The sequence below is a fragment of the Oryx dammah genome, unplaced genomic scaffold (assembly GCF_014754425.2).
Source record: "Oryx dammah isolate SB20612 unplaced genomic scaffold, SCBI_Odam_1.1 HiC_scaffold_17, whole genome shotgun sequence".
Taxonomy (NCBI): Eukaryota; Metazoa; Chordata; class Mammalia; order Artiodactyla; family Bovidae; genus Oryx; species Oryx dammah.
In genome coordinates, this window is record NW_024070201.1 from 47,820,566 (window position 1) to 47,892,654 (window position 72,089).

The 72,089-nt window shown below is 37.8% G+C and overlaps 4 protein-coding genes and 3 pseudogenes across 4 annotated transcripts; 2 read left to right on the plus strand and 5 right to left on the minus strand.

Moving 5' to 3' along the window:
* The first annotated feature begins 7,273 nt into the window (after positions 1-7,273).
* LOC120875927 (olfactory receptor 52D1-like) lies at positions 7,274-8,251 on the plus strand. Its single transcript, XM_040257677.1, has one exon. The coding sequence runs from the start codon at positions 7,274-7,276 to the stop codon at positions 8,249-8,251; it is 978 nt and encodes a 325-aa protein (XP_040113611.1).
* A 4,730-nt stretch (positions 8,252-12,981) lies between these two features.
* Positions 12,982-13,926, minus strand: LOC120876661 (olfactory receptor 52E1-like). Its single transcript, XM_040258633.1, has one exon. It carries the CDS (start codon positions 13,924-13,926, stop codon positions 12,982-12,984), a length of 945 nt encoding a protein of 314 aa, XP_040114567.1.
* A 16,412-nt stretch (positions 13,927-30,338) lies between these two features.
* LOC120876662 (olfactory receptor 52E2-like) lies at positions 30,339-31,295 on the plus strand. Its single transcript, XM_040258634.1, has one exon. It carries the CDS (start codon positions 30,339-30,341, stop codon positions 31,293-31,295), a length of 957 nt encoding a protein of 318 aa, XP_040114568.1.
* A 7,443-nt stretch (positions 31,296-38,738) lies between these two features.
* LOC120875928 lies at positions 38,739-45,718 on the minus strand (annotated as a pseudogene).
* An 18-nt stretch (positions 45,719-45,736) lies between these two features.
* LOC120875929 lies at positions 45,737-46,611 on the minus strand (annotated as a pseudogene).
* Positions 46,612-57,011: 10,400 nt separating this feature from the next.
* On the minus strand, positions 57,012-57,947 carry LOC120876663 (olfactory receptor 52J3). The gene has a single exon (XM_040258635.1). The coding sequence runs from the start codon at positions 57,945-57,947 to the stop codon at positions 57,012-57,014; it is 936 nt and encodes a 311-aa protein (XP_040114569.1).
* Positions 57,948-68,467: 10,520 nt separating this feature from the next.
* Positions 68,468-69,467, minus strand: LOC120875930 (annotated as a pseudogene).
* Between the last annotated feature and the right edge of the window lie 2,622 nt (positions 69,468-72,089).

The window sequence follows — 72,089 nt, forward strand, 5'->3', positions numbered from 1 at the left end:
CTGTCCATCACCAACTCCCGGAGTTCAATCAGACTTACGTCCATCGAGTCCCTGATGCCATCCAGCCATCTCATCCTCTGTCATCCCCTTCTCTTCCTGCCCCCAATCCCTCCCAGCATCAGAGTCTTTTCCAGTGAGTCAACTCTTCCCATGAGGTGGCCAAAGTACTGGAGCTTCAGCCTTAGCATCATTCCTTCCAAAGAAATCCCAGGGCTGATCTCCTTCAGAATGGACTGGTTGGATCTCCTTGCAGTCCAAGGGACTCTCAAGAGTCTTCTCCAACACCACAGTTCAAATGCATCAGTTCTTCTGTGCTCAGCCTTCTTCACAGTCCAACCCTCACATCCATACATGACCACAGGAAAAACCATAGCCTTGACTAGATGGACCTTAGTCGGCAAAGTAATGTCTCTGCTTTTGAATATGCTATCCAGGTTGGTCATAACTTTTCTTCCAAGGAGTAAGCGTCTTTTAATTTCATGGCTGCAGTCACCATCTACAGTGATTTTGGAGCCCCCCAAAATAAAGTCTGACACTGTTTCCCCATCTATTTCCCATGAAGTGATGGGACCAGATGCCATGATCTTCGTTTTCTGAATGTTGAGCTTTAAGACAACTTTTTCACTCTCCTCTTTCACTTTCATGAAGAGGCTTTTTAGTTCCTCTTCACTTTCTGCCATAAGGGTGGTGTCATCTGCATATCTGAGGTTATTGATATTTCTCCCGGCAATCTTGATTCCAGCTTGTGTTTCTTCCAGTCCAGCATTTCTCATGATGTACTCTGCATAAAAGTTAAATAAGCAGGGTGACAATATACAGCCTTGACGTACTCCTTTTCCTATTTGGAACCAGTCTGTTGTTCCATGTCCAGTTCTAACTCTTGCTTCCTGACCTGCATACAGATTTCTCAAGAGGCAGGTCAGGTGGTCTGGTATTCCCATCTCTTTCAGAATTTTCCACAGTTGATTGTGATCCACACAGTCAAAGGCTTTGGCATAGTCAATAAAGCAGAAATAGATGATTTCTGGAACTCTCTTGCTTTTTCCATGATCCAGCGGATGTTGGCAATTTGACCTCTGGTTCCTCTGCCTTTTCTGAAACCAGCTTGAACATCAGGAAGTTCACAGTTCATGTATTGCTAAAGCCTGGCTTGGAGAATTTTGAGCATTACTTTACTAGCATGTGAGATGAGTGCAATTGTGAGGTAGTTTGAGCATTCTTTGGCATTGCCTTTCTTTGGGACTGGAATGACAACTGACCTTTTCTAGTGTTGTGGCCACTGCTGAGTTTTGCAGATTTGCTGGCATATTGAGTGTCATTATAGCAACACAGAATTTTAAGAGAAACCTCGTTTTAAATTTGTATAAAGTGAAAGTGAAGTTGCTCAGTTATGTCCGACTCTTTGTAGCCCCATGAACTGTAGCCTACCACACTTCTCTGTCCATGGGATTTTCCAGGCAAGAGTACTGGAGTGGGTTGCCATTTTCTTCTCCAGAGGATCTTCCCAACCCAGGGACAGAACCCAGGTCTCCCACTTTGAAGGCAGATGCTTTACCATCTTAGCCACCAGGGGACTGTCTTAAATTTGTATAGAGAAGGGGAAAAGATATAAATCTAGTTTGTTTCCTCCTGCTGCTTCAGAGAGAGCTAAAAATATCTGACACTTGCAGCCTATTTCCTCTGTTTGGAGACCCCTGGCATTCCTGCCTGTTCCCTTTTCACTGTGTATATGTAATGTATATAAGACACACTAACAATAACATAAAGAATATAACTAAATTTAAAGTTAAATGATAAAATTCCAAGTTGTATAATGAATGAAATTAGTGAGATTGTCAGACACAATAAAGATTCAAAAATTAGCTAAAGGTCAAAAGCTAGCCTGGAATACATACATGTAAAATCAAGCAATAAATCTCAGTGGCTTGATTGTTTAAAGATGTCAAAGTTTCCAAAATAATGTTTAAATGCTATTCAGTTTTCAACAAAGTCACATTTTCATTTGTTTCATGTAATAAATTTTCTGTGATAGAAATAGACACACAGTACAAAAGTAGTTGCCAAGGGCTATGTTAGGGGGAAAAAATGGGAAGAGATTGGTAAATGGGTACAAACTTTCAGCTATAAGATGTATAATGTCTGAGGATTTAGAACCTAAGTTAAGGACTATAGTTGATAATACTATATTATATAATCAAAATTTGCTGGGGAGTAGAACTTAAATGCTCTCTCTCTTATACACACACACACACACACACACAAATGTTCTCACATACAAATAAATATGTGCAGTTACAGATATGTTAATTAACTAGATGTGGGAGGAGGGGAAATCCTTCCAAGATATATTTATATATCAAATCACCATGATGTGCATTAAAAAAAAAAACAATGGAATTTATTCTGATTAATATGAGAGTAATAAAGTATATATCATGTCTTGAGATAGGTTATGCTATAAAATTTAGTCTAATATGATTTAAATATTTAAAATCATGTAAATATGAAAATTATATATAATTTAAATATAAAGGTGACTTTAGGATTGATATTAGTTTTTCTTTATCTTTTATTATATTAAAAATAAAAAGGGCATTATTTAAAACAAAGGGACTAGACATTATCTTTACTTTTTAGATTTGTGCATTTATTTTTAAAAACAAGCAATTCTGAGATGCAAGCAATCCTCCTGAAAGACAGACTCCAGGCAACTGAGGAAGACTCATCTTTCCCTCTCCCTTTTCTTGGATTTTCCTGTTATGAAAATGTCAGCTCTAAAGACTTACAACCTGATTTCTGAACTCACATCTTTAACTCCCAGTGTTATCTTTCCCTGACTCTATAGGGAGACCATGCCCACTCAATGCCCATGGGACCCTCAGAAAATGGGAAGCATGTCTATAACTGAGCTCATTATGAAAAGGTGTAAGTTATGAAGTTTTCTTCAGTTGAGGTTGGTACTCATCCTCATCCCAGAAGCACCCCTGGTGAGGTAAGGCAATGCAGTTTGCTCTCATTTGTGTCACAGGCTAGGTTGACAATAGCCAGATAGAAGGTTTCATGACTCTCATCAGGGTAAACAGGCTGTGAAAAACAGACTTGTGTAAGATTTCTTGGAGCAACTGAGCCCCTTTGGATTTATTACTCCTGAATAGGTGGCCTCTGTTTTACTCTGATGTGAGTTGATTCAGGGTGCAGCATTCCTTGATAATAAGTTTGTGCATAGGCTTCTCTACTTAGATCAGGCCTTCAGAAAAAGGCAATGAAGAAAGGATGGGAGTGCAGATGTATCAGCCCTATGTTCTGAACAACCCTTAGAGATCTCTGGTGTTTGAATAACTCTCCATGAGGCCCCAAACTGTCTAACATGCTGTATGTCATTTTACATTTACAGAATCCTGTGTAGCACTTGCCTTTTAATGGTTAATATAAACTTTATGACATTTACAAAATTGCAAACCTTGTAATTACACTTTGATTCCAATTCTAGCTCCTTGAATTCATTGTAGAAGAGATTTGGGAACCTAAAGTAAACATCATTTACTTGTATTCATATCTGTGTTATATGTTTGAGTACCTATCTAGAAAGTCCCTTTAAGGATTCAGTACGACAATGCCCTTAGTATAAAGAAATATAATATCTAATAGAAGCTCAGTTCATGTTGATTTATTTTATTTTTGTTATAAGCTTGATAGAGATGTAGAACTTATTTTTTTCTTTTTTACTTTTTGGTGTGTTTATTTTATACACTATCTTTCACTCATATGTACATCCATGTTCTTGACTCTTCAAAGTGTGCAATACAAGGTCTTTTGGGTTTTGATTTATAATATCAGGATCTACTATGCTCTTATTTTGTAACATTTTTTCATGTATCTATGCATCACACTTGAAATTATCACAGCATTGTTAATTGGCTGTATTCCAATACAAAATAAAAAGTTTAAAAAACCAACAAGAATAAAAAATTATATAGAATATTTAACAGCATGGAGAAAGTCTGAGATGCAGAATTTTGCCAGAAGATGTTATAGCTCATTTATTTTATTCCTCCTCAAAATCAGATATTTCTTCTCCTCCATTCCCTCTTCCCCCCCCATTATAATCAAAGAAAAAAAATTGATATAATTTAATTTTGTTGTATTTCTTTTTTAAAATTTATTTTTGTTGTATTTTTAATTTATTGCTGCTGCTTCTGCTGCTAAGTCGCATCAGTCGTGTCCAGCTCTGTGCAACCCCACAGACAGTAGCCCACTCCTCCTGTCCCTGGGATTCTCCAGGCAAGAACACTGGAGTGGGTTGCTGTTTCCTTCTCCAATGCATGCAAGTGAAAAGTGAAAGTCTTGCTCAGTCGTGTCCGACTCTTAGCGACCCCATGGACTGCAGCCTACCAGGCTCCTCTGTCCATGGGATTTTCCAGGCAAGAGTGCTGGAGTGGGTTGCCATCTCCGTTTAATTTCTTGGATATGTCTTAAATATTTAATATGATAAAATAAATAAATAGTATAACAGTATTAAAGTAGTATTAAAATTTTTAATAGTATGAATAGTATAAATAATATGAAAATAGTATAAACTGTTAATGTACTATAGTGTTTGGGGATTAGTGTGAACCAGAGTCAGTTTATAGTGATTCTGTTGTTTAAGTTTAAATAGAATTATTTACCAGAAAAAAATAACACTCCCTTACGTTCTTCTTTTTCCCTTTTTGTTCATTCATTCATTCATTGGAACATCAAAGAAATATATGAAAAGAGATGAACTCTGTCAAGTAAGAATTTGTACCATAATAAATGTGAAAGATGTACAGAAATAAAAATACAGTATGGCGAAATAGAGGCATGTAAGTGTACACATCATAGGGACGCTGAGGAGGGATATCACATGATGATTGAAAATAACTAGAAAAGTAATCTCGGAGGAGTGATATGTGAGTAAATTCTTGGGTTATTGAGGGATTTTATGTGGAAAAAATACCACCATGAAGAACAGAGACACTGGGTCACCACTTTCACAAACTGTGACAAGTTCTCTATGAGAGATGTGGGAAAGATATTTTAAAAGGTTAGAGAAATGTTTCAGTATTTCATAAGAGAAGGAAAGCCTCATCTCCTCTGTAATTTCATGGTTTATATTTTTATAATGAATACCATTGCAACTCTGCATTATTTATTTACTTACCTTAAAGTATATATAGCACATCAATTTATCGACTATACTGATGCTGTTAAAAAAAAAGGTAACCACAGTGATACAGCTAAATTATATTCTTATCACAGTCCCAAATATAAGCTCTTTCTAAATCTATACTTCCTAAGTATACCCTTCTTGATTGTTTTCTGTGTTTATAAAAGCTTTAGTATAAATGTGTTTTGTGTGTGTATACACACACACACAGACACACACACACAAACATACATGTTTCATTTTTGCTTGTGTTTTTGTGTTAATGGAAAAATCGAATTTCTGTTTCATTTTTCATTTGGATATTTTATATGTAAATAGGTATAAATAACTTCATCCTAATTGCTTCTGAGTACTCTATAATATGCTACAGATTTTTTAACTTGATATTACTTTGATGGACATTTTGGATGCTTGATTTTTTCTTCTATTATAGGCATTTTTACAATGAGAATCGCTGTATATACTTCTATGTCTATGTGCTTAGTCACTCACTCATGTCCAACTTTCGGTGACCCTATGGACCGTAGCCCACCAAGCTTTTCTGTGCCTGGGATTCTCCAGGCAAGAATACTGGAGTGGGTTGCCATGCCCTCCTCCAGGGGATCTTCCCTCCATATGTATATATGAGCATTATTCCTTGGATGGCAAATAGTTAAATTGATCTGCCAAACCTTTTGTTTCATAAGAATAGTTACTAAGCAATTTTTTCTCTAACAGGTCAATTGTCTTCTACCAATTATGCATACTAGTTGCTTATTAGCTCAAACCTCTCTAATGCTTGATATCAATAATCATGATATTCTGTTGGATAAAAATATAAACTGTGATTTCTATCATATTCATTTTCATTTTTAATTTCATGATTGCAAGTAAGGATAAAATCTGTTTTAAATAATTGGAAAATTGCATTCACTTCTGTATGAATTTTTCACTGCACAATTTATCCACTTATTTTCTACCAGGAAATATATTTAACTTGTGTAAAGAGATAGAACAAATAGAAAGAATGAAACTTAAAGTGCATGAATAATAGGAGAATGTTGATGGAAACACAACTATAGATAAAAGGATATAAAATTTCATTTGAGGATCAAAAAGGGAAAGTTTGTAAAAACTCATTTTAACTCAATGTATGTAGACATAAACCTAAAGGTAAGCAAGGGTAGGGCTTCCCTGGTGGCTCAGTGAACCCCCCTGCCAATGCAGGAGACATGGATTCAGTCCCTGGGTTGAGAAGATCCCCTGGAGAAGGAAATGGCAATCCACTCTAGTTTCTTGCTGGGAAATCCCATGGACAGAGGAGCCTGGCGGCTACAGTCCTTGGGGTTGCAAAAGAGTTGGGCACTATTTAATGACTAAACAGCAATGCCAAAAAAGTGAAGGAAGCTCAGAATATAGGTTATAATAATATTGTAATTTTTACCTAGTAGAGCAAACACAAATTCTGGGGCCAGATGTGGGTCATGAGCAATGCAATGAGCTGTTCATTTTCTGACACACTGTCATCAGGCTCACTCTTGCCATCATCCTGCATGAATCCCATGTTGGTCTGAATTAAGCCCCTTCTGTTTATTCTACAACAGTCCCCCAGAACTGCAATATTTAAATCTCAAAGCTACCCACCCCCTATAATTTGGCATGTGCCCAAACTATTATAACTAAAATTGAAAATAAAGTTTATTTTCCATTCAAAATATTCTATCACCCCTCCTGTTTCACTCTGCTTTGTATCTTACAATGGCATGTTTGTTACTAAGTCATCCAAATCCATGACTCTCACATAGTCTTCAGCTTTCAACTGATATCCCTTTCTTCTTAATGGAAGATTTTGATTTCATATATGTAACTCCAGTTTTTTGATACCTAGATATCTTTTCTCATTTAGCATCTACAGAGCAGCCACACTGAAATTTATAACTCTGAAGTAATATTTCACACTCAGACAGATAATGAAATAATTTCTATCAAAATATTTACAGACATTGTATTTATTCCATAGACTATAATTCTCTGCATTTTGGCTAACTTAATTTCCCAGAGGCTTCAAAATTTATGTTATGATTTGTTTGCATTAGATGAAAATCCATGAAGGGAAAACTAAAACATCTGATGATTATGTCAGCATATAATAAGACTGATATCTATCCATCAACCTTCATTCTCATCGGCATTCCTGGATTAGAGACTGCTCACATCTGGATCTCCATCCCCTTTTGTGTGATCTATCTTTTAGCCCTACTGGGAAACTGCTCTCTTCTCTTTATTATCAAGACAGATTCTAGCCTCCATGAGCCAATGTACCTCTTCCTCTGCATGCTAGCTCTGGCTGACCTTACTGTGTGCACTACAGCTGTGCCCAAACTTCTCAGCCTCTTCTGGTTCCATGATGGAGAGATTCGCTTTGAAGCCTGCCTCACCCAAGTGTTCCTGATTCATTCTTGCTCCACCATGGAGTCTGGCTTCTTCCTGGCAATGGCTTTTGACCGTTATATAGCCATTTGTAATCCATTAAGACATGCATCTATTCTGACACATTCTACAATTGGGTGCATCGGCCTAGCAATTGTATTCCGGGGCACAGTACTTCTCTTTCCTCACCCTTTCTTGCTACGGTGGCTTCCCTACTGCAGAAATATCATTTCCCATACCTATTGTGAGTTCATGGCCCTCATCAAGATTGCCTGTGCTGAGACCAGAATCCGCAGAGCCTATAGCCTCATTGTTGCCTTTCTTACAGGAGGAGTGGACTTCATATTGATCATTTGTTCTTATGTCCTCATACTCTACACTGTCTTCCATCTCCCATCCAAGGATGCCCAACTCAAGACTTTGGGTACTTGTGGCTCTCATGTCTGTGTAATCTTAGTGTCCTATACTCCAGCCTTCTTCTCTTTTCTTACTCACAGGTTTGGACACCATGTGGCGCCCCATGTCCACATATTTGTGGCCAACATTTATCTCCTAATCCCTCCCCTGGTGAACCCCATCATCTATGGGGTAAGGACCAAGAAGATACGAGACAGGTTTCTTAAATTTTTCAATTTTTCAAAGCCTCTGAAGTAAATCTTTTTTATTCATAACTAATCTGAACAAACATTATATTATCTAACTGTGAATGTGTGGTTTCTTCATCAAGAACATCTTTTAATTGTTTGAGGGCTAAGGTTTTTCTATGGGAAGTAACTTATCCAAAGATGAGTTATTACATTATTACATCTATGTTGTCATAGGCATTAAGGCAGGTATATTACCACGTAAGGCTCTTTGTCAAAATAATAAAATATTGTTTCAAAAATGGAGAATCATATGAGGTGAAAAATAAGAGAAATTTAAAATCAGCCTGATATATAATCACATCTTTGGCTTACAGTATAAAATTTACTACTGGATTTAGAAATTTCTATTTTTTGCCCCAGTTCTTCCTTCTTTACTAAATATACTTCATTCTCAAGCATATGCTTTAATACTGTTTTAGTCAGAGTCTCTTGGTGCTACCTTCTCTGTTATCTGTTCACCAAAATTTTCTTCAATTCACCCTCTTCTTGAATGGCACTTCTCTAACTATGCAGTTCTACTCTCTAGTTATTACATTTTATTAGTCTTTTCAAGTTATTCTCCTACAGTCTTTTGGAATCTATTATTAGTTGAATAGGCTTATTGTTGACCAAATTATCCTTAATTGTTATCTTTTCTCTTTGTCATTAAATAATTTTACTTTTCTTGATGTCTTAAAGGTTCACATGGGGCTTCCCATGTGGCTCAGTGGTAAAGAGTCTGCCTGCCAATGCAGGAGATGCAAGAGATGCTCAGTCCCTGAACCAGGAAGACCCCCTGGAGAAGGAAATGGCAACCCAGTCTAGTATTCTTGCCTGGGAAATCCCATGGGTAGAGGATCCTGGTGGGTGGCATCCATGGGGTTGCAAAGAGTCAGATGCAACTGAGCACACACCACACAGGTTCCCATGGGTAAATCTCATAGGCATTATGCTAACTGATAAGTCAGACACAAGAGAATACATGCTGTATGGTTCTATGTAAATGAAAATCTAGAGAAAGTAAAACTATGAGGCATCATGTTCAGGCATTCATATTTTCAAGTTCCCTAGGTAATCCACAGATGCAACTAAAATTCAGCTTCAGTTGTGCACAGAGAAATTAGTTGACCGATGGGGAAATATTTTAGTCAAGTACTTCACCATTCAAGCTAAAAATGGGGAGTTAATCAGCATTTATTAAGCATTTGCTAGGTTCCAAGCTCTTCATTTTGTATTTTATATACATAATGACTTAACTCTTATAATATTTTCTAGGATTAGTTATCATAAATATCCATATGTTAAATAGCTCAACAAACTCATATTTAACAGGCTAGTGAGTCAAGGAGCTAGAATTGGAAGTCTTTTCCAGCTCTAAAACCATAGTTTTCTTCTAATCTCACAGTAATTCCATATATAGATTTATATTCTTAGCCACTACACTATATCTAGTTATATTACACACTGATATGTAAGTGTGACAAGTGCTGTGATAGAAGTATTAATACAAAATAGGTAATTAGCCAAGGCTACGGGGTTTAGACGGAGAAGGCAATGGCACCCCACTCCAGTACTCTTGCTTGGAAAATCCCATGGACAGAGGAGCCTGGTAGGCTGCAGTCCATGGGGTCGCTACTAGTCAGACATGACTGAGCGACTTCACTTTCACTTTTCACTCTCATGCATTGGAGAAGGAAATGGGAACCCACTCTAGTGTTCTTGCCTGGAGAATCCCAGGGACGGGGGAGCCTGGTGGGCTCCTGTCTCTGGGGTCGCACAGAGTCGGACACAACTGAAGTGACTTAGCAGCAGCAGCAGTAGCTGCAGCAGCATGGGGTATAGAAAATCATGAAAGTGTTCCAGAAGGATAGGACAGAAGGAACATTAGGTAGATAATTAAAAGTCAGTGTGGATTAGGTCAAGTCAGTTGTGTGTGTGTGCGTTTATGTGTGTGCACATGCGTGCACTTGTGTGTTGGATAAAGGGAAGTGTCCAGTTTTGAGCTAGCCAATTCTACATTCAAACATCTCACTTCCTAATGATTATCTGATTTTTCCCCCCTCTGTCAATGAACCATTTTGATTAATAATCAAATTTCAACTTTTGAGAATTATAGTTCTCAAGATTAAGGAGGCTTAAAGTCTCTTAAGAATACAGATTGCTCAGACCTACTCTAAAGCTATTAAGATTCAGAACTTCCGTCACATGTCTCATAAATAAAATCCCATTTTCTTTTGATAGATCATACTGAGTACTTATGATTCAGCGGTCCAAGTGTTGAGAAATACTGTTGTAGGAAACTGAGAATGAACACATAAAGGTCCTTCCACTTAGAGGATATAACATGATTTAAAATTCCTACCAGGAGTTATAGCTTTTCATTAGAATATAGAAACTTAGAATATGTGTCTCTAAAAACTTAAAAAAAAATGCTAAATAATCAAAAAGCTTGAAAATGTCAGATGACTGAAATTAGAGAGCAACTAACCAACACAAAACCCCAGAGAAGATAGGCAGAGCCAAAGATGCATGAAACATAGTTCCATGCTTACCAGCCAAGATGCCATATGCCATACAAGCCTGTGAAAAAGAACTGGTTAAAATTTTCAAGCAAATTCCTCACAACTAAGTGTAGACCTACTGAGAATATAGAATGGCTGAGGGCTGCCTGTGTACGACACAAATGAGAATTTAGACCCACTCAGGTTTTTCTCCTTAGAGTTCAGCCAGGTACTCTTGGAAAGTAGGACTAGAGGCCTGAGAAGGCTTGCATCACGGAACAGACTTGGTAGATGGGAACGGCATCCGCTGTAGGATGGGGACTATACGGCACCTAGTTCCTGTCCCCTAAGCCTCAAGTGAAGATCCATTGCCTGTGAGGTAAAGAAGTAGAAACAGACTCTATAATCCCAGGCTGAAGCAGGTTCATCAGAAGTCTCCTGAAGCACTGGGGGAGGGGCAGAATCACAGAGAATCTGCACTTTCAATATCCAGGAACACTGCACCTGCCTGAGACAGGCTGAAACAGAACAATCAGAAGACAACCCCGTCCTCCAACTCCTACCAACAGACTCGGTGGGTTCAAGTAACAAAGCACTGTGCTCTGTTCCTGAGGGAGTGTGGAGATCCTGGAGACTGGTATTGTCCATGACACAGGAATAAAGAGGTGATCCAAAGCTGATACTGGGATAGACATTAGAAAAACCTACTCACCAGCCCTCAGCCTGAGTAAAAGGTAAAGTTAGAGAAATATGAATCCTGTGACTCATTCACTGAGGACATTCAAAGAAATCACAGGAGGAAATGGATGGCTTTAGTAGTCCCTTATCAATTTAAAGATTTGAACCTGTAGTGAGCAACCTTCTAACACAGAAGTCTCCAGGCCTAAACAGCTGCACTGGTGAATTCTACCAAACTTATAAATGTTAAATACCAGTTCTTCACGAATTAACCAAAACATACAAACAGACTGAACACTTTCCAAATCACTCAAGATAAATTAGGCTGTACAACTAGAGTCCATTTCATAAGTAGAATAAGTGGATAATTAATTTTCTAGAACCACAGTAAGGTTCTAGAAAATCCAAAGCATAACTGGTTGTTTTTGAATAAACCCAAGTTCAGTGTGTGATGTTAATTAATGCAAACTCCAATAATTTATGACATTATATTATCTATTGCAATAAAAATATGTGGAAATTTTTTCCTAAAGTGCCTTCTACAGAATGAGTGTCATAGTATGCTTGGAGGATAATTTCAAAGTTTAAAATGAATACTCTGTTAATTAAAAGCTCTGAGAGTCCTACAGTAAAATATAGCTAAAAAATTAGTTTTATTGGCCAAGATTTACAAACATATATTCCCTTGAATCTTTTCTACAAATAATGTCAATAAAGCCATATAGAAATAGAAATAGTGAGTGATAACACATGAAATTAGAATTTCATCTTAAACACACACACACACAAACTCAGGGGTAATATTGGACTTGAAATCTAAGGCTTCCAACATTCTATTAGGATAAAACTTTTTCTATGGAGTGGCAGAATGGCAGAAAACACAGAGACAAACTGCTTGAAAAATAAGGGTTTCTTTGAAAAGAAGCATCAGCAAGCAAGACTCTGTAAGAACTCATCCATTAAACAAGCAACACAATACAGCTTGAAAAAAAAAGAAAAGAAAACTATATATTTACAAAGATTGTCAACTTTCCTCAGTTTTGTTCATGGAAAATTCTCATCTTCACACATAACATATACACAGTGTCAATTTCATATCCTCTAACATTAACATAGCAAAGTCAAGAGCAGCATTCTTTTTAATAGTGATTCCAGGCATATGGGAAGTGCTCTAGCATCTGTTATTTTAGAACTAGCAATGATCAGAGTAACTCATTTATTTTTGTTTAAATCAAGATATGAAGACCTTTTTTGTTTGCTTGCGTTTTTTTTTGCAGTGGAGGCAGCATGGTTTAGTTTCAATCTGATGGTGACTATGGAATGTGATGTGTTTTGTTCAGTCATAGTAGAAGCAAAACAAAGTGTTGATTTTCTTCCATGTGAAGAGGCTGAATTGCTTTCAAACAATGGAAATTATAAAACACCCTTATAAATGCATTTGACATGATTCTAACTTTCTAATTTTGGGTTTGTGAAGGAAGCTGACAGGCCTTCTCTAAGATAGGCCTCTATTGCTTCCAAATATTTCATTTTGACCATAGAGTGCCACTCCCTTCTTAGATTTGATTCTTTACCAGAGTTATGCTTTTTTCTTAGAAAATACTTTCAGCACGTGCTCTCTAATCTGTTTAGTCCTGACACCATAGATTACAGGGTTGAGAGCAGGGGGAATGACTACATAGAAATTGGCCAGAAGGATGTGGATATAGCGTGGTATATTCCGGCCAAACCTGTGGATCATGAATGAAAAAAATGCAGGAGTGTAGAAAGCCAACATGACACACACATGGGAACCACAGGTGCTGAGAGCTTTGAGCCGGGCATCATGGGAAGGAAGCTGAAATACAGCACAGAGGATCTGTACATAGGAGACGACAATGGCTACAATGTCGAACACCAAGATAGAGATAGCACATAAGCCATAGATGATATTGACCCTGATGCTGGCACAGGATAGGCGGGCAATACCCATGTGCTCACAGTAGGTGTGAGGTATGATTTGGTGCCCACAAAATGGTAACCTTAGAATGAGCGGAACAAAGACGATGACAAAAGTCAGAGGTCTCAGGAGGACTGCCAATGCAATGATGGTTACCACCTTGTTTGTCAGCACCAGTGTGTAATGAAGAGGGTTACAGATGGCCACATAGCGATCATAGGCCATGGCCACGAGCACAGCTGACTCCATGCCAGTGCATAGGTGGATGAAGAACATCTGGGCAAGGCAGCCCTCAAAGGAGATTTCTCTCAGCTTGAACCAGAAGATGCCAAGCATCTTGGGGATGGTGGATGTGGACAGGCCCAGGTCAACAGATGACAGAATGGCCAGGAAGAAGAACATGGGCTGATGGAGACTACTTTCAGTCTGAATCACAGAAAGGATGCTAGTATTCCCAAGTACAGCTGTCAGATACACAACAAAGAAAGGAAAACCAATCCATATATGCATATGTTCCAGTCCAGGTATCCCCAGAAGAAGGAAAGAGGAGGGATGAAATAGTGTGGCATTGAGTGAGGCCATCATTTGGGGATCTTTTTGTAGTGAAATATTTCAGAGACCAAGATCTTCTCAGTCAGAGTACATGTTTCATCCTACAGAGAAAATGAAGAAATCAGTGAAACTTGTACTATAACTGCTGACTTCGTTGCATCATAGAGGCCTGAAAGTCTATGAAATTTAATGGTAAAACATGGCCATAAGATTTAATGTACTTCCTCAAATCCATTCAATTGAATTTTATATTTTAGTTCAACAAACATCGACTGTGTATCTACCATATATGCACTGAGTTCTACGCTAAGACTGAATGCAAAAGATGAGTTAAACAAGGTATCTTTCCTGGTGGAACTTAAAATGTTGGTGGTTGAAAGAGTCATACAAATAGGCCACTCAAATTAATAAAATAATTTTAAGATAAGTTGTTCCCTTGCTACTTGGGTACACAAAATATTTCCTGAAAACTTTTTGTTATTATTTTATAGAAAAACTGGTTGATTCATGACTATATATTTTATATACAAGGTAAGAATACATCTTATACATAATGAGAAATATATGGTATGTGAATTATATCTCAAAAAAAGTTATCTTTTAAAAAATGACAACAATTATTATTCTGAATATACCACATTTCTAACTTAACCATACACAATACACTATTAAAAGGAACTATAACTGTAACAAGAACTTTGTAAGATAGTTTTGGATCTGTGCTGGCCTTTCACTATTTAAACCACCCAAAACTATTCCTCATATCGTAGTCATCTTCTGGTCTCTCCTTTCTTGTTAGTTCTAACATCATAAAATAACCTTTCATGAAGTTTTATCAGTGAAGCCATGGGAAACTTCATCTCTGGATGATCTTCTTAAATTGGGTCTGCTTAGTATGGAATGTATATTTCCCTCTTCATTTCTATTCTGACTGTAGGCAAATGGAGCCTGCTATTTGTGTCTTCCTGTCAAGACAGAAACACAGATATATATATATATATATACATACACACAAATGTTAATGTTCAGGTTTATAAAAGATCACAAAGTGGTCCAGTAAAATGAGTTAATTTATACACATCACTCTCTGAAACCAAATATACCATTATTTTTACTATACAAAGTTGTCACCACGATATATCACCTTAATAAGTCTGAGCACACAGTAACTGAATTGTTTCTTTCTCTTTCACACTCACATACTCTGTCTCTCAATAGAGAGAGAGATGGATTGACATATACATAAAAAAAGGGCCATATGCCGATGCAAAACGGAGACACTGCATTAGATAGGTAAACTGTATTAGAACAATATTTCTAGGCATGAAAGTGTGTGTGTGTGTGTGTGTGTGTGTGTGTGTGTGTGTGTGTGTGTGTGTATGTTGAAAGGGCACATTGCTGCTTGAGCCTTGGACACACTGCATGAAAAATTTCTACAAAGGAGACTTTGATCCCAGATACAGGAAGGAAATAAAACTGTGAATTAAGATAATTAGTCAAAAGCAAGCAAATTATAAAATTGAGAAAAAAGAAAAGGGATATGGAGAAAGAAATAAGAATTATGTAGGAAAAATACATAATATCAAGAAGGATGATGTTATAAGGAGTCATATTTATTTATTTATTGAATTTTTGAAATTTTATCTTATATTAGAATATAGCTGATTAACAATGTTGTATTAAGGAATGATATTTAAATTGAGGGGATTTGGGAAAGAAACGAAGTAGAATCCTATCATCAAATTTCTTTTCTGTGGCTTGAGTTCAGCTAACTTAGAGCTTACTGTTTGGGAAACAGCATAATATTTAGACATAGATATTAGGAATTGAAGCCAAATGCTATTGCTCATTGCCATTTGAATTTAATTAAATAATTATTTTTCTTTTAGTCTGAAATTCCTCCCCTATGAAATGAGGTTAAAATGTTGATATCACTGGTTCTTGCAAGGTTTACATGGGTCATAATGTGTTCATCAAAAGAGTAGCTACAGTTACTGATTAACCTATTGATGAGAACATGAGAAATAAACAACTATAGTGAACTGCATATCTCAACTTGTTAGGTAATTCTTATATTGGGGCAGACTTTAAATCCTGATAGTTCATTTGCATATAAATATTTTGATAGAGTTCCTTATATTTGTAATGAAGTACATCTGATTACCCTTATCCTTAGACATTTTCACAGATATTTGCATTACATACTTGGAGATTATCCTATTTGAAACGATTAGGACTATGTTCTAGTTGGAGGAAACTAGGAGAAGGCGATGGCACCCAACTCCAGTACTCTTGCCTGGAAAATCCCATGGATGGAGGAGCCTGGTAGGCTGCAGTCCATGGGGTCGTGAAGAGTCGGACACGACTGAGCGACTTCACTTTCACTTTTCACTTTCATGCATTGGAGAAGGAAATGGCAACCCACTCCAGTGTTCTTGCCTGGAGAATCCCAGGGACGGGGGAGCCTAGTGGGTTGCCGTCTATGGGGTCGCGCAGAGTCAGACACGACTGAAGCGACTTAGCAGTAGCAGCAGCAGCAAGTTCTTTGGTTGTGTTTTACTAGGATGTAACTGATGAGGGATCATTTCTGAATAATTTAAGTTCAATTATAGTTCTCCCTCTGTGTTGAATATAATCTCAGGATAGGGGCATTTCTCCAATCTTTATATTGGTTTTTTAGAAAGGGTTGATAGTGAGAAAGAAAACACAAAGAGAATTTCGATAGATAAGTAAATAGATCAAGAGTCAGGTTAGCAAAGAGCTCTAGTGCACAGAAAGAATGTCACAAGTATCAAAAGATATATGAGCTGCACACAGAGAATGTTTAATAATGTATTAGAAAAATGAAAGCAGTAATTGCTCAAGTGTACATAAAGGATTATACCAACACATTCTTATAGTCAGTTCCCTTATCCCCTCCCCTTAGTCAGAAAGCTTTGCTTGCTTCCCCCTATCCTACCACCTACCATTCTTTTTCTTGTGCTCAGCTGACCACAGAAAAAGATCTTCGTTTCTAAAAAGTAACTTACCTGAAGAGATTTCTGGAGAAGTTAGCATCCTTTTGAACTCCCTTTGCTTAGGTGGGAGGTTTTATGGTTTGGTAGACACAGACTCCAGAATGAGACTTTGGTTGTATTGGGAACACTCTAAGTTTGGGAGAGAGAACAATAAAGCTCTGAGATCTGAAATAACTCCTTTTTCAGTGAAATAGAACATCAACAGACATAAGTAGCCCACATCCTGATCCTGGACCTAGACTTTCAAATTCAGTATTGTTTATTTTCAAGGAAAAATTATTATTTTTTTGATATTCTAAAATTATTAAAAAATTTTTTCACAACAGAGTTCTTTGGATTGGTTCTAAGCTCTTCATCCTAACTCCTTGAGATGGCTGGGGCTGATCTGGCCCACATGATGTATAAAGCAATGGCTGCATTAAATTTGGATCTCTCTTCTTAGTATTGTATAGCTACCATTTTGATTTGATATTGGCCGATGCAGGAGACACAGAAGATGGGGCTTCAGTCCCTGGGTCGGAAAGATACCCTGGAGGAGGAAATGGCAACCCACTCCAGTATTCTTGCTTGGAAAATCTCATGGACAGAGGAGCCTGGCAGGCTACAGTCTTCAGTTCAGTTTACTCATGTCCGACTCTTTGCACCCCATGGACTGCAGCACGCCAGGCTTCCCTGTCCATCACCAACTTCCAGAGTTTGCTCAAACTCATGTCCATCGAATCAGTGATACCATCCAACCATCTCATCCTCTGCCATCCCCTTCTCCTCCTGCCTTCAATCTTTCCCAGCGTCAGGGTCTTTTCCAATGAGTCAGTTCTTTGCATCAGATGGCCAAACTTTTGGAGTTTCAGCTTTAGCATCAGTCCTTCCAATGAATATTCAGGACTGATTTCCTTTAGGATTGACTGGTTTGATCTCTTTGGAGTCCAAGGGACTCTCAAGAGTCTTCTCCAACACCACAGTTCAAAAGCATCAATTCTTCGGCGCTGAGCTTTATTTATGGTCCAGCTCTCACATCCATACATGACTACTGTAAAAACCGTAGCTTTAACTAGACAGGCTTTTGTTGATAAAGTAATGTCTATGCTTTTTAATATGCTGTCTAGGCTGGTCATAGCTTTTCTTCTTTTAATTTCATGACTGCAGTCACCATCTGCCGTGATTCTGGAGCCCAAGAAAATAAAGTCTGGCATGGGCTACAGTCTATGAGTGTGCAAAGAGTCAGACATGACTGAGTGACTGAGCACACGTGCATGCACCTGGAGATAGCATCAGATCACACAGGTCGAAATCCATTCCTGCAAGATTTCCCCTGCCCTACTTCCAATACCAGTCACAAGCCCAGTTATCACCCCTGCTTCTGACAGACCAGCATACAGACCAGATTGTAGGTTGATTGTAAACTCTAAACTCACTCTTTTGACTTCAGTGGCAAATTTCAAGTTAAAATTATTACTTGTACATTTGACTGACTGATTATAAATCAGAGATTACCATGACCTTCTCCTTGTATGCTTGTATACTAAGTCACTGAAGTTGCGTGCAGCTCTTTGCAACCTCATGAACTGTAGCCTGCCAAGCTACTCTGTCCATGGAATTTTTCAAGCAAGAATACCGGGATGGATTGCCATGACCTCCTCCTTGGGTTCAATTAATTTGCTAGAGCAGCTTACAGGATTCAGAGAAAAAATTTACTTAAGAGAACACTGCTTTGGTCCCTATTTCTAGCACAGAGTCTCTAAAACCCTTGGAATTTAATGCCCTCTTTAGGCATACTACTCTCCTCAAATTTCCACATCTTCATAAACCAAGAAGCTCTCTAAATCCCATCATTTGTGTTTTTATTGGAGCTTTATTACACAGATAATGTTTGATTAAATCATTGACCATTGGGGATTGAACTCAATCTCTAGCTCACCTCTCCTCCCAGAGGGTGAAGATGGAAAGTTACAGTCCTCTTAATTACAGGATTGTCTCTGCCAGCAACCATCTCCCCCACCCACACCTTCATTTTAGGTGAGGACCTAAAAGTCAGTCCATTAACATAAAAAAGACACTTTTGTGGCTCTTATCATTTAGGAAATTCCAAGAGTTTTAAGTGCTCTGTGCCAGAAACAAGGACTGAAGCTGAATACTTCTTATTATAAATCATGATATCACAGTCCATGTACAAATTGCCTTATCCTCACAATCTCAATTAATTTCTATTGAGATATAATTGACCTAAAACATTGTGTTGGTTTAAGGTGTAGAACTTTACTCAATACACTTACATACTGTAGTATGATTATTACATTAGTGTCGGTAATACTCTGTCACATCATACAATTATCTCTTTTTTATGGTTCAGTTCAGTCAGTTCAGTCGCTCAGCCGTGTCTGACTCTTTGTGACCCCATGAATCACAGCACACAAGCCCTCCCTGTCCATCACCAACTCCCTGAGTTCACTCAGACTCACGTCCATCGAGTCAGTGATGCCATCCAGCCATCTCATCCTCTGTCAGCCCCTTTTCCTCCCGCCCCCAATCCCTCCCAGCATCAGAGTCTTTTCCAGTGAGTCAACTCTTCGCATGAGGTGGCCAAGGTACTGGAGTTTCAGCTTTAGCATCATTCCTTCCAAAGAAATCCCAGGGCTGATCTCCTTTAGAATGGACTGGTTGGATCTCCTTGCAGTCCAAGGGACTCTCAAGAGTCTTCTCCAACACCACAGTTCAAAAGCATCAATTCTTCGGTGCTCAGCTTTCTTCACAGTCCAACTTTCACATCCATACATGACCACATTTTTATGGTGAGAATATTTAAAAACTAATCTGTTAGAGATTTTAAAGTATGTATGCATGTACTCTAAGTTGCTTTAGTAGTGTTTGACTGTGCAAACCTATGGACTGTAGCCTTCCAGGCTTCTGTCCCTGGGGATTCTCCAGGCAAGAACCTATGGAGTAGGTTGCCATGCCCTCCTCCAGGGGATCTTCCCAACCCAGAGGCTGAACCCGCTTCTCTTATGTCTCCCATATTGGCAGGTGGGTTCTTTACCACTAACACCACCTGAGAAGCCCATTTAAAAGTATATAATACAGTATTATTGACTGTAGTCACTGTACAGTGCATTAGATACCCAGAATTTATTCATCTTCTAATTACCAGTTTGTAACTTTGACCAACATCTCCTCAGTTCTCCCATCCTTAGTCCCTGATAACTACTGTTCTACTTTCTGTTTCTATGAATCAACATCTTAGATTCCCCCATATAAGTGATATTATATAGTATTTGTCTTTCTTTGTCTGACTTATCTCTCGCTTAATGTCCTGATGGTGCATCCATGATGTCAAAAATTACAGGATTTTCTCCTTTATTTTGGCTGAATAATATTTCATTGTGTATATATACTGCATCTTCTTTATCCATCCTCAGTGGGCAAACAGTTAGTTTTTTTTTTTTTTCATATCTCAACTCTTATGAATATTGCTTCAAGAAACATGGGAAAGCAGCTATCTTTTTCAGTATCATGTTTTAATTTATTTTGGATATATACACCAATAAGATTAAAATGAAAGAATGGTCAACGGTTTCATATGTTGATGAGAGTTGTATTATGATGAGAGCAGGGGCATTTGCTTCGGTTTGGTGACCAGAGGTCATTTATCAACTTGACTAAGGCTATTTCAGCCTTAGCAGGATGTTGGGTAGGATAAAGAGAATAGGGATGAGCTGAGAAAAATCAAATTATACGCTGTATTGTGCTGGCATAATCCTTTTCACATGTATTTAGATAATTCCAGATGATCTACAATCCTCAAAGGGTGATATTATTCATTCACTTGTTTTCCAGTTCTATAACCAGACATTTGTATACTTTCCCACTTGTAAGTTCTAAGATTTCAACTCTCACTTAGGGATTTCCACCTGTTTCACAGTGTTATAAGGTTCTGAACTAAGTATCTAGTATGGGAACTTTCTGCTCTTCTCTTTGACTTCACTGGGGCTCAATTCCTTTTGGCAGTAATACCTCAATCTGCCAACACAATTGGATAGTTGCCATAAAGTTAGGACTCTGTCCCTCTAAGTTGAAGTATCAAAATACAGCTAGATCTCTGTCTTCCTTCTCTTTCTTAATACTTGCTGGGTTCCAACAACTGACTTAGGTAGTGCTCTGGCTGCAAATATTCTCACAGCTCTCCTCATTACTAGCCTTTATGCTTAGCAAAAGATTTTCCTTCCAAATAATTACCTCTTCCTCCCCTCTTTCTTCTAGGTTTTTGTTAGTGTGTTTATTTTGTGAAATACAAAAGTGGGGAGACAGTATGCATTCAGGTGTATTCAGGTAAAACTCAAAGGAATTTGAAGGAGAGAACAAGTGTGTTCCTCAGAAGAATCTGGAAAAAGTTGTTTAGAAAAAATAGTTTGAGAGGAAAAGGGGGACCATTTATAAAGTATGTTCATCACTTTAATTCCTAGTTGTGATGAAAAGTCATCATAGCAAATAGTTGAGGCTAGAATCTGCATGTAGAATTAAAATGCTTCAGTAGAAGATGTAGAAGCTGTACAAACAAATGCTCAGAGTCTAATCATAGCTGTTCTATAGTTTGTTCAATGGCATTTCTAAACCAGGTAAGGGCAAAATCAAGGGCCAAGCTGATTCAGCTCTCTGTGAGAGGTCTCTTCCTGGCTTGTAGACATCTGCCTCCTTGCTGTCCACATATGGCCATTTCTCTTCTTAAGTGAAAGTCCCTCAACCATTTCCAACTCTTATGACCCCATGGACTATGCAGTCCATGGAATTGTCCAGACCAGAATACCGGAGTGGGTAGCCATTCCCTTCTCCAGGGGATCTTCCCAACCTGGGAATTGAACCAAGCTCTCCCGCATTGCAGGCAGATTCTTTACCAGCTGAACCACCAGGGAAGCCCAGGAATACTGGAGTGGGTAGCCTATCCCTTCTCCAGCAGATATTTCCAACCCAGGGATTAAACCTGGGACTCTTGCATTGCAGGCAGATTCTTTACCATCTGAGCTACCAGGGAAGCTCTTCTTATGAGGCAAATAATCCTATCATGAGACCCCCACCCTCATGACCTGTTCCAACCCTAATTACCTTCCAAAAACCCCATCTGAAAATACCATCACATTGGGGGTTAGAGATTCAACACATGAAGTGTCTATAAACTTTCAGTCCATAGCAGTCCCTGAACTTGCCGGATATTATGTATGATCCTCAGTCTTAACCACTGCTGGCTGCAGAATTTGAGAAGCCCAGTGCAAAGTGAAGTTCCTGGGGTTGTTAGGACATTAGAATAGGAAAAAGGAGTACAGAATGGAGATGGCTAAAAGACAAAGAAGGGAAAAGCCCAAAAAATAGAAAGGAAGGTCCAAGGACCTAAATGAGGACCTCAGGTAAAACAAACAGCCCTCCTGGCTAGCCCAATTTACATAGGGCAGGCCCAGGGGGAGGAGGAAAAGACATATAATAAGAGGAGCCAAAATTCAGGAGGAGGGACTTCTCTTCTCTTCTCTCCTTTTCTCTTCTCTTTTGGGTCAACCTGCCCTCACACCTCGAGGATGTGTTTTCCTTTGCTTTCTAAATGAAACTGAGCTGTAACACTGTTCCATCTGTTGCTTCAAATTTTTGCTGCCATGAGGCAAAAGAGAGGAAATTACACACTCCTTACAGAGTCCTTGTTGAAAATGCAGGAGGGAAATAAAAGAGCTTTGTTTTTCTTTGATAGTGTTGACTGGGAAAAAAAAAAAAGACATGTAACCTAAAAGTAGAGAGTTCTTTTATTTGGTGGAAATGTTTAGGACTCTGAGCCCAGGAGTCAGCACCCTAATAACTCAGAAACCTGCTCCAAGAAGGCAGAAGGGGAAGTCAGGCTCTGTGCTACTTTGCAACAGAAGGAGCTGGCAGTCTGAACATCAAAGATCAGTGTTTAGCATTCTTTGTATGGGAAGATGCAAGCCTCTGGGCTCACTGAATTTATTCCTTTCATATGTACCTCAGCTATCTGGAGCCAATCCTGTTTCCCTGGTCACCTTTTGAAGTGGCAGATGGCTTTCTCTTGCATTCCCCAGCTCCTCTGAAGTCATCTTGGGGTGGTGGCAGCAGAATCTGCTGGATCAGAGTTTGGGGATCCGTCATTCACATTTGGAGGCCAGAAATTGCTGATGGTGGTGACATTTCGTATTGATTGGTAATGGCAGGAGATATTTTCATTTCACAGCGATTTCTCTCTTTCAAGCATTTGTGGTGTTCTTTTTTTTATCTTCTGTTGTTCTTTCTTTGGGGTGTGAGGATAACTGTTGGGTAAGAGAAAACTTGCACAGGAACACAGGGCCCCTGTCTTCTGAAGTAGAGTACTGGTTACCAGTGTGGATAACTTCAGATTTGAAGCAGGCCAAGGGCAAGAGAAAGCAGCAGCAGTCTGTGGGCCAGGGTAGGGTAACAAGTGGCAAAATATCATTCTTGGAAGATAGGAGGAATATAGCAGGTGTGAATGTATATGAGTCTGACACAATGGGTATATCAGGTATGAAGGTATATGTCTGATTTCAAACCCTATCATCTCCCTCATTTTCACGTAAGATTTCAGTTCCAGAACATAAAGTCAAAGATTGCTGTCATTCAGTCACTCAGTCAGTGCAGTGTCCAACTTTTTGGGATCCCATTGCCCATGATCTGCAGCACTCCAGGCCTCCCTGTCCTTCACTATGTCCTGGGGAGTTTGCTCAAACTCATGTCTATTGAGTTATTGATGCCATCCAACCATCTCATCCTCTGTCACCCCCTTTACCTCCTGCTCTCAATGTTTCCCAGCATCAGGGTCTTTTTCAGTGAGTCGACTCTTCGCATCCAGTGGCCAAAGTATTGGAGCTTTAGCTTCAGCATCGGTCCTTCCAATGAATACTCAGGACTGACTTCCTTTAGGATGGACTGGTTTGAACTCTACTGTCCAAAGGACTCTCAAGAGTTTTCTCCAGCACCAGAGTTCAAAAGCATCAATTTTTCGCCTCTCAGTCTTCTTTATGGTCCAACTCTCACATCTGTACATCACTACTGGAAAATCCACAGCTTTGAATAGATGAGCCTTTGTTGGCAAAGTGATGTCTCTGCTTTTTAATATGCTGTCTAGGTTTGTCATAGCTTTTCTTCCAAGGAGTTAGTTTCTTTTAATTTCATGGTGGCAGTCACTGTCTACAGTGATTTTGGAGCCCTAGAAAATAAAAGTCTGTCACTGTTTCCAAATTCAAAGATAGAAGTGTTTTAAAAACTCAAGCACAGCAAATTATTAACCCCCACACATTGGACCCTCTTTTAAAAACAAGATCTTGAGTACTGTGGGTATTGGTCAAATACCCATAAAATGTTTATTGGCATTACATAGCCTCTGCAAGTCATATCACTGTGATATATTAGTTAGTTGCTATTTCTGAGGGAAAAAAAAAAAAAGCAAAAGGACTGTGTAAGTCAATAAATGCACTAATAAAGTTTTTATCTTTATGTAATAATTAGACTTGTTTGAAACATCTAAAACACATTATGAACATCTACTTAAAATTATTGATATATTTGAAAAATTCATTAAAATTTTATTAATTCTGCCTATTGAATATAACTCAAAATTTGATTGCAGGGTTAAAGTCAACAAGACCAAGAGTCTCAGGTGGTGCTAGTTGTAAAGAACCCGCCTGCCAAGGCAGGAGTTGCAAGAGATGCAGGTTCAGTCCCTGGGTAGGGAAGATCCCCTGCAGAAGGAAATGGCAGCCCACTCCAGTATTCTTGCCTGGAGAATTCCATGGACAGAGGAGCCTGGTGGTATTCATTCCACAGAGTCACAAAGAGTTGGACACGACTAAAGCAACTTCACAAGCAAGCAAGCAAAGTCAGTAAAAAGAATTGGAGTAAATTATTAGGTTTGAGGTTAACTATGAATGAGAAGTGAGTTACTATAGTAAAACATAAAGAACAATTGAAAAATAAGTAAAATAAAATGAAGAGGTTAAATAATAGATCCACTATCGCTTTTAATTGGTAAACATATAAATAAATAAATAGTACAACAGAAGTGTTTTATCATGAGAGTCATTGATTTGGAACACAGAATTGTACTGTCTCCTTAAATGAAGATCTGAGATGGTAAGAGAATGAGCTCCATTTATTATTGTATGATGTAAGATGGAGCAGGTTAATGAAAGGTTAATGGAGATTCACAAGGTAATCAAGAAACCTCACTTTTTTCTGTCTTCTTTTTCTTAGTAATTATGGCTTTCTAATCATGTCTCAGGACCAGATTAGAAACTAGAATCCTCAGAGACCTTATGTCCTTTTACAAAACTGGCTCTGGGAGGTTTTCTCTGGAAAATCTCCTCATAAAGACTGAGCAGACTGAGACAAAACAGACAGGATTTGATCTTGGTTTTCAGTCTGGTGAGTTTGTTTAACTTTTGGTTTAATATTGAAGTATAGCTGAGTAACAATGTTGTGACAGTTTTAGTTACTGAGTCTTCTCTGTCCCCCAACTCAGACTGCATCTATAGGACACAATGATGGGTGAAAGGAAAGAAGAATGGAAGAGAAAGAAAAGAAATATGGGATAAGTTTTGAGGAAAGGAGGCAAATGATGGAGTTTAGGGAAAGAATTTAGGAAGGACCATATAATCCTAGGCATTTAATTGGATTTCAGCCTAAATCTATTCAACATACATTTAAGAAAAAAAAAAAAATGTCTGCCTGATATCTAAAGAAAGGTGGATATCTAGTATCTTTGGAATACAGTTCAAAGTGTTTTGAAAGAATTATATATTCTAAATAGAGATTAATTTTAAGGATTTATTTACACTTCTTATTTCTATTTTCTACATGAAGAAACTGAGGTACAGAGATGTTAAAGTTCTTGTGCAGACCCACACAGCTAAGAAGTAATACTTCTTACTTTCTCTCAACTCTAGAGTGAATACTCATGAAGCTGGCTTTTAACACAACTAGTCTGAATGTAGAGCTCATGCTCTTATACACTGAAAAGTACTGTGCTATAAAAAATATAGATGGTTTAAACCATCCCAGTTAGGATGCAGCCAAGGTACTATATTTAATGACATTTTTAGAAATAGAATCAAGTGTTGATCTGTTTTCCATAAGTGGGGAAGGGAAAAGAGCGATGCTCATATTTCTGGATGGGCCAAGTCACTGAATAGTAATACCATTTACTGAGACTGATAACAGCACAATTAAGATGAAGTTAGAGTTGGAGTTTTGTAGAAGCAGGATTCAGGATTAAGTTATAGAAATATTTTATTTGTAATATTTTTTCATGTGAAAATGTGAAGGTAGTTACTCAGGAATTTGGTTATATGAATCTGAATTTGTCATAATCCTGAGGAAGTAATCTTTATTATAAAGAAAGTTTTTAAAGCAATGGATGTGGATAAGATTATTTAGAAATATTAAATTAAATGAGAAATAACAGGAGCTAAAGCTGATATGGTTAAGAATCACCAGTATTTACTAAATAATCAGAGGAACAGATGTCTTTAAAGGAAAATGTGAAGATGAAAATAGAAATAAAAGATGAAATGTTCAATATCATAGGACTTATCATTCTAGAGCTTACAAAACTACATTTATAGAATTTCCTCACACAATGATGACAATTACAGGGAAGCATTTGATCTTGCTATTGAGAGGTGCTATGTATGTATGACTTATAATTTTGAGAAACTCTATTCCATTTTATTTTAATACCCCATGGTCTGTCCTTGGAGTTCTCCAGGCAAGAATACTGTACTGGGTTGCCATTCCCTTCTCCAGAGATATTCCTGGTCCAGGGGTCAAATCTGGGTCTCCTGAATTGCAGGCAGATTCTTTTTACCATCTGAGCTACCAGGGGAGCCCTTTAAGAGTAGATTACATGATTGAATTCAAATATTGATATAGAACTTATTTCCCTGTTTGTGGAATAGCTTTATGAATTTTTAGAAATTTATTTCCTTTGAATATTTTTGTTTTTTAGTACCGCATCGGATTATATACAGTTGATCTTTGAATTTTGTGAGTCTAATTGTACTTTTATTTTATTTTTTTCAATTATAAATGATATAGTACTACATGATCCAAGGTTGGTTAAATCGGAAAATGTGAAACTGCAGAAATGGAAATGTAACAATAAAGTTACGTTATTTTTTATTGCAAGGAAATTTGGTGCCACAACCCCCAAATTGTTCAAGGGTCAACTGCATAACATTTTATTCATGATTGCACAAACCTCAAATTTGAAATGTTTCAGGACAGTTTCCAACACAGAACACATCCAGTAATGTGCATTTAATGAATAACACATGAAACTATTAACAAGATTAGAGCTCAGATTATATCTAGCCTAGGATGTCTTTATGACCATTAATCATTTTAATATTGATTTCTTAATTTATTAAATATACTGTACTAAGTGATATCAGGGATACAAAAATGACATATATTATGTCAGCACTAAATCATTCATATTTTGTAAATATTTTATTGAACTTTCATATCCATAAACAAGGTACACATCATAAAAGCATGGCTCAATTTTTTACAAAGTGATTACATTTGTATAACCAGTGTATAAGTAAATAAACAGACATTATCAACACCCTGGGAGTCCCACTCATGCTGACTACCAGTATTCCACAAAGTAACAATTATCCTGACTTCTTAGACTCTAGAATAGTTTTTACTATTTTTAACTTTTATATAAATAGCTAATTTCTTTCTCTCATCATCATTTGGTAATATACCTACATGTTAGGACATGCAGTTGTAGACTGTTCATATGTACAGTATTTCACTATATACACTACTAGCGTACACTGTTTAAGAACACAGAAGAAAAGGATATTTAGTCTGTATGACGTCATTCACCATTACCCTGAGTATATATCTCAGTTATGTCTTGAAGGGAGTTTTTAAAATTTGTTTGATGGAACTTTCCATTATTGTTTATGTGCTTTTGTCCATCAGAGGCTTGGACATAACACTAATATTTTTACCAACTTAAATCCAAGGGAGTCAAGGACAAAATATCAGGGTGTTCTCATGGTAACATCAAATGGATAGAATACCTCTGGGCAGGAATGAAAGTTTGAGATGGTTTAAACACAAGATTGTAGGTGTCCTCAATTTCAGTGGCAAGAACCAAGATCACTAACAACCCTTCCTTCAACGCATCCATCTCACTGTAAACTGTTGTCCCATCTAAACTGTTGTAATTCCTGAAGGCTTGTCAACAGGTAAAGACTACCTTTACTATCCCCTCCCACTTTCACATGCCCATAGATGTTACACGTTGTTCTTGGGGTTTTACAAAATTTGCTCTTTAACAATCAGCTAAGCAAAACTATTGAATGTTCACAGGAGCGTTAAAGTTTCAACTGACTCATTTGAAAAGACCCTGATGCTGGGAAAGATTGAAGGCGGGAGGAGAAGGGGACAACAGAGGATGAGATGGTTGGATGGCATCACCGACTCAATGGACATGAGTTTGAGTAAACTCTGGGAGTTGGTGATGGGCAGGGATGCTGGTGTGCTGCAGTCCATGGGGTTGCAAAGAGTCAGACATGACTGAGCAACTGAACTGACTGACTGAAGCAAAACTATTTAATGCCCACAGGAACATTAAAGTTTATATAGCTGACAAGTCAGATCTTAACTCTTTTCTGTATACTCCTCGTTTCTACTCTAATTTGTGTCTGTGTGTGTGTGTATGTTTGTTCCTTGTCTAGCTGTGTCTTCCACTTGGTTTAATCATACCACTTTCTGGCTACTTCCCTGATATTTACCTTCTGTACCACCATAGGGTATGATTATATATGTCCAGGGAGATATAATTTTCACTTAAATTATTATCAATCAAATAATATAGTATTATTCCTTCCTTCTTAGAAAAGCCAGAGAAGTAGCTTATTTTTACCCTTTAGCAATCAAATCTACCCTTTAGTACTCAAAGTAAACTGTCATTAGCTTTTAAACTGTTGCATATTTGTATACTGGAAAAGAAAGGAAAATGTTTTTGATTTTTTGTTTATATTCACCCATGGAATTTACAGAACAACTTGCCTCCATAAATGAATTTTATTTTCACTCCTCCTGTCATTCATTGCCATACCCTTTGAAAGTATTTACAAGTAGGTTGTAATGATATAACCCTAGGGAAATAGACTTTGTTTCTGTCACAACTGCCACAGAGTGCCTCCATCTGCTAACTTTGCTCCTCTTCAGGTTTACCATTCATACTCAACTGCTTCTTCCATATCATGTTTATTACACTCTTTTTTTCCCATCTTTATATCAGCACCCAGATAATATCCTGACTTACTTACTGAAAATGTGGTTGTAATTAGTATTGCTGCCATGGAATCTTCAAATAATCCGAAGAGAGACTTTTCACTACAAAATAATTAAACACATGAATGCATAGATGCTTTGGAAATCTCCTATCAAATGTTATAACCAAACTACGTGAAGATGTAAAGAAAGATATAGGGAACCTTGAAAATGATTGAATTGTCATGTGCCTAATTTAACAATATTCCTAATTTTTTGTCTCTCTCATTTTTTTTTTGTCTCTCTCATTTTTGAATGGCATTTTGACATCTAGTTTAAACTCCTAAAATCGTGACTGACTCAGCTGTAAATGAGAAATACTAGCATATTTTATTCAGGTAGATGTTGTGGGTTTTAAAAATGATTGTGTATTTGTATAATATGTGTGGAATGTTATATGTTTGTGTGCAGTAAAACATAGATAAGGCATAGCTTTTATTTCTATTTTTTTTTCCATTTTCTTTCACTACTTTTCTTTCTAGCTTAATCTCCCAGATAGTCCTTTGAAAACATTTTAAACTTCTGATAATCTTTTAAACGCACTGAATTTTAGACAACTTATATTTAAAATGTGCTTTTCTTAACAGGTTTTTTTTTTTTTTTTTCAAATATTAAGTGTAATTTTTGCAAAAAGTCTTACAAATAGTAGGAGCATCTCAATAATTGGTAGTTGATGTTGCTGTTTTCACTATTACCCCTACCTTATTTTATAATATTCATGACTAAATACTAATGAATGAATCCACTTTATATTTAAAGTAATTTTTAATATTTTGTTATAAATTTTATTGAATCCACATGCTTTTTGAAATGTTATTATCTGTCCTGTGTATTAAGCCTTGTGTTGCCATTCGATCAAGTGGAATTCATGTCCATAACTGTATTTAGAGACTGCAGAACTTTTAAATGATCAAAATGAGGGTTGTCTGTTGGTAATGACTGTGATAATGAGAGAAGGTAGCTAATGAAGTATTCTTATACTACCTTTAGGTCGTCAAAGCTACAGAAAACTATCTGGTGGCCTATAGACTGTGTGAGTCTACAGTTCTGAAGACATATGCATTGCTCAGCAGGATGTCCCTTCCCAATGATACCCAGTTTCACCCCTCCTTCTTCTTGTTGCTGGGAATCCCAGGACTGGAAGCTCTCCATATCTGGATTGGCTTGCCCTTTTGTGCTGTGTACCTAACTGCACTGATAGGGAACTTCACTATCCTATTGGTGATCCAGGCTGAGAGCAGTCTACACCAGCCTATGTTCTACTTCCTGGCCATGTTGGCTACCATTGACTTGGGTCTCTCCACAGCTACCGTCCCTAAGATGCTTGGGATCTTCTGGTTTGGTCTCAAGGAGATCCTCTTTGAAGCGTGCCTCTCCCAGATGTTTTTCATTCACAGCTTCACACTTATGGAGTCAGCAGTCCTCTTGGCAATGGCTTATGACCGCTATGTAGCCATCTGCAACCCCCTCCAATATAGCACCATCCTCACCAACAGGGTTGTTTCTGAGATTGGCCTTGCTGTTTTAGGGAGGGCATTTATTTTTGTGATTCCGTTTGTATTTCTCATTTTACGATTGCCATTCTGTGGGAGTTATGTCATTCCTCATACATATTGTGAACACATGGGTCTTGCTCGCCTATCTTGTGCCAGTATCAAGATCAATATTATTTATGGCTTATGTGCAATTTGTAATCTAGTGTTTGACATCATAGCTGTTGCCCTTTCTTATGTTCAGATACTCTGTGCCGTTTTTCATCTTCCTTCCCATGAAGCCAGACTCAAGTCCCTTAGCACCTGTAGTTCTCACGTTTTTGTGATTCTTGCTTTCTATACACCAGCCCTCTTTTCCTTCATGACACATCGCTTTGGACAAAATGTTCCCTGCTATATCCATATACTCCTGGCCAATCTTTATGTCATAGTACCGCCAATGCTCAACCCTGTCATATATGGAGTCAGAACTAAGCAGATTTATGACCATGTAAAGAAAATATTAAAACTGAAACAAAGAAAAAAGAATGACATCTAACTCATATGAGGCTAAATATGCAATTTCATGAAATGTAGAAAAATACTTTTTTCATAAAAATTATGCTAAATATGCATCTATATTGGGTCTCTTTTGTAAATATTTAACTGCCATGAAATTAAAAGACACTTCCTTCTTGGAAGAAAAGCAATGACCAACCTAGACAGCATACTAAAAAGCAGAGAAGTTACTTTGCCTATAAAGGTCCATCTAGTCAAAGCTATGGTTTTTCCAGGAATCATGTATGGATGTGACAGTTGGACCATAAAGAAAGCTGAGCACAGAAAAATTGATGCTTTTGAACTGTGGTGTTGGAGAAGACTCTTGAGAGTCCCTTGTACAGGGAGGAGATCAAACCAGTCAATCCTAAAGGAAATCAGTCCTGAATCTCCATTGGAAAGACTGATGCTTAAGCTGAAGCTCCAATACTTTGGCCACCTGATATGAAGAACTGACCCTTTGGAAAAGACCCTGATGCTGGAAAAGATAGAAAATGGGAGGAGAAGGGGACGATAGAGCATGAGATGTCTGGATGGCTTCACTGATTTGATGAACACATGTTTGAGTAAGCTCCGGGAGTTGGTGATGGACAGGGAAGCCTGGCGTACTACAGTCCGTGGGGTCGCAAAGAGTTGGACACAACTGAGTGACTGAACTAAACTGAACTGAATTGCATTTAATTTCCATCAGCTCTTCAGACCACTTATCAGCATTCAGTGCTGCATATTCTTTGTCCCTTGTAGTTACATCAAGTAGATGATATCATTTTTTTTATTTTTCTCAATATCTGGTTGATATGTTTATGTCAGAAGAATGAAACTAGATCACTTTCTAACACCTCACACAAAGATAAACTCAAAATGGATTAAAGATCGAAATGTAAGACCAGAAACTATAAAACTCCTAGAGGAGAACATAGGCAAAACACTCTCCGACATAAACCACAGCAGGATCCTCTATGATCCACCTCCCAGAATTCTGGAAATAAAAGCAAAAATAAACCAATGGGATCTAATTAAAATTAAAAGCTTCTGCACAACAAAGGAAAATATAAGCAAAGTGAAAAGACAGCCTTCCGAATGGGAGAAAATAATAGCAAATGAAGCAACTGTCAAACAACTAATCTCAAAAATATACAAGCAACTCCTGCAGCTCAATTCCAGAAAAATAAACGACCCAATCAAAAAATGGGCCAAAGAACTAAATAGACATTTCTCCAAAGAAGACATACGGATGGCTAACAAACACATGAAAAGATGCTCAATATCACTCATTATTAGAGAAATGCAAATCAAAACCACAATGAGGTACCACTTCACACCAGTCAGAATGTCTGCGATCCAAAAATCTGCAAGCAATAAATGCTGGAGAGGGTGTGGAGAGAAGGGAACCCTCCTACACTGTTGGTGGGAATGCAAACTAGTACAGCCACTGTGGAGAACAGTGTGGAGATTCCTTAAAAAATTGCAAATAGAACTACCTTATGACCCAGCAATCCCACTACTGGGCATACACACTGAGGAAACCAGAATTGAAAGAGGCACATGTACCCCAATGTTCATCGCAGCATTGTTTATAATAGCCAGGACATGGAAACAACCTAGATGTCCATCAGCAGATGAATGGATAAGAAAGCTGTGGTACATATACACAATGGAGTATTACTCAGCCGTTAGAAAGAATACATTTGAATCAGTTCTGATGAGATGGATGAAACTGGAGCTGATTATACAGAGTGAAGTAAGCCAGAAAGAAAAAACACCAATACAGTATACTAACACATATATATGGAATTTAGAAAGATGGCAATGATGACCCTGTATGCAGGACAGCAAAAAAGACACAGATGTGTATAACAGACTTTTGGACTCAGTGGGAGAGGGAGAGGGTGAGATGACTTGGGAGGATGGTATTGAAACATGTATAATATCATGTAAGAATCGAATTGCCAGTCTATGTTCAATGCAGGATATGGCACACTTGGGGCTGGTACGCGGGGATGACCCAGAGAGATGTTGTGGGGAGGGGGGGTGGGAGGGGGGTTCAGGTTTGGGAATGCATGTACACCCATGGTGGATTCATGTCAATGTATGGCAAAACCAATACAGAATTGTAAAGTAAAATAAAAAATAAATTAATTAAAAAAATAATAAGTTTTTAATGTATCCATTGTTGGTGGGTCATTTGGTGTTTTACCAAGCTTCTTTCTTCTCTCAATATAATTATAATCACTTTGCGTGTCTATTTTCATAACTATCGGGAATAAAATGGTGACTATGTCACTTTCTATGACTGTGGAACTTGCAGAGTTTAAAATTAGTCATAAAAACTCATTTAGTCATCCTTTTCCTTTCAGTCTTTTAATATCCTTATAATTGTTTCATTTTTCATGTGTGAAACAATTTATATTTAAACCAGTCTGGCAATTTTAATATTTTAAGTATGCTACTATTTCAAGCACATTTGACACAATTACAGCTATTTGTTTTGTTAAATTATTATCTTATGTTTGCCATTATTACTTCAACCTGAACTATAGATCTTTCACAACAAAGCTTTTGCTCTCTGAATTATGTTTATTACTATCATAAGTCTCATTTGCATTATAAGTAACTTTAAAATTACTTTAGCCATTGCCCTACAAATGCCTAAACAACCTATCAAATCTTAATATAAATGAACAGTCCTATCACTTTCTGTTTAGTAAATGATCTTGGAAAAAATTTAGTCCATGTATCTGCTTTCTGACATATACTATTGCTGGTTTAAGTTACTTCTTATAAAATTTAAAACTCATATACATATAAGTATGTAGGACAGTAAATATCCATTTAAATGTTCCCGATATCTACTATTTCTATTGGTATGTGTTCCTTCTTACATAAACTTAGGTCTTATTTCCTTTATGCAGTTCTATTGGTGGTGAGTTTTTGTTTTCCTTTGCTAAAAATAATTTTACCCCATTTTATTTTTAAGGTTATCTGGAAGATATCGAATTCTAAATTAACTCAGGCTATCCAGCTTTATGAAAGTATGCTTGACAAATAAAAATTGTCTGTATTTAGCTTATACAATGTGATTTTTAAATATATGCATGTGATGATATTATATGTGTACACATTGTGAATGACTACCAAAGTCAAGTTAATTAGCACATTCATCAATTTGTATTGTTCAGTTGCTCAGTCATGTCCATCTCTTTGTGACCCCATGGACTGCAGCACTACAGGTTTCCCTGTCCTTCACTGTCTCCTGGAGTTTTCTGAAACTCGTGTCTATTAAGTCTTTAATGCCATTCAACCACTTCATCCTCTGTTGCCCCTTCTCCTCTTGCCCTCAATATTTCCCAGCATCAGAGTCTTTTCCTATGATTCAGCTCTTCACATCAGGTAGCCAAAGCATTGGAGCTTCAGCTTCAACATCAGTTCTTCCAATGAATATTCAGGGATGATTCCTTTAGGATTGACTGGTTTGATCTTCTTGAAGTCCAAGGGACTCTCAGGAGTCTTCATTAGCACCACAGTTTGAAACATCAATTCTTCGGTGCCCAGCCTTTTTCTTTATGGTCCAACTCTCACATCTGTACATGATTGTTGGAAAAACCATAGCTTTGATTATATGAACCTTTGTCAGCAAAGTGATGTCTCTACTTTTTAATACACTATCTAGATTAATCATAGCTTTTCTTCCAAGGAGCAAGCATCTTTTAATTTCATGGTTGCAGTTACCATCCTCAGTGATTTTGGAGCCCAAGAAAATAAATTTTCTTACTATTTCCATTGTTCCCCTTCTATTTGCCAAGAAATAATGGGACGGGTTGCCATGATCTTCGTTTTTCTGAATGTTGAGTTTTAAGCCAACTTTAAGCCTCTTTCACTTTCATCAGGAGGCTCTGCTTTTCCTCTTTCACTTTCTGCCATTAGGGTGGCATTGATATCTGAGGTTGTTGATACTTTATCCAGCAATCTTGATTCCAGCTTGAGCTTCATCCAGCCTGGCTTTTCACATGATGTACTCTGCATATAAGTTAAATAAGCAGGATAACAATAGACAGCCTTGATGAACTCCTTCACCAATTTTAAACTAGTTCATTGTTCCATGTCTAGTTCTAACTGTTGTTTCTTGACCTGCACACAGGTTTCTCTGGAGGCAGGTAAGGTGGTCTGGTATTCCCATCTCTTTAAGAATTTTCCACAGTTTGTTGTGATCCACATAATCAAAGACTTTAGTGTAGTCAATAAAGCAGAAATAGATGTTTATCTGGAATTCTTTTGCTTTTTCTGTGATCCAGTGGATGTTGGCAATTTGATCTCTGATTCTTCTGCCTTTTATAAATCTAGCTTCAACATCTACAAGTTCTCAGTTCAGGTACTATTGATGCCCGGCTTAGAGAATTTTGAGCATTACTTTGCTAGCATGTGAAATGTGATAAACTGTATAAGAACTATTTTAATGAGATGGCTATGTATTTAATTTTAAACATACAGAATTTCTGTTTATAGGAGTGAATTTTTCATTTACTTAACTGCTTTCCTTTACTTATACTTCCTGTGTCTAATTACTCTACTAACCAATCAGTCTACTCATTAAAACCAATAAGAAAAAAGTTGTTTGTACTTTGAATGTAAATGAAATGGAGAACTAAATTAGGTTAGGAAGAGGTGTGTAAGACAGGGAGAGAGAGCTATAGTAAGACATATTGAAAAAGGCTGAAGAAATTTTTCATGCTCTTCATGGCATTCTGAAGGCAAGAAGTGGTTTGCCATTGCCTCAACATTCAAAAAACTAAAATTATGGCATCCGGTCCCATTACTGCATGGCAAAAAGATAGGGAAACACCAGAAACAGTGACAGACTTTATTCTGGGGGGCTCTAAAATCACTGCAGATGGTGACTGCAGTTATGAAATTAAGACACTTGCCCCTTGGAAGAAAAACTATGACCAACCTAGACAGCATATTAAAAAGCAGAGACATTACTTTGCCAACAAAGGTCCATCTAGTAAAAGCTATTGTTTTTCCAATAGTCATGTATGGATGTGAGAGTTGGACCATAAAGAAGACTGAGTGCCAAAGAATTGATTCTTTTGAACTGTGTTGTTGGCAAAGACTCTTGAGAGTCCCTTGTACAGGGAGGAGATCAAACCAGTCAATCCTAAAAGAAATCAGTCCTGAATATTCATTGGAAGGACTGATGCTGAAGCTGAAATTCCAATACTTTGGCCAACTGATGTGAAGGACTGACTCATTGAAAGAGACCCTGATGCTGCGAAAGATTGAAGGCAAGAGAGAAGGAGACGACAGAGGATGATATGGTTGGATGGCATCACCGACTCAATGGACGTGAGTTTGAGCAAGCCCTGGGAGTTGGTGATGGACAGGGAAGCCTGGTGTGCTGCAGTCCATGGGGTCTCAAAGAGTCGGACAAGACTCAGTGACTGAACTGAACTGACTGACAGAAATTTGGAGGATAGAGGAAAAGAATAAAGATGAGCATCAGAAGAAGGAAGAGGAGAAAGAAAAGAAGAAAGAGAATAAAGAGCGAGCTAGAGTAAGGTAAGGCAAAATCTTTTTTTTTTTTCAAATTCTGACATTGGGGACAATGAAATTGTTTATAGCTTCCACAATTAATTCAAAACACCTCTTAAAATTTCATTCTTGTATCTAGAAAAAATTTTGCTTTTCCAATCAGGAATTTTAGTTTCATAAAAAGAACAAGGAAGTGAATATGATGTATAAAGGTTTTTTTCAAACTTCTCAACCCAGAGTTTATGTCCCAATCATCATGATGCTGAAAGACTTCAGAAATATAAGTGACTCTGTGTTTAAATCGAGTACCTGACCTCAGAAAGATGAGTGATCAAACCTACTTACCATATGATTATTAGAGCAACTAGTTTAAAAAGAAATTGCAAGCTCAGTTGACCCAAGGATGAGCAGTATTGTTGCTCAGTCGCTTCAGTCATGTCCAACTCTTTGTGACCTATGGACTGTAGCCCACCAGGCTCCTCTGTCCATGGGATTCTCCAGGCAAGATTACTGGAGTGGGTCTCTATGCCCTCCTTCAGGGGATCTTTCCAACCCAGGAATTGAACCTATATCTCAGATGTCTCCTGCATTGTAGGCAGTTTCTTTATGAACTTAGCCACCTGGGAATCCCATTAGTACACTAAGCCTCACGAAACCTTGTTCTTTCATTAGCTCATGGTATCAGAATATGGAGAAGCAAGCCTACAGATCTGTCTCCTGACTACCTTCATAAGGCATGTAAACTGGTCTGTTATCAACTGCACATGCCTCCTGAATGCATGGTTTCTCCAGCTCTGCCGAACCCCTTAAACTGTTGCTGTAAGCGACACATGCAGTAAGCAAGGGCACCAGTATAAAGACAAACACTAATTGAATAGTGTCAGAGCAGCATGTCACATACTCCCATCAAGTACAGGATATGAAGTGAAGAACAGCACCAGGAAAAATCATGTCCTACAGCAGGGCTGGTAGGCACTGCAAGTGGGTTGTGCAGGAGTGTACTATACACTAGCAGGAAGCCAAGAGATGCACTCCATACCATGTTTCTACCAAGAAATGGGAAGAATGGGGTCTGACAGGAAAATATTCTATCCCTAAATAAAATCAGAGCATAGTTCATGGACTGTGAATGCACATTTATGGCATAAAAGAATTTCAATTCTCTGTTTTGATAAAACAAAAATCTCAAGTCTTCATAATTGAGTTTCACATTAACTGGCAGTATTATTATTGTGCTTCAAATCCCAGCTAATAATCATAACCTTGTAAAGAGAAGTTAGTGTTTGGGAAACGGCATGCTCTTGCAGAATGTCAAAGCTTTGGGGATATAAATAGTTGTGAGTGTACTAGCTTTCATCTTTGATTCCTTAACCCTTTGTTCTTAGAGTCTTTGTATTCAGGGCTGGGTTAAGAATTTTAGAAGATCCAAATACTAAAGTGATTGGGAGGACAACCCCATACATAATTTAAAAGAAAATTTATTTTTTCAAGAGGTCATAAAACTCACTTGAATACTGAAATTAAAATGACATTTTCTAGGAAAAAAAAGAGGTAGAGAGAAAAAGGAAGAGGAGAGGAAGAGGAATACCTGGTACCCATAGAGAAAATAGAAAAATATCTTCTGTTACTTGACCTAGTCACAAAAGACATGACGTATATCTTGGAAATCATGAACATATCTCTTGTCCACCTTCCAAATAATCATATAGAATGTTCACTCACTCACACTATTTAAAAGTCAAAGGTTATTCTCTCATTCCATAAATAAATAAGATCCACATTTAAAAGACATCCTTTCCAGTAAGTAATCGTGGCTGCACCTATTTGCCATTTTCAAGGCCTCTCTTCATTTCTCAGATGTATACATGTCAACATTTAATCTTTTGGACCAAAACTGGAGGTATTTGTTTGCTATTTATTTCAGGATGAATATTCTGAGCACTCTTTCATGAATCTGCTTGGTCCTAACTCCATAGATGGCAGGGTTAAGCATTGGTGGAATAACCACATAGAGACTGGCCAGAAGAATATGGATGTAGCAGGGAACATTTCAGCCAAATCAATGTGTCATAAAAGAGCACAGGGCTGGAGGTTAGACTTACACATATATGGGAACCACAGATGCTGAGAGACTTGAGTCTGACCTCACAGGAGGGGAGATGGAAAACAGCATGAAGAATTTGAACATAGGAGAGAGCAATGGCCATTATGTCAAATCCCAGGAGAGCAATGGTCCCCAGACCATATATGATGTTGACCCTGATCCTTGCCCAGGCCAGAGGAGCAAGACCCATGTGCTCACAGTACATGTGGGGGATGACTTGGTGTCCACAAAAGGGCAGTTGCAAGATGAGGAATACAAAAAGAAATACACAGAGGACTGATCTCCCTATCATCCCCAAACCAATAAGAGATACTATCTTTTTAGTAAGGATTGTGCTGTAATGAACAAGTGAACAAGTGAAGTTGCTCAGTCGTGTCCAACTCTTTGCAACCCCACCAGTCTCTTCCATCCATGGAATTTTCCAGGCAAGAGTACTGGAGTGGGTTGCCATTTCCTTCTCCAGGGGATCTTCCCAACCCAGGGATTGAACTCAGGTCTCCCACATTACAGGTAGATGCTTTACTGACTGAGCCACCAGGGAAGCCCAGTCAGAAGTGCTATAATGAAGAAGGTTACAGATAGCTACATAACAGTCATAAGTCATGGCAAGAAGGGCTACTGACTCCATGCCAGTAAAGATGTGAATGAAAAACATTTGAGTGAGGCAGACATCAAAAATTATCTCCCTTCAGCTGAATTATCTGCCCAGCATCTTAGGGATGGTGGCTGTGGACAGCCCCAAGTCAATGGTAGCCAGCATAGGCAGGAAGCAGAGCATAGCCTGGTGAATATTGTGCTCAGTCTGGATGACAAACAAGGTGGTGAAGTTGCCTATGAGTGTGATCAGATACACAGCACAAAAAGGAAAGCCAATCTGGATGTGAATGTTTTTCAGTCCTGGGAGTCCCAGCAACAGGAAGGAGGAGAGGTGAAACTGGGTGCCATTGAAAGAGGCATCTTGCTTGTGATTTCATATAATGCGTTCATTACAAATGTGTGCTGATCCGTGTTGGGAGGTTCCAGTCTGTTACCATGATGTTTACTAGTACTGGAAAGGAGCAATTATCTGTTTATCCCAATATCAAAAAAGAACCTCATCAGTAACCTTTGTTGTTGTTGTTGTTTTACCAGATTGATTGAAATCTTCTACCTTAAGAAAACTTATAATTGGAATTTAAAGAAAACTGAATTAATTTTATTACTCTAAATCTTTGTTTCATAGAAACAAGAGAGGGAGGGAAGGAAGATGAGACTGAAAAGCAGGATATTGAATAATCTTAAGAATAATTTTACTAGAATTTCTTCTTTGTGACACATCATTGACCATGCCCCATAGCTTTAAAATGCGTGCTTTCTGCCAAGAGCATGGAGAGCTAAGAAAGGAGGCTGGAGGGCTGAAAATGCAATCATTATTGGGCAGAAAAAGTTACAGAACTGGCAACCAAACATTGTTTCTTATCAAATAACTCCTTGTTTAATCTCAAATATCTTCTTTATAACTGAATCGATATTTATGCAGAAGTTATATGATGTTGTAAACAGTGAGATCTTCCAATTTTCTCTCTCAATATGTGTGTATATATATAAATAGAAGCAACTTATGTGTTTAAAACTATCCTGTAGCCACACAGCCATTCTGTGTTTCACTTTCAGTATCCGTTCAGTTCAGTTCAGTCGCTCAGTCATGTCCACCTCTTTGCGACCCCATGAATCGCAGCACACAAGTCCTCCCTGTCCATCACCAACTCCCGGAGTTCATTCAGACTCATGTCCATTGAGTCACTGATGCCATCCAGCCATCTCATCCTCTGTCGTCCCCTTCTCCTCCTGCCCCCAATCCCTCCCAGCATCACAGTCTTTTCCAATGAGTCAACTCTTCACATGAGGTGGCCAAAGTACTGGAGTTTCAGCTTCAGCATCATTCCTTCCAAAGAAATCCCAAGGCTGATCTCTTTCAAATTACATAATATATTCAACATGTTGTTACAAAAAACATTTTGTCCTAGATGACTTTGTCCAACTGTAGGCTAATGTAACTGTGTGCTGAGTAGGTTTAAGGTAGGCTAGGCCCAACTATGATGTTTGCTAGGTTAGATGTATTAAATGCATTTTTGTCTTATGATGGGTTTATCGAGAGGTATGGCTAGCTGAAGATTTGTGTGTATATATATATATATGTATATATATAGATACATAACTGTATAACTGCATATATAAATATATATACACATATATAATTATATAACTCTCTTTCTCTATGTAGATAGATATGTATGTATACACAGCTACCTATATTTGACCCTTGAACGATGCATACATTAGGGGTACTGACTCCCATGCAGTCAAAATTCCACATATAACTCTGTAGTCAACCATATGTATCTTTTGTTCTGCACCTTTGAATTCAATTAACCATAGGTAGTGTAGTACTATAGCACATATGTATTGAAAACTACCCAGAAATAAGTGACCATGTTGAAACCCATGTTTTTCAAGGGTCAACTATATGCACTCACAGACAAACACATATATGCTGTGGTAAAGGGTTACTTATTGCAAATGGTAAAATAAATACAAGTAACTTTTACACAAATTATTGTTAAGGAATATTTTTTCTTGTGTTTAGTCAACCAACCAAATACAGTCTTAGAGCCACTCCTGGAAACATCGAATCTGGATTCTCATTTTAAAATTCAGTCTCTTGAAATGTCATTTTCCTTCTACTCAGATCTAATAATCTTAGGATTCATTCTAAATTCTAAGGCATATGCTCCCCAGGTTTCTATCTGTACAAAGTGACAAAATCTTGCAATTCTTTTGGTTAGTATATTTTATTCCCTAGAGTCTGCTGCCATTTGAGTCCAGTTATAGGTCTAGAATTATGTAAGACACCAGCCATACATGACTATTGAATATCTGAAGTCTGGCAAATGCAACAGAACTTAATTTTAATATTTATTCATTTTAATTTAAAGTCTGAAGCAGTATAAAAAATTTCAGTTCAACGCGATATTTTGCTTTGTTTTTCTAAGGCTGCATTTTATTTTAGTCATTGAAAATTTAGTGAATGAAGCAACCTGTGTTTTAAGTGTAAAGTACTGAATTAAGATTTGCTTGGAATATTTAAAGGATGTAAAGTATTTAATTGATGTTTTATCTTGAATTTATATTTAAATAATGTTTCCATATTATGTTTTATTAAATAGTCTACCAAATTAATTTCATTTTGCTTTAGCTTCTGTAAAGGGATGATTAGAAAACTTGAAGTACATAGGTGACCCACAGTTTATTTGTATTAGAGAGCATCATTCTAGAAAGTATAAGGAACGATGGGAATAGCTTATGGGATAGATAAGCAATATACTTTAATTCAGCTATCTCAGGGTAGAGTATTGCATTTTCTTTGGACAAGGGGAGACAATAAACCTCAAACAAGAGAAGAGCTGCTTCAAGTCGTAAGAGAGGTTTGGCAGAACTCAGGATTTGCTTCACTGGGTTATACTCATATAATGTCATTTTAATCCTGAGAACTCTGCTTCTTCCCAATAAATGGACTAGTGAGAGATGTATATTTCTTTAGGATAGTAAAAAATGATTTCCATTTTCTTACCAGGACCTTGGGCTGGATATTTAAAACCCTGAGCTCATTATTTCCTTTATTCAGGTTCTCCAGCTTGTTTTTTTTACAAAAAGCCAAATCTATACTGTCTTTATTCTTATCAAAATCTTCTTTGGCAGAAATACTTGGACACTGAGAGCCTTGCCTTTTTTAAGCACTTGGTCAAGGACTTCCCTGGTGGCTCAGACATTAAAGTGTTGCTTACAATGTGGGATACCTGGGTTCGATCCCCAAGTTGGGAAGATCCTCTGGAGAAGGAAATGGCAACCCACTCCACTACTCTTACCTGGAAAATCCCATAGACAGAGGAGCATGGTGGGCTACAGTCCACAGGGTCGCAAAGAGTCAGACATGACTGAGCGACCTCACTTCACTTCACTTCTAAGGAAGTCTAGAGGAATAATATACACAACAATTTAGTCACTGCATTCCCTGCACCACTAGTGTCCTCATTACCAACAGGGATCTTAATGACTTTAATTGAATAAGGGACTAATCCTAAATTTGCATTCTTAAGAACTTTTTACCCAAGAACTACTCTTGATATACATATACATACACACACACACACATAAACACACACATACATGCATGCGTATATAATTATGTCAGTTAGGATTCAGAACTACTATGAGTATAAGAAGTAAAGAATTTATCACAGGAATTGATACAAGTGTAAAAGGCACTAGAAAAGTTTTGAAAACAAATTTGCTAAACATATTAGTTATACATAAATGAGTTGCTTTCTGCAGAAAGCTAGCTACTTCAGCTTCTGGGATAGAATCATAAAAGAAGAAGATATAGAAATTTATGGAAGATGGTTTATAACCTGTGGCTACTGCACCTGTGTACTTGCAGTACCTAGTGTGAACTTGAAATAACTTTGTCAGTAGGGTTGGTAGAATGGAGAGCTGGACATGGAGCTGGGGGAAGTGAGGAGAAATTAGAACCCTCTAGTATCACGGTTTACCTGTCATTGCCCGTAAAGTGTAGAACTGCTGCTGCTGCTGCTAAGTCGCTTCAGATGTATCCGACTCTGTGTGACCCCATAGATGGCAGCCCACCAGGCTCCCCCATCCCTGGGATTCTCCAGGCAAGAACATTACAGAACAAAAAATGACTACCATTTCACATTTGTGCCCGCAGCTTCTGCATTTCTTATGTAATCAACTCTAAACTGAAAAGTAATAGGGGAGAGGATTCTGGGAAATAGAATGTTAGCTTAGCTAAGTGGCCACAGTGCAAAATTACCATGGAACATCTTATCATCTGTGCTTATTTAAGTGTGGAGAATATTTAATTATTAGTTGATATTGTAAGAAATCAATATATTGTATAAGTGAACCCAAGAATAAGCTAACTCAAAATTCCATGAGGATATTGTTAACTATGGCAAAGTGACAACACTTTTTGTAAAAAGTATAATAAAGAACAAAAAGAGGGCAAGGTAATTACAGAAGGATAATCAGCTCTGAAAGTTATTCAAATATATTACAAATCTGTAGTGATTAAAACATTGTGATACTGAGTAAAGAACAGGCAGACAAGCCTAGTCTATTAATGAAAATCATATTCTTGTATAAATTGAAATGCAATATGAAGAAAGATTAAGTACAATTCAATTGTGTAGTTTTAATAAATCAATTGTGTTATAAAACAAGTTAGGAATAGAGAAAGAGATTGTTTAATTTTCTTGTCTACATTTTACACCAAAACAAATTGCAGTTAGACTAGAAGAAAATGTAAAAATTCATACATACACATAAAGGACAAATCTGAATAATAAAATAGATGTTGAGATGATGGTATATAATAAAGCTATGCAGAGTCCTAAATTTGAAAGTGATTGAAGGTGGTGCCATAGGTAATATAATCGGTAATTATTACTTTTGGAGAGGGCAGTGGCAACCCACTCCAGTACTCTTGCCTGGAAAATCCCATGGACGGAGGAGCCTGGTAGGCTGCAGTCCATGGGGTCACTAAGAGTCGGACACGACTGATCGACTTCCCTTGCTCTTTTCACTTTCATGTATCAGAGAAGGAAATGGCAACCCACTCCAGTGTTCTTGCCTGGAGAATCTCAGGGGTGGGGGAGCCTGGTGGGCTTCTGTCTATGGGGTCACACAGAGTTGGACACGACTGAAACAACTTAGCAGCAGCAGCAATGACTACATTTAATGTAAAAATAAAGTAGTAAATGCAAAGGGTTTATAAGAAAGTGTTAATACCAAGTGCACTTAACTCATGTAATGAGACTTTTATGAAGCTAGGCAGAAAAATTGGTGAGGTGGGAAGGAAATTACAATAAATAAGAAATACAATCCAAGAAAGCAATACTTTTTAGTCTGTAGCCTACTCTCTAACAATTCCAAATATAGAAACTTTAGAAAATTTTCAAATATGCACAAAATAATTCATAAAGATGTCACATTGATTCTAAATTAAAAATAAAGTACTATTCAAGTCATCAAAAGATGAGGAAAAATAAAATGCAAATGAAGTTTTAAAGGAAAGTTTTAAAGGAAATAACTAGTTTTAAAGGAAATAACTATGTCTTATTTGTATTAGCATAGATATATCTCTAAGTTTAATATTAAGTGAAAAAACTGTGAGGTCATACACAGTGCTACTATTTACATGAATTAAAAATCACAATTTCATTCCCCAGAAATTATTGAATTTAAAGTGATAAATTTGGACTCTCAGAAAGACAAAAAAGCCTCTGGTAGTCACATTGTCTCTGAATCGGTTATTTCAACTTACCTCATATGTTTGATTAAAATTAACATTTAAGATAAATAATATCAATAATATATTTACAACCATTTTATGGGAACAAAGTTTCTTGTTATATGTTTCCTTGTCTTTCTTTCCTTAAGCTGAGAGGGAAAATTGGGGGGGAAACAGTATTAAGAAACATTACACTAGGAGAGGTTGTTGCACATATTATCCACATTCAGAGTGAAGTCATGCAAACAGTTCTTAATTCCACAATAGGAATCAGCACTTGAACTTGAAACATTTTACAGATTATTCAAAGTATAGAATCACTAATGAGCCGAAATCAAATCCCCAGCATGGAGTTTGATAGCACTAAATTTAGACACACCATCTTTCTGGAAAGATCACACACAGGTTTTCTTTCTGGATCAAAATGCTTTTTAATGAACATAGTAATACTCCTTATATTTTAATAAAGGAATATCTGTTTGGTCCACACACCATAAATACTGGGATCGAGTGAGGGTGGGATAACCAAATAGAGGTTGGCAACAAGAATGTGAATATAGCAGGGTATGTTTTGCCTGGAAGGAGAAGACTGAGGGAAGATAGAAAACACAGAGGACAGCAACATGGGAGCCACATGTGCTTAGGGCTTTTAGCCTTGCATCTTGGGATGGCAGATGAAAAACAGCACGGAGAATGTAAATATAGGAGATGCCAACAGGAACTAGGTGCAGGAGAAAAAGAGAGACCACAAAGAGCCCATAATTACCATTGACATAAATGTTTCCACAGGACAGTTTTGCAATTCCCATGTGCTCACAGTAGGAATGAAGTATTATTACATGAGCCTGGCAAAAGGGTAGGTGGTAGATGAGATAGATCATGGGAAGTGTAAGCAGAACTGGACAAATTAAAGTGTACAAACTCATGCCCAGCAACACGCAGGATGTCAAGATGGTCCTGTAGTGGAGTGGAGCACAAATTACCACACAACGGTCAGATGCCATGGCCAGCAGGACATCAGCCTTGATGCCAGTGAAAGCATGGGTCAAAACATCTGAGCCACACAATCTCCAAAATTAATCTCATGAAGAAGATAATCTCAGAAGATACCCAGCATATAGGGTACTGAAGTTTGTTGAAAAGGCCAAATCAATTGTTGAAAGGATGGCCAGAAACTAGAACATGGACTCCCAGAGAGTCTGGTCCATACTGATAAAGCCACAAGGTAAACAGAGCAGGAAGGCAAGAAGATCCAGCCATTTACCTCTTCCAGACCTGGGATTCTGATGAGGAAAATGTGAGTGGATGAAAAATGCTCCTGTTGTGACAAAACATCCTTCTAAATCATAGAGTAGGAAAAGTTGTCACTACTAGAAGGAGGAAGAACAAAAGAAATTTCAGTAAGAATTGGTTATAAAAACTGATTAACTTAGCACTTCAATATAATATGAAAGATTTTGCTTTGGAAGGATTTATTATTGTTTTTTTTTTCAAATTCTAAATCAAGCCATAATATTTTAAATGGTCCAGTCTAAAGAACATAATACTCATACAGATTTAGTCCTATTTTTTTTAACATGTTAGGTTTATCATGCCTGGAGGAAGAAATGGCAACCTACTCCAGTATACTTGCCAGGAAATTTTACACAGCCAGAGAAGCCTGGCAGACTATAGTCACCAAGAACCAGACATGACTGAGCATACATGAAGGTTTATTATCAAGCCCATGGCAAACCTATAAAGCATAGAACATAGCATGAAGTATGGGATAATTTAGCAGTCCTCATTCCTTTTATGAAGTCCCTAGCTAAAGAGGGACACATGAAAAACAAAGGATCCACATATGAGAATGCAGATACAACCCAAAATGAAATAGGCAAGTGAGAAAGTAAAATCACAGGCATGAATGCACACACTTCAATAATTAGAAAATGCAGAAATTCTCTAATAATTCATTCATCATTTATTGACACAGAGAAAATTCCAAAATCAAACCTAGTATCCTGTCAAAGACAGAAACAAAATATCAGAGATACATATTATTACAAGAAAAAAAGCACAAAAATTCAGAGATGCCTGCCCAAGAGCAGACACCAGTGGGCACATACCTCTGTACTTGAAAGAGCCCAGAGCCCAGAAAGAAAGATAATAATAAAAGGATAATAATACAATTCAGTAGATTTCCATTGATGTCTCTACTTTCCCAAAGTTATTCCATTTCATAATGGCTCATTTTAGATTGTTGTGTTTGAGGTTGTTTCTAGTGGTATATGACAACTTCTTTATTCACTCTTCACTCTACATCAGTTCCTCTGAGAAAACCTGATAATTTGATCATTGTTTCAGAATTAGCTTCAGATCATTATGGGTCTGGGGAAGGCATATTAAAACTGTCTGGAATAACAAGGTATTATAGGGATGATAATTGTTTTCTGTAATTATCTAATGGAAATAGAGAAGAGTACTGTTGGAATGCCTTCAAAATGATGGAGAAGCTATCAGGAGAAGCCCCATAAACTTAAATAATGAAAAAAAGAACTTACTCTGGGACCTCAACTTGAGGCAGAGTGGTTCAAGATCAGGATAAAGTAGCACAGACTTCTGTTTTCACCCATAGTATAACTCCATATTTCCATGACAAATATATCATGTTGAGAAAATAAAATAAGCGTGTAAACATTATGAATTTAGAGAGGGAGACAGTGTATTGTGACAGAGAGACAGAGACAGAGGGAGAAAGAAGGAAAAACTGCATTTTGCAATGCTCCTGTATGTGTGTTTATTGAACAGTGAAATTCCCAGGTAATTGCCATTGGCCACTGTCAGGGTGCTGGTCAAGAGCAAGCCCTCTAGACATTGCGATGCCTACTTTGGGTTCATCTCTGGAAATAAACTCTCAGTAACGAGCCACTGCTTACCTCACACTTTCATTGAGCTTCATATGTATGTTTCATTCAATCCCTATAACCTCTTGCATAAGCAGAAATTCTACTCTATAACCAGGTATATTACTGTTCTTGTAAGCAGATTTTTAAAGTCTCATATCTTCTAATATTATTAAAGATACACAGTCTCCATTTAGAATTTACAAGATCCTCATCCCCACCCCCACCCCATCAAGCATATCATATTAAGATTTTAGTTCTCAGCCACCTTGGATCATACTTCCTTCATTTGAATTCAGTACACACCCACATGAAGAGAAAATTCATCTGTGACGCTTCATTCTTCCACAGAAATAGAGACACACAATAGATATCAAGGAATAAATCTCTATGTCCATTTTTTATATAGTACAAAGAGAGAAGTTTTATGTTAAGGTTATAACTACTTATCCCAAAACGGCAACCCACTCCGGTATTCTTGCCTGGAGAATCCCATGGACGGAGGAGCCTGGTGAGCTTCAGTCCATGGGGTCACAAAGAGTCGGACACGACTGAGCGACTTCACACACACACACACACACACACACACATACCTTGGGGAAGATGAGATAATTCATCTTACTCTTATAATCATGCCCTGGGATTAAATTCTCTGAGATTACTGACAAAACCATCAGACTATGATTTAGAAAATGAGAAGTCTGAGAGAATGTAAAATGGATAAGAATTTATATCAAGAAAATTATAAATACGGGGCAAAAACATGATATTATTATTTGAATGTGGCATAGAGATCAATGTTCATGTCCCTCATTTTGCAGGATAAAATAGTACTTTATCTATATTCTAAATTCAAGCATAATAACCCAGCATGCTGCTGCTGCTGCTAAATCGCTTCAGTCGTGTCCGACTCTGTGCGACCCCATAGACGGCAGCCCACCAGGCTCCCCTGTCCCTGGGATTCTCCAGGCAAGAACACTGGAGTGGGTGGCCATTTCCTTCTCCAATGCATGAAAGTGAAAAGTGAAGGTGAAGTCGCTCAGTCGTGTCCAACTCTTTGCGACCCCATGGACTGCAGCCTTCCAGGCTCCTCTGTTCGTGGGATTTTCCAGGCAAGAGTCCTGGAGTGGGGTGCCAACACCTTCTCTGAATAACCCAGCATAGAAGACCCCATTTTTAGCCCTAGCTCTCCCTGTCCTCCTTCACTGACCAGGTGTTTTGGGTTCATTGAATGCTTAGCTTCAGGGATTCCAATCTGTGGGTCTTTGCTCCCACTATCTTCTGTCCATGATTGCTTCCTTTTCACAATGACCCATATGTATATCACAAAGGCCATAGAGAAGTGGTAAAAAGTCAATCCTGGAACTGACCTGACTCACTTCAAATACTGGACTTCCAATGTACCAGCTATATCACCATGAGTGATTTATTAGTTATATCTTAGTTTTCTCAACTGTATAATTAGGGATGATAATAATACCAATTGCCTAGAGGTATTTTGAAGAGTAAGTTAAGTAGTAGATATCAGATATCAGGCATTTAGTATAATACCTGGCTTGTTTTTTTAATTAATTTATTTATTTTTGGCTGCACTGGATCTTCCTTGCTGCACTGGCTTTCTCTAGTTGCAGCAAGCAGAGGCTGCTTTCTAATTGAAGCACATGAGCTCAGTACTTGTGGGTCCGGGCTTTGGTTGTCCTGCAGCATGTAGAATCCTCCTGTACCAGCTATTGAATCCAAGTCCCCTGCGTTGGAAGGCAGATTTCCAACCAGTGAATCACCTGGGAAGTCTGATACCTGGCGTATTTTAAGTGATTAATTAAAATAAGAGCTAGTTCACAACACCACCTTCATAAACTTGGACCTATATAAGCTATACTGAGAAATCGCTCATGCCACAGAATCTATAACATTTGATCTGACAGTTTGCATTTATTTTAAACATTTTTTCATTAGTTTTGAATTGAATGTACACAGTTATTATTCTCACTGGAATAAATTTATTTTGAGTGCAAAAATTATATCTCTTTACATTTAAGCAGACATTTTTGATAATATTTAAGAAAAAAACATCAGGATTAAGATATAAAGCAGATGATATAAAAGCTGAAAATATAAAGCATGACATTAAATATTTCTTTTGATTCTTGTCTTTACAGTTATATCACGCACACCTTAAAGCTGACTGTTACAAAATTTAAAATTTCACACATAATATGAAGTGTAAATATATTCACTCAGTTGTGTCCAACTCTTTGCAACTGTAGCCCATCAAGTTTCTCTCTCCAGGGAATTCTCCAGGCAAGAGTACTGGAGTGGGTTATCATTTCCTTCTCCAGGGCATCTTCTTGACCCAGGGATCGAAACCAGGTCTCCTTCATTGTAAGCAGATTCTTGACCATCTGAGCCACCAAGGAAGTATATACATATCTATATATGTATATGTGTATATGTGTATGTATCTCCATAAATATATGTTCTAAAATAGTTTAATATGTGCATATTCAAACATAGCATTTTTTTGAGATCATGGCATGTAACTGATAAGTTCAGTCAGAATTACTTTTTGAACATAAGCTGAGAAATATTAGGGAAATTCATACCCCTTTTTCTCCTAGTTGGGAATGAAGAGCATCTATTTTGAGGAGTTGCTGGTTAGATGTTTTAGAATCATGACAAGAGCAACCTTAGACACAAGTGAGTCACAGAATGTCAGCTCTGAAATACTTTAAAAAACGTATTACCTAGTTATCAAAAAATATCAGAACAACTTTTTCTTGGTGACAAGGAACTTAGACCAATATTTTTATTGTACTTTGTTTTAAGGTGAGAGAAAATCTCCCTAAATATTTAAGTAAATTAAGTAAGATTAGTGGGGGTTTTTGTTTGTTTGATTTTATTTTACTTATAATTCAAAATTATGTAAAGATACATACTTAAGTATTTTTTTCAGTAGCAATAAGTTTTTATTCATATTATGCATGCTTCAATGCCATCCTCCCGAATCATTCCAACTTCCCTCTCTCCCGCAGAGTCCAGAAGACTGTTCTATACATCTGTGTATAGAACTTATACATCTATACACCTTTACTTTCTTAATGTCTTTAGTCTTTGAAACAGCCCTACAACATAGATACTATGTTTATTTCCATTATACATATGGAAAACTTGAGGGTTATCATTACCATCTTTCTAAATTCCATATATATGCGTTAGTATACTGTATTGGTGTTTTTCTCTCGGGCTTACTTCACTCTGTATTATAGGCTCCGAAGGAAATGGCAACCCACTCCAGTACTCTTGCCTAGAAAATCCCATGGACGGAGGAGCCTGGTGTCCATGGGGTCATAAAGAGTCAGACACGACTGAATGACTTCACTTTCTTTCTTTCCAGTTTCATCCACCTCATTAGAACTGATTCAAATATATTCTTTTTCATTGTGTATGTGTACCACAGCTTTCTTATCTATTCATCTGCTGATGGACATCTAGGTTGCTTCCATGTCCTGGCTATTGTAAACAGAGCTGTGATGAACACTGGGGTACACATGTCTCTTTCTTTTTTTTTTTTCACATGTCTCTTTCAATTCTGGTTTCCTCAGTGTGTATGCCCAGCAGTGGTATTGATGGGTTGTATGGCAGTTCTATTTCCAGTTTTTTAAGGAATCTCCACACTGTTCTCCATAGTAGCTGTACTAGTTTGCTTTCCCACCAACAATGTAAGAAGGCTCCGTTTTCTCCACACCCTCTCCAGCATTTATTGCTTGTAGACTTTTGGATAGAAGCCATTCTGACTGGCATGAAGTGGTACCTCATTGTAGTTTTGATTTGCATTTCTCTGATAATGAGTGATGTTAAGCATCTTTTCATATGTTAGCCATCTATATGTCTTCTTTGGAGAAATGTCTGTTTAGGTCTTTGGCCCATTTTTTGATTGGGTTGTTTATTTTTCTGGAATTGAGCTGCAGGAGTTGCTTGTATATTTTTGAGATTAGTTGTTTATCAGTTGCTTCATTTGCTATTATTTTCTCCCATTCTGAAGGCTACCTTTTCACCTTGCTTATAGTTTCCTTTAGGAGAAGGTAATGGCATCCCACTCCAGTACTCTTGCCTGGAAAATCCCATGGACAGAGGAGCCTGGTAGGCTGCAGTCCATGGGGTCGCTAAGATTCGGACATGGCTCAGCGACTTCACTTTCACTTTTCACTTTCATGTATTGGAGAAGGAAATGGCAATCCACTCTAGTGTTCTTCTCAGAGAATCCCAGGGAAGGGGGAGTGTGGTGGGCTGCCGTCTATGGGGTTGCACAGAGTTGGACACAACTGAAGTGACTTAGCAGCAGCAGCAGCAGCAGCAGCATAGTTTCCTTTGTTGTGCAGAAGCTTTTAATTTTAATTAGGTCCCATTTGTTTATTTTTGCTTTTATTTCCAATATTCTGGGAGGTGGGTCATAGAGGATCCTGCTGTGATTTCTGTCGGAGTGTTTTGCCTATGTTCTCCTCTAGGAGTTTTATAGTTTCTGGTCTTACGTTTAGTTCTTTAATCCATTTTGAGTTTATTTTTGTGTATGGTGTTAGAAACTGTTCTTGTTTCATTCTTTTACAAGTGGTTGACCAGTTTTTCCTGCACCGCTTGTTAAAGAGATTGTCTTTTCTCCATTGTATATTCTTGCCTACTTTGTCAAAGATAAGGTGTCCATAGGTGTGTGGATTTATCTCTGGGCTTTCTGTTTTGTTCCATTGATCATATTTAAGTTTTTGTTTTTGTTTTTCTTCCCCATGAGACCTTTCTATTTGAAGCCTTTATCACATTTTTATAGTTAGGACTGATATTACTTAATGTGGTATTAGGTAAGAGGTATTTTCAAAGTGCATTTTACTTTCTTAATGTCTTTAGTCTTTGAAACAGCCCTACAACATAGATACTATGTTTATTTCCATTATACATATGGAAAACTTGAGCTATAGAAAATTTTAGCAACAACAAAGCATTTGAACCCAAATGTCTTATTCCAAAATCTATATTATTATTCAATGTATTATACTGCCTTCTTTCTCTATATTTAGATCTTGAGCTTATTTCATGTTTCAACAAGCATGTTAAAGTTTACTGAAGTGTATTATAAAGTCTTCACTTATACCTTTGCATGTAACTACATACACACCTGAAAATATGTATATGAGGGGTAGGAAGTGCTTCTTAGGAATGTCTACTAAGAACACACCTCATACCTACGTTTCATTTCACTGTATGGGTCTCTCTAACCATAAGAATAATCTTGGTTTCTAATTTTCAGATATAACTGCCAGGCTGAGGAGTTGAAATCAATTTGTTTGCATGGTTCTGCTTTAAGCTGCAATCTGACTCATGATGTCTGGGTGTCTCTTTTTCATGTTCTCACTTATTGGGTGCAGAAGACAATTCCAGGTTTACTCTGATACTACCTGAAGTCAAGCCACCTTGTTCTGTACTGCCACCACTTCTTATTTAGAATAAGAACTCTGGAACTTGTGGCAAAGTATTATGGAAAAATGAATGAGAATTACTTATATAGTGATAACTAAAATTTCTCACTTGAAGAAATTGATGGAATGTCCATGTTAAATGAAGTATTATTTTTTCAACCAGCTAAGCCTTCTGATTCTCACTCTGGCTTTACTACTGAGATGAATTGCTAGACTGAAGACAGTACTGCTTTATGGTCAGGAAAGGAGTTCCAAGGGAGTCCAATGCACTATGCTAATCTGCTGGAATGACAATTCCTAAAGTCAAACCATGGGAAAAAATCAAATAAGCCTAAAATTTTTGTTTTGTTTCAATTCAGTTCAGTCGCTCAGTCGTGTCCAACTCTTTGTGACTCCATGAATCACAGCACACCAGGCCTCCCTGTCCATCACCAACTCCCAGAGTCTACCCAAACCCATGTCCATTGAGTTGGTGATGCCGTCCAGCCATCTCATCCTCTGTCGTCCACTTCTCCTCCTGCCCTCAATCCCTCTCAGCATCAGAGTCTTTTCCAATGAGTCAACTCTTCGCATGAGGTGGCCAAAGTACTGGAGTTTCAGCTTTAGCATCAGTCCTTCCAAAGAACACCCAGGGCTGATCTCCTTCAGAATGGACTGCTTGGATCTCCTTGCAGTCCAAGGGACTCTCAAGAGTCTTCTCCAACACCACAGTTCAAAATCATCAATACTTTGGCCCTCAGCTTTCTTCACAGTCCAACTCTCACATCCATACATGACTACTGGAAAAACCATAGCCTTGACTAGATGGATCTTTTGTTGGCAAAGTAATGTCTCTGCTCTTGAATATGCTATCTAGGTTGGTCATAACTTTTCTTCCAAGGAGTAAGCGTCTTTTAATTGCATGGCTGCAGTCACCATCTGCAGTGATTTTGGAGCCCCCAAAAATAAAGTCTGACACTGTTTCCACTGTTTCCCCATCTATTTCCCATGAAGTGATGGGACCAAATGCCATGATCTTCGTTTTCTGAATGTTGAGCTTTAGGCCAACTTTTTCACTCTCCTCTTTCACTTTTTAAAGTAGGGTAAATGTGGGAGTTGGACTGCAAAGAAAGCTGAGCACTGAAGAATTGATGCTTTTGAACTGTGGTGTTGGAGAAGACTCTTGAGAGTCCCTTGGACTGCAAGGAGATCCAACCAGTCCATTCTAAAGGAGATCGGTCCTTGGTGTTCTTTGGAAGGAATGAAGCTAAAGCTGAAACTCCAGTACTTTGGCCACCTCATTCGAAGAGCTGACTCTATGGAAAAGACTCTGATGCTGGGAGGGATTGGGGGCAGGAGGAGAGGGTTACGACAGAGGATGAGATGGCTGGATGGCATCACGGACTCGAGGGACATGAATTTGGGTAAATGCTGGGAGTTGGTGATGGACAAGGAGGCCTGGCGTGCTGCAATTCATGGAGTCGCAAAGAGTTGGACACAACTGAGCGACTGAACTGAACTACAAACCAGTGTACTTACAAAATGAACACTTAATTAACTAATCTTAGGAAAGTTAAATCAGAAAGCATGAAAATATGAAAAAAGGAAAGTATTGAAAAATGTGAAAATTTTAAAAAGTGATCAAAAGCAAAGATCAAGAAAGCAGAATTATGTTATAATTGATTACAGTCCTTCTACCCAGTAATTTTATATTAAATTATACAACCTGGATAAATGACCTAAAAAATGTACCAAGAAGAAAATGAAAGCATAGGTAGTATATTTCTACTTAAAAATTAATATCAGTATCTATTCATAGAGGAATATGTAAATAAAATCAATGCTATTAAACAAAATACATAGTAACGTTTCTAACTAAATTAACATGATCTAACTAAAATAGCGTGATTGTTTATAAAGCAAAAAATTCACATACTGTAATGTCAAAAAACACATGATAAAATTTGCCTCTGGAAAAATAGGAGAGAAGATCTATTGGGACAGTGTTAAAAATGATTTCAACTTTAATTTAACAAGCATTACCTTTGAGATTACTGCAGTGTTAAAATTCATTAATTCATGAGTTGTAAGAAGAAATATATTTATTACATTTTTACTTTAATTTTTTTAAAGTCTGTAAAAGAAAATAATTTGTTAACAATAGAAAATAATGTGACAAGTTGCATGCTGCAAAACGCCATTGTTTGGTCTAAGGAAAGCTTATTATAGAATCAGTTGAAAGTCCTTGGTCATGAAGAAGTTGACTAATCATCGACTGATTGGATAACTTGAACGTTAATCAGGAAGGCACTAGAAATAGATCATGGGTTTAAGATGAGAAGACTTGGACTTGAGGATGGAGTATTTTATGATAAAGTGTAGACTGAGAGAACAGACAGTGAAGTGATAAAGACCAGCATGTATCACATAGAAATGCTATAGGTAATTTAACTACAATACCACCCTTATATTATGGGTCTGAGTGTAGAGGGAAGTTCACTGAAATGACACTGATGGTATTAGTGAGAAAGAGTGTTGAAAACAAACGTTTTGGCTACCAATTCTCTGAATCTTACATATCTGGCTGACCTTTCCACTTCAGCTACAAATTTAGAAATGATTTTATTTTGAACTGGACAGAGCATAGGCGATCGGCAGTCCTGGCCACGTGCAGTATGAGTCAGTCATCCCCTGCTGATCACCTCTCTCCTTCCTTAGTTCATAGGTTGCCAAAACCCATGAACTTGGCTTTTTTTAAGGGCACAAGAGAATGCAAGCTCCATAAGAACAGACATTCATTTTATTTTGGTTCATTTATCATCCTTAATGATAAGAATCATGGATTCAGTGGACATGAACTTGGGCAAACTCTGGGAGATGGTGAGGGACAAGGAGGCCTGGCATGCTGCAGGCTATAGGGTCACAAAGAGTCGGACACAACTTGGTGACTGAACAAAAACAATGATAAGAATGATTCAATACATACAATAAACACAAAATGAATGTAAATTAGGATAATTAAAAAAAAAATGAGTGATTGAATGGACACAGGCTACAGAGTCAAAGTCCCAGTACCACATTTCTCTAATTAAAGAGCTAAAAACACACCATATATACATTCTTTGCCTAGAAGAGAAGTAGTTTCATGCTATCAAGAACAAAGTATAATGACATACAAACAGAGACCACAACAGCTTCCCTTCAAGACAGCCTATTAACCTTTGAACTGAAGCTCCAATAAAGTTTCCACAAGTCCTAGAACCCATTAGTCAGCAGTTAGGAATAAATCAACTTGTATTGCAATCTGGCAGCAATAGGTCAGGGTCAGGAGATATTTGTTAAAGCAAGAATATACATATCTTCCTTGAGAGATCAAAATTCTTAATAAAACAATGTGGTAAGTGTATTATTTTTTAATAAAGGCACGGAGCACAGGCTCCCATATCTGTTTGGTCTTTACACCATAAATGATGGGGTTGAGTGAGGGTGGGATAATCAAATAGAGGTTGGCAACAAGAATATGAATATAGCGAGGTATTTTGTGTCCAAATCGGTGGGTAAGGAAAGAGAAGACTGAGGGGATATAGAAAACACAGATGACCCCAATATGGGACCCACATGTGCTTAGGGCTTTTAGTCGTGCATCTTGGGATGGCAGAGAGAAGACAGTCCAGAGAATATAAACATAGGAGATGCCAATAAGGACTAGGTTTAGGACAAAGAAGGAAACAACAAAAAGTCCATAGATACCATTAATTCGGATATTTCCACAGGACAGTTTTGCAATTCCCATGTGTTCACAGTAAGAATGAGGTATTATATGAGCCTGGCAAAATGGTAGGCGATAGATGAGATAGATCATGGGAAGTGTAAGCAGAACTGGACGAATTACAATGCACACGCTGATGCCCATGAGCACCCGGGATGTCAAAATGGTCGTGTAGTGGAGTGGAGCACAGATAGCCACATAACGGTCAAAGGCCATTGCCAGTAAGACTTCAGCTTCCATGCCAGTCAAAGTATGGATCAGGAACATCTGGGCCACACAAGCTCCAAAAGTGATCTCATGAGCATCAAACCAGAAGATACCCAGCATACGGGGTACTGAGGTTGTTGAAAGGGCCAAATCAATTGTTGAAAGTATGGCCAGAAAGTAGAACATGGGCTCCCGGAGGGTCTTCTCTGTCTTGATGACCAGCAGAATTGTGATATTTCCCAGTAAAGCCACAAGGTAAACAGAGCAGAAAGGCAGGGAGATCCATCCATGGACCTCTTCCAGACCTGGGATTCCAATGAGGAAAAATGTGGTTGGGTGAAAAATGCTCCTATTGTGATAAAACATCCTTCCAAGTCACAGAGTAGAAGAAGCTGTCACTCCTAGAAGGAAGAAGAAAAAAAAGAAATTTCAGTAAATACTAGTTATGAAAATGATTAGCTTAGTGTTTCAATATAATGTGAAATGAAAAATTTTGCTTTGGAAGATCTATTAATTCTTTTTCATATTCTAAATCAAGCCATACTCATTTGAATGGTCCAGTCTCAAAATATGTAATCCTTATAAACATTTAATCCTATTTTTTTTTATCATCTAAGGTTTATCATCAAGCCCTGGGCAGAATAGAAAACATAAACCATAGCATGAAATATGGAATAATTTAATATTCTCTATATCTTTTCTGAAATCCCATACTGAAAAGGGACACATGAAAAACCAAGGATACAAGAATGCAGACATAACCCAAAAAGAGATAGGCAGGTGAGAAAGTAGTCATGGGCATGAATGCACACAACACTTCCATAATTAGAAAAGGCAGAATTTCTCTAAAGATTTATTTATCATTTTGACATACAGAAAATTCCAAGATCAGAGTTTTCTGTGAAATGACAGAAGCAAAATATCAGAGAGATATATTATCATAAAAAAAATACACACATTCTGAGATACCTGCCCAAGAGCAGACTCAAGTGGACACATACCTCTGTACTTGAAAGATCCCTGAAAGAAAGATAATAATAAAAAGATAATAAACTTCTGTAGATTTTCATTGATGTCTCTATTTTCTCAGTCATTTCATTTAATAGTGATTCATTTTCGATTGTTATGAATATGTTGGTTTCTAGTGGTATGTGACAAATTCTGCATTCACTGTTCACTCTACATCAGCTCCTCTGAGAAAACCTGATAATTTTATCACTGCTTCAGAACTGGCATGTAATCTATTCACTCCTTCTGCCTGGCTAAGACATTGGAAATATGGGTAGAGTACAGCCTAAAAGGCTTCAGGTTGTTATGGATCTGCAGAAGGTATTTTTGAGCATCACAAAAAGTCTGGAACAACAAAATCTAATAGAAGAGAGAATTGCTTTTCATCATTGTCTGAAGGAAATAGGAGCACTTTTGCAATGCCTTCAAAATGATGAAGAAGCAATTAGGAGAAACCCCATAAACTCATAATGATGCTCAGACACTTTCTCTGGGTTCCCAACTTGAGGCACAGTGCTTCAAGTTCAGGATAAAGTAGCATAGACTCCTGTTTTTAACCTTAGTATAACTCCATCTTTCCATGGGAAATATATCAGGTTGAATGAATGAAATAAATGTTGTATACATTCTGAAGTTGGTGTGTGTGTTTGTGAGAGAAAGAAAAAAAAAGAGAGATGGAGAGATAGAGAACAGCTGTATTTTGCAATGCTCCTTTATGTGTGTGTGTGTGTGTGTTTAAACTGAAACTTTCAGGTAATTGCCAGTGGCCCCTGTCAGGGTGCAGGTGAAGAGCAAACCTTCTAGACATTGTGATGCCTACTTTGGGTTCATCTCTATAAATAAATGCTCAATAACATGCCACTGTTCACCTCAGACTTTCATCCTGCTTCATAAATGCATTTCATTCAATCCCTATAACCTATTCCAGAAGCAGAAATTTTACTTTATCAACCAACTAAATAACTATTCTTGTAAGTAGATTTTAAATGCCTTTGATATTTTAGATATTTTTAAAGATACCCAATCTCTATTTAAAAGTTGCAAGATTTCCCACCTGAAATGGATTACTGCATCAAGCATATCATATCAAAGTAGTAGTTCTCAGCCACGTTGGATGGATCATGCCTCTTTCATTTGAGTTCAGTACACACCTAAATAAAAAGAAAATTCATGTGTGATGCTTCATTTTTCCATAGAAAGAGAGACACATGATAACTATCAAACAGTAAAACTCTGTCTGTTTTTTCATACAGTCCAGAGAGAGAAGTTTTATATTAAGGTTGTAGCTGCTTATAGGTTTGGAAAAAAGTGAACTAATTCAGCTTTCTCTTATAAAGTGCACTCTGAGATTAACTCCTCTGAGATTGCTGACAAAACCCTCAGACTATGATTTAGAAAAAGAGAAACCCAAGAGAAAGTAACATGGTTAGGGATTTATAGAAAGTTATGAATGTGGGACAAAAACACAGATATTATCATTTGTATGTGCCATAGAGAGAAGTATTCATGTTCCTCTAGGGGAGATTCTTTAGTCAAATTCTATGGGTTGCTGTTTTCTAGACAAAATGGCATCTAATTCATATTCTAAGTTCAAACATAATAAGCTAGCATTGGAGACTCCATTTTCAGCCTTAGCTCTCCCTGTCTCCCTTCACTGACCAGGTATCTCAGTTCATTGAATGCTTAGCTTTAAAGGTCTTTGGACCCACTATCCTCTGTCCATGATTGTTCCCCTTTTATAGTTATTCACATATATATGACAGAGGTCATACAGATGAGTGGTAAAAACAGCCAACCACTGGAAATTATCTGACTCAATTCAAATACTAGATTCCGCACGTATGACTATAAAACTATGAATGATTTACTAATTATCTCTATATCTCTGTTTTCTCAACTGGAAAATTAAGAATAACAGTAGTACCACCAGCATACAGTATATTGAAAATAAATTAAGTAGTGGATATCAGGCACTCAGTATAATACCTGGCATTATTTAAGCAGTTAATTAAAGTAGAATTTAGCTCACAACACCACTTTTGTAAACCTTGGACCTATGTAAACTATACTGAGAAATCTCTCAAGCCATCTATTCTGTAACATTTGGTCTGAAAGTCTCAATTATTATAACATTTTTTTCATTAGTTTTTAGTCTAATATTTACATAGTTCTTATTCTCACTGAAATAAATTTGAGTTTGAAAATTATATCTCATTACATTTAAGCTGACAGATAATACTTAAGCAGAAGTCTAACAAGGCTTAAGATACAAAGCATAGACTACAAAGTGTAAAGTTAAATGTTTCTTTTGACTCGTCTTTCCAGTTGTATCACACAAACCTTAAAGTTAAATCCCTGTTAATATAAAATTTAATACATCATATGAAGTGGAAATATATATGTATATATACATATAAATGCATTTGTATGTATATATATATAAATATATATATATATAACAGTGCATATATATATACACACAGAGATATATTTTCTAAAATAATTGAAGATATATACATTTGAGCATGGCATTTTCTTGGCGATCCTGTGCATATAACTGATAAGTTCAGTTAGAGTGAGTTTTAGAACATAAACTGAAAAAGGTTAGGCAAGGTCATCCCCCTTTTTCTGCTGTTTGCAAATGAAGAAGCATCTATTCCTGAGGAGTTGCTGGTTAGATGTCTTAGGACCAAGCCAAGAGCAAGCCTTAGAACCAAGATGAGTCACAGAATGTCAGCCCTGAAATATTGTAAGAAACTTATTCCCTGGTATCAAAAAATATAGACCAACGTCTTGGTGACAGGGAACTGAAACCAACATTTGCACTTTGTCCTAGGGTGAGACAAAATTCCTGTTAATGTTTGAGTAAAGACGGGCAGGTCGTGGTGGAAAGGTCTGACAGAATGTGGTCCACTGGAGAAGGAAATGACAAACCACTTCAGTATTCTTGCCTTGAGAATCCCATGAACAGTATGAAAAGGCAAAAAGATAGATACTGAAAGGAACTCCCCAGGTTGGTAGGTGCCCAATATGCTACTGGAGACCAGTGGAGAAGTAACTCCAGAAAGAATGAAGGGATAGAGTCAAAGCAAAAACAACACCCAGTTGTAGATGTGACTGGTGATAGAAGCAAGGTCCAATGCTATAAAGAGCAATATTGCATAGAAACCTGGAATGTCAAGTCCATGAGTCAGGGGCAAATTGGAAGTGGTCAAACAGGAGATGGCAAGAGTGAACGTCAACATTCTAGGAATCAGCGAACTAAAATGGACTGGAATGGGTGAATTTAACTCAGATGACCATTATATCTACTACTGCAGGGAAGAATCCCTTAGAAGAAATGGAGTAACCATCATGGTCAACAAAAGAGTCCAAAATGCAGTGCTTGGATGCAATCTCAAAAACAACAGAATGATCTCTGTTCATCTCCAAGCCAAACCATTCAATATCATGGTAATCCAAGTCTATGCCCCAACCAGTAACGCTGAAGAAGCTGAAGTTGAATGGTTCTATGAAGACCTACAAGACCTTTTAGAATTAACACCCCAAAAAGATGTCCTTTTCATTATAGGGGACTGGAATGCAAAAGTAGGAAGTCAAGAAACACCTGGAGTAACAGGCAAATTTGGTCTTGGAATATGGAATGAAGCAGGGCAAAGGCTAATAGAGTTTGCCAAGAGAACACACTGGTCATAGCAAACACCCTCCTCCAACAACACAAGAAAAGACTCTACACATGAACATCATCAGATGGTCAACATTGAAAACAGATTGATTATATTCTTTGCAGCCAAAGATGGAGAACCTCTATACAGTCAGCAAAAACAAGACGGGGAGCTGACTATATGGATCAGATCATGAACTCCTTATTGCCAAATTCAGACTTAAATTGAAGAAAGTAGGGAAAACTACTAGACTATTCAGGTATGACCTAAATCAAATCCCTTATGATTATAGAGTGGAAGTGAGAAACAGATTTAAGGGACTCGATCTGATAGATAGAGTGTCTCATGAACTATGGACGGAGGTTTGACACATTGTACAGGAGACAGGGATCAAGACCATCCCCATGGAAAAGAATTGCAACAAAGCAAAATGGCTGTCTTGGGAGGCCTTACAAGTAGCTGTGAAAAGAAAAGAAGCAAAAGGAAAAGGAGAAAAGGAAAGATATAAGCATCTGAATGCAGAGTTCCAAAGAATAGCAAGAAGATATAAGAAAGCCTGCCTCAGTGATCAATGCAAAGAAATAGAGGAAAACAACAGAATGGGAAAGACTACAGATCTCTTTAAAAAATTAGAGATACCAAGGGAAAATTTCATGCAAAGATTGACTCGATAAAGGACAGAAATGGTAGGGATCTAACAGAAGCAAAAGATATTAAGAAGAGGTGGCAAGAATACACAGAAGAACTGTACAAAAAGGATCTTCACGACCAAGATATTCATGATGGTGTGATCACTCACCTAGAGCCAGACATCCTGGAATGTGAAGTCAAGTGGGCCTTAGAAAGCATCACTATGAACAAAGCTAGTGGAGGTAATGGAATTCCAGTTGAGCTATTTCAAATCCTGGAAGATGATGCTGTGAAGGTGCTGTACTCAATATGTCAGTAAAAATCAGCAGTGGCCACAGGACTGGAAAAGGTCAGTTTTCATTCCAGTCCCATAGAAAGGCAAGGCCAAAGAATGCTCAAACTACCACACAATTGTACTCATCTCACACAGTAGTAAAGTAATGCTCACAATTCTCCAAGCCAAGCTTCAGCAATACATGAACTGTGAACTTCCTGATGTTCAAGCTGGTTTTAGAAAAGGCAGAGGAACCAGAGATCAAATTGCCAACATCTGCTGGATCATTGAACAAGCAAGATAGTTCCAGAAAAACATCTATTTCTGCTTTATTGACTATGCCAAACCCTTTGACTGTGTGGATCACAATAAACTGTGGAAAATTCTGAAGATAATGGGAATTGATGAAGAGATGAATTGATGAATTGATGAATACCAGATCACCTGACCGGCCTCTTGAGAAACCTATATCCAGGTCAGGAAGCAACAATTAGAACTGGACATGGAACAACAGACTGGTTCCAAACAGGAAAAGGAGTACATCAAGGCTGTATAATGTCACCCTGCTTATTTAACTTCTATGCAGAGTACATCATGAGAAACGCTGGGCTGGAAGAAGCACAAGCTGGAATCAAGATTGCCAGGAGAAATATCAATAACCTCATATATGAAGATGCACCACCCTTATGGCAGAAAGTGAAGAGAAACTAAAAAGCCTCTTGATGAAAGTGAAAGAGGAGAGTGAAAAAATTGGCTTAAAGCTCAATATTCAGAAAACAAAGATCATGGCATCTGGTCCCATCACTTCATAGGAAATAGATGGGCAGACAGTGGAAACAGTATCAGACTTTATTTTTTGGGGCTCCAAAATCACTGCAGATGGTGATTGCAGCCATGAAATTAAAAGATGCTTACTCCTTGGAAGGAAAGTTATGGCCAACCTAGATAGCATATTCAAAAGCAGAGACATTACTTTGCCAACAAAGGTCTGTCTAGTCAAGGTTATGGTTTTTCCAGTGGTCATGTATGGATGTGAGAGTTGGACTGTGAAGAAAGCTGAGCACCGAAGAATTGATGCTTTTGAACTGTGGTGTTGGAGAAGACTCTTGAGAGTCCCTTGGACTGCAAGGAGATCCAACCAGTCCATTCTAAAGGAGAGCAGCCCTGGGTGTTCTTTGGAAGGAATGATGCTAAAGCTGAAACTCCAGTACTTTGGCCACCTCATGCGAACAGTTGACTCATTGGATAAGACTCTGATGCTGGGAGCGATTGGCAGCATTAGGAGAAGGGAACGACAGAGGATGAGATGACTGGATGGCATCACCGACTCAATGAATGTGAGTTTGAGTGAACTCCAGGAGCTGGTGATGGACAGGAAGGCCTGGCGTGCTGCGATTCAGGGGGTGGCAGAGTCGGACACGACTGAGTGACTGAACTGAACTGAACTGAAGTAAGATTAGTTTTTGTTGGTTTTATATTTTTATTCATACCTAACATGTCTTAAAGATACACAAGTGCATTTCACTTTTTTTTTTTTTCCCATGAGACCTTCTTATCAGAGGCCTTTATCCCATTGTCCCAGCTAGGTTTGCTTTTACTTAATATGTTATTAAGTAAGTGAAAGTGAAAGCCACTCAGTTATGTCCAACTCTTTGAGACCCTTGGAATTCTTCAGGCCAGAATACTGGAGAGGGTTGCCTTTCCCTTCTCCAGGGGATCTTCCCAACCCAGGGATCGAACCCAGGTTTCCCACATTGCAGGCGGATTCTTTATTGGCTGAGCCTCAAGGGAAGTCCAAGAAGTCTGGAGTGGGTAGCGTATCCCTTCTCCAGTGGATCTTCCTGATTCCCAAATCAAACTGGGATCTCATGCGCCACAGGTGGATTCTTTACCAAGTGGACTATGAGGGAAGCCTAAGAGGAATCTTCAAAGTGCATTTTATTTTGTTCATATTTTTAGTCTTTGAAATAGCCCTATATGATATAGATACTATGCTCATTTGCTTATACAGATATAAAACTTGAACAATGGAATATTTTAGAAACAATAAATGTAAAATTTGAACCCAAATGTCTGATTCCAAAATCTGTGCTATTATTCTATATATTATAGTGGTGGTGTTGTTCAGTCACTAACTCCTGTCCGGTTCCTGGTGACCCCATGGACTATAGCCCACCAGGCTCCTCTGTCCATGGGATTTCCCAGGTAATAATAGTGGAATTGTCTCCTCCAGGGGATCTTTCTGACCCAGGGATCAAATTCGCCTATCTTGCTTGGTAGGTAGATTCTTTACCACTGAGCCACCAGGGAAGTCCCTTGATACATTATACTGCCTACATTTTCAGTTTTGAGATATTGAGCCTATCTCATGTTTCAACAAGCCTGTTAAAGTTTCCAGAATCATACTGTACAGTCTTCACTTACACATGAACTTATAACTTCATACACACTTAAAAATACATGTATTGTGGTAGGCACTGATTGTTCTGAATGCCTTCCAAGGTACCTAACACCTACCTTCCATTTCAGTGGGTGGGTCTCTCTAACCATAAAAATTGGTTTCTAATTTTCAGAAATAGCTGGGAGGTTGAGGAGTTGGTATCCTCAGAATCAATTAATCTTCATGGTTCTGCTTGAAGCTGCAATCTGACTCATGATGTGTGATAGTATCTTTTTTTCATGTTCTCATTTATTTGGTGCAGCAGACAATCACAGGCTTATTGTGATACTGTGTGAATTCAAGCCACTTTGTTCCATACTGCCACCACTTCTTCCTATTCGAAACAGGAACAACAGAACCTATGGCCAAGTGTTATGGAAAAATGAATGGAGATTACTTCTATAGAGAGAGTTAAAAATCTCCCATTTGAAGAAATTGATGAATATCCATGTTAAGTGCAGTATTATTTTATCAACCAGCCAAGCCTTCTGATTTTCACTCTGGCTTTATTCCCAAGATCAAATGCTAGACTGGAGACAGCACTGCCAGGATGTCAGAAAAGGAGTTCCAAAGACTTAGATGCACTTTGTTGCTGCTGCTAAGTCACTTCAGTCTTGTCCGACTCTGTGCGACCCCATAGACAGCAGCCCACCAGGCTCCCCCATCCCTGGGATTCTCCAGGCAAGAACACTGGAGTGGATTGCCATTTCCTTCTCCAGTGCATGAAAGTGAAAAATGAAAGGGAAGTTGCTTAGTCATGTCTGACCCTTAGCATGCTCTGCAACCTACCAGGCTCCTCCATCAATGGGATTTTCCAGACAAGAGTACTGGAGTGGGGTGCCATGTTGTTAAGTCACTGGAATTGCAATTCCTAAAAGTTGCACAACAGAAAAAAGCAAATAAGCCTGAATTTTTTTTTTGTTCAGAGTAGTAAAGTAGTAAAGCTAGAATTTAGTGTGATTAGAAAGCAAACACTTCAGCAGTTCATGTTAGGAAACAAAGTTAAATTAGGGAAGCATGAAAGTTAGAAAAAAGGAATATTTGAAAATGTGAAATTTAAAAAAGTGATCAAAAACAAAGGTCAGGAAAGCAGAATTATGTTCTAATTATTAACAATCCTGCTGACCAACAATTCTATATTAAATTATAAACCCTGGATAAATGATCTAAAAACTGTTCATAGAAATAAAAGAATATGCAGCATATATCTAGTTGGAAATTAATATGAATACCTATTAATCAATGATAGGTAAATAAAATCAATGTTATAAAACAAAATATTTTAATCTAAATGAATTAATAACTAAAATAGTGTAATTGGTTGTAAAGCTAAAAATTTATGTACTGTGATATCAGAAAAACACATGATAAATTTTGCCTCTGGAAAAATAGCAGAGAAGCTGTATTGAAACAGTGTTAAAGATAATTTCAACTTTAATTCTGTATACATATTTATTAAGCTTTATCTCTGAGATGAGCACAATGTTAAAAGTCATTAACTTGTGAGTTGTAGAAACAAAGACATTTATTGTATTTTTACTTTAGTTTTATTTGTTACTGCTGCTACTACTAAATCGCTTCAGTCGTGTCCGACCCTGTGCGACCCCATAGACGGCAGCCCACCAGGCTCCCCCGTCCCTGGGATTCTCCAAGCAAGAATACTGGAGTGGGTTGCCATTTCCTTCTCCAATGCATGAAAGTAAAAAGTGAAAGTGAAGTTGCTCAGTCGTGTCCGACTCTTAGTGACCCCATGGACTGTAGCCCACCAGGCTCCTCCATTTGTTAAGAGACTGAAAAATAAAATGATTCTTGTGTGTGTGTGTGTGTGTGTGTGTGTGTGTTTGAAATGTCTTTTCTTTTTTTTATTTTATTATTATTATTATTGTTTTTTACTTTACAATATTGTATTGGTTTCCACCACTTTGAAAATAGTAATGTAACAAGTTTGATGATCTAAAAGCTTATTATTTGGTCTTGGAAAATCTTATTGAATTAATCAAAAGTCCTTGGTCACATAAAAAATTGACTATTCTTAGATGTATCTGATAATCTGTACGTTAAAGTCAGTGAAGGCATTAGGGATAGATCATAGGTTTAGAAAGAGAGGTCTTGGATCTGAGGATGGAATATCTCAGGGTCAAGTGTAGATTGAGAGAACAAGGCAATAAAGTGATAGGAAGAAGTCCAACATGCATCGCATAGACAGCAATACTATATAATAAACCTCAAGACCACATTTACATTATGAGCTTGAGTGCAAAGAAAAAGTCACCTAAATGGCACTGATGACATTAATGATAAATTGTATTTAAATTTTATGTTTGTTTTGGCTTCTCATTACACTGAGTGTTACATGTTTGGCAGACTTTTCCACTTCAGGATACAGAGTTGGTAATAATTTTTATTGAAACTATGAGCCTGGCTTTTTTAAAGGGTACAGCAGGATGCAAGCTCCATAAGAATAGATGTTCCTGTTAGTTGGGGTCATTGATTTATCCTCAGTGATGAGAATCATTGAAGACATACAATAAACACAAATGAGTACAAACTAAGTAAAACATGAATGAATGAATGAGTGGACACAGGAAACAGGGTCCAAGTTCTAGCACCACATTTCTCTAATTACAGAGCAATAAACACACAATATAGTAAATCATCTCCAGAAAAGAAGTGATTTCATGTTATCAAGGACAATGCATGATAACATACAAATAGGGGTCACACAACTCCCTTTCAGGACAGCCCATTAACCTTTGAACTAAAGTTCCAGTGAGTTTCTACAAGTTCTAAAATTCATTAGTCAGCAGTCCAGAACAAACCAACTTGTGTTGCAATCTGGCAGCAATAGGTCAGAACCAGGAGATACTTGTTAAGACAAGAACACACAAATTTTCCTAGAGAGATCAAAATCCTTAGTAAAACAATATGGTAGGTGTTTATTTTTTAATAACATATGGAGCACTCGCTCCCATATTTGTTTGGTCCTCACACCTTAAATGATGGGGTTGAGCGATGGTGGGATAACCAAATAGAGGTTGGCAACAAGAATGTGAATATGGTGGGGTATGTTGCGTCCAAATCGGTGGCTGAGGAAAGAGAAGAGTGAGGGGATATAGAAAACACAGAGGACAGCAATATGGGAGCCACATGTGCTTAGGGCATTTAGCCGTGCATCTTGGCAGACGGAAAACAGCCCAGAGTATATAAACATAAGAGATGCCAATAGGGACTGGGTTCAGGAGAAAAACAGAGACCACAAAGAGCCCATAAATACCATTGACACGGATGTTTCCACAGGACAGTTTTGCAATTCCCATGTGCTCACAGTCAGAATGAGATATTATTACATGAGCCTGGCAAAAGGGTAGGCAGTAGATGAGATAGATCATGGGAAAGGTAAGCAAGACTGTAAAAATTACAATGTACAAAGTGATGCTCATGAGTACCCGGGACGTCAGGATGGCTGTGTAGTGGAGTGGAGCACAGATCGCCACATAACGGTCAAAGGCCATTGCTACCAGGACCCCAGCCTCTATGCCAGTGAAAGCATGGATCAGGAACATCTGGGTCACACAAGCTCCAAAGTTGATCTCATGAGCACTAAACCAGAAGATACCCAGCATACGGGGTACTGAGGAAGTTGAAAGGGCCCAATCAATTGTTGAAAGAATGGCCAGGAAATAGAACATGGGCTCCCTGAGGGTCTGGTCCATCTTGATGACCAGCAGAATTGTGACATTGCCCGGTAAAGCCACTATATAAATAAAGCAGAAAGGCAGGGAGATCCATCCATGGACCTCTTCCAGACCTGGGATTCCAATGAGGAAAAATGTGATTGGGTGAAAAGTGCTCCCATTGTGATATGTCATCCTGTTACTTCTCGAAGAAAGTGAATCTGGTTCTCTTGCTCCTGTCAACAGAAAAAGTAAAAGAGAGAGGGGGAGAGAGAGAAATCAGAGGGAGAATGATCTGTTTCATCAATTCCTAGCTCAGTATGTCAGCACAGAGTTTATCTCATGTTTACTAGGTAAGTAGGCCTGTTACTGAATCACATGTATGGAGTTGTTCCCTCTAGCATTTAATATACCAGGTCAGAGTCATATTCAGTTTTTATTCTGCCTGCTGATTGATCTCTAATTCCAAATGTGAAGCTTTACAGCAAGCTCAGTGCAGAGTGCCAATAATTAGACTGCCATTCACTTTGAAAGAGAATTGGATGTGATTCTATTTGGGGAAATATAGTCTGGTAAGTGACTCTAGAAAAGTCAAGACTACACATGAGAACAAGTTAATGCATTACAGAGGCATTCAAAAATGCCTTCAAGGGGTCCATAAGGAAAATAAATTATAGATATAGGTGTATAGGAGCTTGTACAATTCAAGCCTGAATTCTTCTGATTCCCCATTATTCACATAGAGATGTACATGCAAAAATTCTGACCCAAGCCCAGTAGCCTCTCACAGACACCAAATCAGATCATAAGAGACACAGCTACATGTTCTCAGACAAATTACTGACCCCTTGAGATGCCTGGCCAGGAGCAGAGACAGCCATTGTTCATGAGTTACAGACTGCACAGAGTATCAGTTGGAGAAGGGGAGTGTTTTCTAGTGTCATTTACACTCTTCTCTGTCCATAGCTTATCAGGTATTCTCAGAACAGCTGTTAATTTTACTTGAGTTAATTTTACCACTGCTGTTGAGCCAACACTTGCTTGGTTACTCCTCCTACCAGTTCAATACACTGGAAGTAGGTAGAAAAATCTGAAAGCCTAAGATCATTTTGGTACTAGAGGAGGTATTTTTGGTAGCTCTCTGGGATATTAGTGTCTCAATAGGGAAGAATCTACCTCTGCAGTGAACTAAAGGTGTGGAGAAAGATACTTGAGAGATGCTTTCAAAATACAGCAGAATGTTGAGCATCTTGTCATGTGTTTGGTGGCCTTAGAGAAATGTCTGTTTAGGACTTCTGCCCAATTTTTATTTGGGTTTGTTGTTTTGATATTGAGCTACAAGAATTGTTTATATATTTTGGAGATTAATCCTATGTCCGTTGCTTCATTTACAAGTATTTTTCTCCCATTCTTCAAGCTGTCTTTTTGCTTTGCTTATGGTTTCCTTTGCTGTGCAAAAGCTTTTCAGTTTAATTAGGGACCATTTGTTTATTTTTTAAATAAACACAATTAAAAATTGTCATAACTCTAGGAGATAGGTCAAATAAGATCTTGCTGGGATTTATCACAAATAGTTTCTGACTGTTTTCCTCTAAGAGTTTTTTAGTGCCCAGCCTTACATTTAAGTATTAAATCCATTTTGACTTTATTTTTGTATATGGTGTTCAGTTCAGTTCAGTCACTGAGTCGTATTCAACTCTGCGACACCATCAATCACAGCACTCCAGGCCTCCCTGTCCTTCACCAACTCCCGGAGTTTACCCAAACTCATGTCCATCGAGTCGGTGATGCCATCCAGCCATCTCATCCTCTGTCGTCCCCTTCTCCTCCTGCCCCCAATCTCTCCCAGCATCAGGGTCTTTTCCAATGAGTCAACTCCTCGCATGAGGTGGCCAAAGTATTGGAGTTAGGGAGTCTCTAATTTCATTCTTTTCACATGTAGCTGCCCAATTTTCTCAACACCACTTATTGAAGAGACTATCTTTTCTCCACTGTATATTCTTGCCTCCTTGGTCATAGGTTAGGTGACCACAGTTGTGTGGGTTTATCTCTGGGTTTTCTAGCCTGTTGCATCGATCTATATTTCTGTTTTTGTGCCAGTACCATACTGTCTTGATTGAGAAACGCAAATCAAAACTACAATAAAATATCACCTTATACTGGTCAGAATGGCCACCATCAAAAAATCTACAAACAATAACGCTTAACAGGGTGTGGGAAAAAGAGAACCTTCTTAAACTGTTAAAGTGGGAAGGAAATCCAAAAAAGAGGGGATATGTGTATACATATGGCTCATTCACTTTGCTGTACAACAGGAACTGACACAGCAGTGTAAAACAGCTACACTTTAAAAAAATAGAGCTGCAGAATGAATCAAACCACTCAGAATACTCAAAATGAGGTAAAGAAAGTTGCCCCGGGGTTGTGTTACAGCAGTTGTAGTCAAAAGAAGGCATAGAGATCCTTCCTTTTTGTCCTTGTCATTGTTTAACTTTATTACATTTTTAGTTCATTCTCTTTTGATATAGAAAACATACCATGGTAAAAAACCAAACTCTCCTTTTTTGTGAATTCAGTCTAACAGAGAGAGAACTAGTGCTGCCCAGTGCACTGACTCTTGTTTGTGATCTATAAACACATAAGCAAACTGGGCAATTAAAATGCCACTGTCCAGTAGAAAAATGATGGCCATGGCCAAGGCCAAGGCTATAGAGTCCCTGTTGCTTATTTTGTAGCAACTCTAGGAGTCCACCTTCAACAGTGGATCACCACTAGCTTCAATCCTTCCTACTGCCAGAGAAATATATCTTATGTAGT

Excerpts from the sequence above, each read along its gene's own strand:
- LOC120875927 (XM_040257677.1), top strand. The coding sequence starts at position 7,274 with ATGAAGGGAAAACTAAAACATCTGATGATTATGTCAGCATATAATAAG.
- LOC120876663 (XM_040258635.1), bottom strand. The coding sequence starts at position 57,947 with ATGTTTTATCACAATAGGAGCATTTTTCACCCAACCACATTTTTCCTC.
- LOC120876661 (XM_040258633.1), bottom strand. The coding sequence starts at position 13,926 with ATGATGGCCTCACTCAATGCCACACTATTTCATCCCTCCTCTTTCCTT.
- LOC120876662 (XM_040258634.1), top strand. The coding sequence starts at position 30,339 with ATGTCCCTTCCCAATGATACCCAGTTTCACCCCTCCTTCTTCTTGTTG.